We start from the raw sequence: 72,089 nt of genomic DNA on the forward strand, positions 1-72,089 counted from the left end.
TCTAAGGAGAGTTCTCTCATAAAATACTCAGTTCTGATGAATGAGTAAATCAATGAAAAATAGTATGTTCACTTTTTGATCAGCTCTAACACTACTGAGATAGTCTTGAGTGTAATTGTTTCATCTCTTAACTCCAAACTGTTGACAGGTATGTGAGGTGATTAATTTGGTACAAGTGAAAATATAAGCTGTTATACATATTTATAAGATGAATATGGTCAAACTGATCAAGTTTTACTTGAGTATTCACAAATGTGTACTCAGTTGTTAACTTTCATCTTTTTCTCTTCCTATTTTCTTCAGCTAGCACCTTCATTTAAGTTCATRTGCTTACGTACATGCTTCAGTGTATAAGCACATTATAAAAACATCCTTCAGTATCCATCTCAGAAGGGGTCTCATACTGACCCCTCTTGAATGGTGCTTGGGAACAGTGATCCACAGAAATCACTCCTAGTCATTTGTATACTACCTGCCATGACTTCCTAGTACATTTTGTGACCTGTGCACTGTATTATTTTTGGTATGATCTATGGCAAATATAAATGAGAAAAGGCTATACTTTAGCACTTAGAAAACTCAGCTGGGAAGGAAAAATTCCAGGTATTCAGTCCTTTAAATTAAAAGAAACTTGGAAGGAACCCAGAATTTCTCATAGCTGGGCAGATGCCGTGATTATTAGAACTACAGAGCTGTATTTCAGAGAATCACACRACAGTCATGGTTGGAAGGGACCTTTAGCGATCATCTAGTCCAATTCCCTGCTTAAGTAGGGTCACCTAGAAGGTTGCCTAGGACCCTATCTAGATGGTTCTGAATATTTCCAAGGATGGAGGCTCTGTAATCACTCTGGACAACTTGTTCCAGTGCTCAGTCACTCTCACAATGAAAAGGTTCTTCCTCAGATTCAGATGAAATTTCCTGTGTTTCAGTTTGTGCCCATCGCTTCTTATCCTGATACTGGACATCACCAACAGATTCTGGCCCTGTCCTCTTAACACRCTCCTTGTCTTCTCTTCTCCAGGCTAAATAGTCCCAGCTCTTTCAGCCTTTTCTCATACAAAGATGCTTTTGTCCCTCAAGTATCCTCATGGCCCTTTACTGTAYTTGCTTCAGTAGCTCTGTGTCTCACTTATACTGGGGAGCCCCAAACTGGACACACCATTCCAGATGTGRCCTCACCAGGGCTGAGTAGAAAGATCACTTCCCTTGACCTGTTTACAACACTCCACCTAACACAGCCCAAGATACCATTGGCCCTCTTTGCCACAAGGGCACATTGCTGGCTCATGGTCAACTTGCTTTTTACCAGGACTTCTCCTGGGWCCTTCTCTGCAGAGCTGCTTTCCAGCAAATCAGCCCCCAGTCTGTACTGGTGTATGGGGTTATTTCTCTCTGGGTGGAGGACTATGCTCCARGAATAGAGGACACTTCCCATTGCTGAACTTTATGAAGTCCTCTTTGCACTTCCCTCCAGCCTGTCAAGGTCCCTCYGAATGGCAGCACAGCCCTCTAGTTTATCATCCACTCCTAGTTTGGTAACATCAGCAGACTTGCTGAGATTGCATTCTATCCCTTTGTCCARATCGCCGATGAATAAATTGGACAGGATTGACCCCAGAGTACACACAGTTACAGGCTTCCAACTAGGCTTTGTGTCACCTATCACAACTCTGAGCTCTGCCATTCCATTTTCAATGTACCTCATTGCCTGTTCATCTAGCTTACTTCATCAGCTTGCTTATGTTACGGGATTTCCCTTGCTTCAAAAAACCTTACCTTCTTTTCAGCTGTAGTCCAGTTCCTATAGAAAAGGTGAAGGATGCCTTCCTATAGTTTAGTGATCAGTGCACTCTTCCTGGAAGCACTATATRTTTGACCTCTGTCTCAGGAAGAAAGATGAAAATAAACCAATTTTTTTTCACTTTGGGGGTAACTGCTGTAAGAAGTAATCTATTTTGGAAGGCTACAATTATACATAGGCAATGGGCAGCACTGTCATCACCTCCTACTTCTGATTTTTAAAAAGTAAAGTTATGACTGTATTTGACAGAGTTCATTGCTATCYGTACATTAGCCGTATTCAGAACACATCTTGATCAGGTCCCTTGAGATTTAAGAAGTAGAGAAGGAGAGTGTTTTAGAAGACCAACTCCAGCCTAGTCCCCCCAGCTCTTTCTACAATTATGGGGAAGAACCCTCTGGAGTGGTGGCTCCCCAAGAGGGTGATTCAGAGTACCTAGAATTAGATATTTACACTGAATCACTCTCTGCTTAACCTATTGAGGGATCCTGAAGACAACAGATTCCACAGAAAAAGCTTAGCTTCTGTGATTGTTCTCTCTACAGCCCCTCAATTGTCATTACCATTCTCATTATTTTTCCACCCTACCATAGTTAGGTGGGAAATTGCCACTTTGCCTCAAATTCCTGTGAGGCAGAGAGGCACTTCAACACTGTAGTCCAAATACCTGTTTAGTAGTTGCCCAACTCTGGAATTTAGATACTCAAGTCATTAAACAAATAGACTAATTTTTGAAAAGTTATAATCCACCMATAACAAATTGTGATCGATTTCAGTGGAGCTAAGACATAAACCTGTAATTCAAGCTGCTATTCTAGATCTAGTATTTTGACAAATCATGCCACAATTTTCAAAATTTTATTTTATATAAAAGCATAAAGTTGTTTGTTGCTTTTTAAATAGAGAAAACGTGGTAGTCATAATGGAAAAAATATTTATTACTAAATACATTTATATAACAATTTAAAACCATAATTAGGTATGTTCTGAAATTCTTGTAGCATTCTGCATTTCTTTAATCTGCTCAGACTTAACGCTTTTTCCAGGTGAACTTTCGTCTGGCTCCCTCTTGACCAGGCTTTTTTCGTTCCTTCACACGTGGGTCAAGTGTTAGTAGTCCAGCTACAGAACACAGAAAAACTGCATTTATTTATTGTTAGTAGTTTATATTACCTGTATACTACACGTGCATGCCAATAGGGGGATTAAAGATAGCTAGTAATTTTGCATATGAATTACACATCTAGAAGGATAAAGGTTCAGTATAAAACAAGCTAAAAAAATTAATCAGACACTATAACATTTAAACTTTTCTTTAATAACTGAACTTTCCATATTTTACTTTACAAAGCCTAAAAAAAAATCCAGATTATTGCTTTAAATACATTTTACTTAAACCTTCACAGTAGACGTGTTTCAAAAGCATATTTAGCAATGTCCAAAACCTGCTCATAGTTATTATGCTGATCTCATTATATACACTGGGTTCTTTAAGAAGTCCATTTACAGGAGTATTCCTAACAAGGTACACTTGTCAATATTGAAAAACTATATTCAGAGAAACTTGTTGCAAAGACACGGGCATAAAGATAGCATTACTTCTGTGGATGGGAACAGAATGGAAAAGTAACTGTTCTGATAGGAATACATATCGATATCCTCCTTACTAGTGCTAAAAGCATAATTAAAAGCTCATTGTTCATAATTCTCCAGTTGCCACAAGGGTAACCATTGAGAAGTTAACCATTAAATACTGTAGTTACCTAAGTATCCAAGTAGTTGTATACTGTACACCCTAGTTAAATTGTGAACTCTGAATTAGGCAACAGAGGAAAAAAGCTCCTTCATTCTGGCTTGTTTCATGCAATTTGTTTGTGTTCATTACTATCCCCTTCAAAGCTAACTCAAAAGTGTTTGATAATAAAGCTTTTAAAACATGAGCAAGGTGAGGCTGCCCAAGTGAAACAAAATACAGTATATCTAGTTTATTGCTCACAAAATGCCTGGTTCAGATTTATTTGTTAGTGAATATATATTCATGTTTTGGTTTTGATTCTATGTAGACACAATACAAACTAGTTTATGAACCTAGACAAGTCATCCGAAATGTATACAAAGGATGTTAGGAAACAACTGAAAACAATTTACAAATAAATACAGATCCAATTCATATATACATAGAGGATTTCAYTGGGATTATTTACCCGAATTTACAGCATCTGGTCCTTCATCATTATTGTATTAATTCAGTTAATTATAAAATAGAATTTTCTACTTCTACCTTGCCTCATAAATTCCACCTCCTTTTCAGTAACAAAACTCCTCAAGGCTTTTGCAGAGGCTAAACGTATTGCTCCAGCCTGTGAAGATCTTCCTCCACCAGAGACTGTGCAGATCATATCATGTTTTCCAATTCTATCAAGAAACTGGAAAGGGAACAACAACTGTTCTCTTCAAAAAAAAAAAAAAAAAAAAAAAAAAAAAAAAAAAAAAAAAAAAAAAAAAAAAAAAAAAAAAAAAAAAAGTTTATACACTTACATCAATTACATTTTAGGTACATTTCCTATTATAGTATATGTAGAAAACCACAGTTAACTTTCAGAGAGCTCCAAAAAGGCATTTAGATCCCTAACATCTACTGAAAGCAACAAAATTAATCGGAAATTCACCAGCAGGACCATATGCAGAGTGCCAAGGGTAAGTATTTTAAGTTTGGTTTTGCAATTCAGTTTGTCTCACTGATTTATTTACAAATGCCAAAATTTGTCAGCTCTGGATATTAAGGCTGAGCAACCTCTCATCACTCTGTTCTTGAATTTAGTTACCACAATATATAAAAAAAATAAAAATCATGTAAGGCTGATGCAGTAAACTTTTTATGCCTTATGAGAAGTCTTATCTACAAAAGGCTAGCAAACTGCATATCCTTGAAAATCTGAAGCTTTATATGAAGTGTCTCACCTTGTTTGTTTCCACTACGCTACCGCATGACAGTAATCACACATGAGTCTGTAAGTCTCAGGAAACATATTGTAAGAGGTGGGGKTTTTTTGTTTTGTTTTGTTTTTAAGTAAACTGCAAGCCTTTTCTAAGAGGACAAAAAAGTATCCACACAGGYACGTGTGGATATGGGCACATTCTTGATTTTTGCACTACTTCAGAAAGGGAGAGATGAGAAATACTGAGAGCAAGGCTTAGCTATCAGCTCTTACACTACAAAGACCTCGACACTAGGAGGAAAAACAAGGCTAGTTTTCATAAAATAGATACTTACAGGGGGCAGGAGGAGGAGACACATAACATCAACTCCATGGAATATAGCACTAAAATATAACTGTATGGCCTGACTTCTGTTGAAATATTTTCTGTACAGTAATAATGCAGCATTTCATAATGCTCTTACCTGTCCTGCAGCACTGGAAAGTAATGTAAAAAATCCACTCCATTCACTGTAATTTTTCCACTTCCATTGTCATAAACTACTGCAGTAGCTCTTGCAGTTTTTCTTTGACCTTACAGGAAGTAAAACCAATCTGTTATGTGACTCCAATATATTTTGCAGAATTTCAAGTGCTCAAAAAGTTAAGCAAATCTTCCAATTTCATACACTACAAAAGGTTTCTTTTTGAATGCTACAGGAACCAAAAGTGAGGAGAAGGAAGCAAATACAAACAATGAACAACTTTCAATATATTTCAGTTTATATATCATTTGCAGGCTTGTCAATGATCCAAAAGGTTCTTTCCTGTTTTGAAAGCTATGAAAGACTTCATGAATTCAAACTGTTTCTATTAGTGGAAAAAAGGGGAGAAGATAATAGTGTATCTCCATAACTTTGCAGATCAGGAAATTTTCTCGATCTAGTGAGGTCACAGTATAGGAAAAGAAACAGTTTGTTGAACATCCGTGTTTGTCAAAAACACAATTTCTAAGTCAAATATTAAAATACTTTATAAAAATCATCTAGAAGTACAGCAGTTTAAGAATATTCACATGAAAGAAGGTAATACTTTAATTATACTGGTATAAGCAATGCTTAAGCATCATTTAACATAGTTTCCTCAGAAATTATCTGTTATAATTTAGTTCTGTCTGTAAAAGCATTAGCTTCAAGTTAAAGCACAACAAATTCTCTACCCTAAAGCCTAAAGAGTGATCTTCTGTAACACAAAGGAAATAATTATTTTGATAAATGGATTTTGAAACAGATTAGACCATTAGTTTAACTTGGAGGGTGATGGGAGACACAAACAATACTGTTCTTGAAGTTATCTGGCTTTTCTTGAATAACATGGCTTGCACGTTCACCAACTACTATTCTGAAGACACTATTGAAAACCACTCTGGATCAAATCTCAGTTCGGCTTTTTCACRTCTTCGTGACATCATCTTGAAATCAATCCAGCCAGAATAGAGCTCTGTGTTGCCCCTCAAGTTCTCTGCTACCTTTGTTCTTGATTATCATCATCCTCTTCCTACTGCTTAGGAACACATTTCATCTTTGACTCAGAAAAAGTACAGGACAGATATAAAGAGGTGTGTATGTGTGAAAGCACAGMCTTGCAAATGCTCTGTCCAGAAAATCTTCAGCCTTTCCTATCAATTTTGTTGCTACATTAATTTTCCTAGATAGTCACTCAGATTACATCATTCCTTCACTATATGTTCCTCTGCTGAAAATGTAAAATAGTCTGTGTTCACAAAACGCAGACACCTTCATGGCTTCTCTCTAGCATCACCTGTGACTCAATACCAAATGACCCACTCCTGCCTCTAGATTTGCTTCGTCTATTTGTTTGAAAATTTAACAAGTCCTCTTTTGCTTTTTCTTGGCTCTCTGTAAATATGCAACTGCCTTGCTGTTTATTCCTCACATCCTCTTTAAAATCTTCCTTTTTGGGACTGCCTACAAAGGTCATGATAGAGGTTACTCAGTGGTCTAAGTATGCCACTTCCACATTAAGCGATAACATTTTGTTTCATCTATGAAGTTCTCTGTATTTATATGTCTCCCATCCTCCGGTCTTTAAGTCCAAAAGTCAACTTTTGGGGGTAAAGAAAGCTTTCTGCATTGTACAATGCATGACACAATGGGGTCCTCTATATAGTACAAATAAAATTTGTACAGTATACAAATAAAAACTAATAGTTGATAGGATTTGTGTCAGCAAATCCAACTTTGTTACCCAGCCTATCATAATTTAGTATGTTATAACATTATATAATATTTTTATACAACATGGTATATACACTATACACATAAGCATGCAAAAYGAGGAAGTGAGACCATCAGCAGTGTCCTACACTGGTATCATGAGACATCTGAAGAGGAAAAATCATGCGTCATTACCAACGAACTTGAAATTTTTACCTTCACCAGTGCTGAAGGCAACTCCTTGCTCATCATACTTCAAAGGTTCAACAACCACTTTTTGCGATTGTATAGCAATTTCTTTGGAAAACTTTTGCATATACTTCTCCTCAATGTTACCATACGGCAATGTCACCAATTTTTGTAGCAGTTGAATAAATCTTGAATACTGTAGACAATAAGAGTTCATTAAGGGATGCAAGTGTAATTGCATTTGCTAAAACTTTCTATTTTTATATACTTGATCTTTCCTACTTCATTTTTATTGATGATCTCTGACAAGATGACACTTTTGCACCTACATGCTGATTTAAGAACAGCATGCAGATGCATCGTTTTGTGTGACTAAAGATACCTAAATCCTTTCTTCAGGCAACAATGAATCTTTAATTTGAAGTATAACCAACTCCTTTGTAATACAGGGCTTATTATAGTAGAATGAAGATCATCTCACTTTTCAAAAGGRAACATTCAGGTGGTCTTCAATCTTTTATTATTCTTTCATTAAAATGGCAAAAAGAAAAAAATTCACTTCATTTTCAGTAAGACAGCGTATGTTCGCTGACACGGAATTAATTTTATTGCAGTAAACTGAACCTCTTAAATGATTATATTTCATAATATATACAGGAAATACCTATCTATCTATCTTTGGCTGTTCAAGCTGAGTTACTTTAATGTTTATGATTTCCTTTAAAACTGAACAATCAAGCTATTTAAAAATTCAAGAGATACTTGACTTAAAGGGCAACCTCTTGAAATAAATTATCCTTTGCTTCTGTGTGGTTCTCCTTTCTCCCTACATCTCCTCCCAAGTTCTTCAACATATGATTAAAGAGTAAACACCACTGTGTTAACCCATTTGTGCTAAAAGCTGAGACGTCCCGTTATGAAGTGTTACTGGCAGGAGCGCTAGGTAGCTGATCACAGGATGTAAAGGTACGCTAGCATCTAAAATTGATTTTTTTTTTTATCGATATCGTAACTTTTTCTGTACTTATTGTTATTAAAGGSAATTTCAAGAATATTTCCTCATTTCCGGAATGTATTGCATAAAATTAATTCCTTTCTRGTAACAGAGCAATAGCTCTTGTAATCCTGACATCACTCAGAAAGCTACTTCTATCTAATGACCTGATAAAGCTGTGTAGTAAAGCCTGTAAAACTTAAAACTATAAAAATACAAAAATTTAAAAATTATGAAGGCTCTAGATAATGAAAGCCTCCAACAGCTTTTTCTTGCAGAGTATAAGGAAATTCAATAACTTATTTTAATAATGCAAACACCACAGAAGATTTTGTTGCAACGCAAAACAAAAAAGATTGAGCTCAGATGTTTCAAATACATCTGAACCTTAATGTTTATTCCTRTGGGGTGAGGCTTCATGGTTTTGCATGAGAGGTTTTTTTTTCCTTTAGTCTGCTGTTATTTTACAGARCAGTAATGATCAAAAAAAAATCAAGCAGTGAAGAACATTTAGGCTTATGCACAACAATCTGCTCAAGACCTTTTCAAACTTCTTGTAGTCAAGGAAGCCATCATGTACTACCATTCTGGAGGACAAGTGAGTAAAGGGCGTATAGGCTGCTGCCATGCTATTTCCTCAGTAATGCTGTCCACAGGACATAGAAGACCATTGATTCTCCATGAGAAAATACCTGGTATGTTCAAAAAGTGTCATATTCTCTGGTACTATCATATTCAAGCTTARACTTCCAAAACAGAATTAAAGTTAGTCATACAACTGATCTTGCTGTTACTAAAACTAATGCTGTTTAGAGAACTGTAGGAAAAGCTCCGAGTAAGAAAAGTGTAAGAATTATAGTTTAAACTGGAAAGAAACATGTTTGATAGTAACATAACTGTTTTATTCCCAGAGATGCATATAAAGAAGGACTCAAGATCTAGACAGTGATAGAGTTTGCTGAAACTGAAAAAAATTTGCAAAAATCCTCTTTCCTCCTCCTATACTTCATACCAAGAGGACCATATGAAGAGCTGACCTGGATTAGATCATGGAACAATCTATCTCGCTTTTGTATCTTCTTTCTGGTATTTGATTCTGTAGCCAACACTATATCCTTAAGGAAAGGATTTCTTATTTTGGATCATCTTTCTCTAATTTTTCTGTCACTATYACGTCCCTCATAAGATTAAATTACCTCCATGCAGGTTTACCAATATATAAAACCATAATGTTTCTTATCTTGAGTATTTACCCCATCTTTCTAGAACCTGTGTGAGTACAATAAGCAACTAATTTGAATAAATGACCATTTACACTATACTATACATTTACACTATGCCACTCTACTCCATTCCAGACTACATAATTAGTGCCACTACACTCCATTCCAGACTACATAATCAGATGACAAGGAACGAGTTCATTTACTCTAGGCCTTAGTATGTTAAGAACAAAAAGCTAAAATATGTTATTAACAATGTAAAACCCCTAATAGTTCTGTATCGTTCTAGATAAAAGCAAGGGGCAAAGACAATACGAAACCAATCTAACAGTGTTGTGAGCATATATAGACTCATTGAGAAGGAAGAGAAAAWTTCTTTATAAAAGCATCTGCCTCTAAGTAGTACCTCTTCAATATACAAAAATGTATCCACAGTCTGTATTTTTAAGACACAAGCCCCCTTAAGATTAGAAAGATTAATTACTTACATCATGATCTGACAGTTTTTCTAACAACATTTCTTCCAATTCCATCTTAGTCAGCCATCTGCTTCCAGGCAGGTTTCTGTGGTTTCTGTTTAGAATATCACATATATTCTTCCTTTAATTAACTGTGCAATTAGAGTTACATCACAAAGGATTCCACATATGGTCTTAGTTCAGAAATACATTTTCCATTACAAATAAATACAAATTATATTCCTATAGTAAATATGACAATGCCTGTGCTGATTTTAAAATATCTATCTTTTGAAAGGAATGGTAACTTCATCTACTGAATTAACCACCTTAAAACTACGAATTTCATTTATGAGTTATTCATATCATTAAAATCCAAGATTGGTAAGCATGAGTAACCTTCAAACAGTAAGCTAGTTTCCCCACAGCTTAAAATTTAAGTTTTAAAAATCTGCTGGTAGGTATGCAAGTAGTAAAGCACAAAACTGAAGGCAAAACCTATAACAAATCCTAAAACATCAGTATTTTTTGCTATTCGTATTAACTTTTCTGCTCATTCCTGCAACACCGCTAGCAGTAAGTATGGTCAAAGTGCTAATGCAGCAATGACATACTGTCTTTCATCTACTGTATCATCTTGATATATTCTGTGCTAGATACAACAAGCAGAAGTTGGTATCAGCACTCCTATTCTGGATAACAACACAGAAGCTGCACTGATGACAGCAATAGCAGAAATCTGTAAGAAAACAGCCTCATACAGAGATGTCAATACAAAGAAAAATCAATGCCTGAAATAAATCTTTGTGAAATACATGTCATATGACGACTAAACAGAATGTCACCATATACATACCAATATTACCAAGTAAGTTAAAAGCAAAGATGTAACTGTAGTTTCCTAACTACTACTATAAACTTAATGAATATTTTCAGTGGCATTAAGGAAGATCTAATTCAGAAAAACATCCCTACTCAAGGTGATTAAGTAGTACTTCTTAAGTAYATATTTTAATGCTTTTTTGAGGTAGGGTCTGAGAAATGTTTACTTAAAAACAACTCTATTTTTAATGAGAATCAAARAAGGTCATGATCCTGAAAGACTTAAGCTTATAGATTTTCACCTGTGAAAAATATCATTGACTTCACTGGAACTAGCTATATGTAAATGTATGCTTAAGTCTTTCAGTATCAGGTCCAAACCCTATGGTTGACACCTAATGGTGTCCCATCTCCTGTCTTCCTCCCACCCCAATGTCAAAACAACATACTCAATCAGCAAACCTCATCTACACTGGAGGTTAAATTATCCAGGCGCATCCCAGAGGAAATACCACATTCAGTGTGGAAAACAGTCTCATACAATCCTTTGATTTCTTTGAAGTTTTACAAAAGTAAAAAGGGAAAAAGCTTTCAACTCTGACCACCTTTCTGACTATTTTCCACATCAGTAAATCCACTGGCTTAGCTCTGTGAAAAGTCATATCAGATTATTTTTCAGAAAGATATACTAAGAAATTGAATTTATTTGTTCCCTTGTCTGCTCAGAAACTAACATGAATCTATAATAAAACATTCTGTATGTCATATGGACCCTTTTTAAATCATTAAGAAATATGAACTTCTGATACTTAAGAAAAAGAAATTATCCAGCAAATTTATCCTTTCTCTTCCTAACATAAATAAAAAAATGCTGAAATTATGAAATGAAAGGACAAAATGATGTGCAACTGGAATAGTACATAAATCTGGCTAGAAAATACACAGCAAGAATAAATATTAAAAACAACTTCCATATTGAAAAAAGTGGCTATACAAAAAAGCTACTTAGCAAAAAAGCAGTCAGTGCTGAAATCAAAAATTCCCAGCCAAATCCACTGAATCCATTTCTTTTAACTACTTGCTTAATATTCGACCATATTAAGAAAATGTTTCAAAAAAATCTAATTTTATTCTTCTCTTAAAAAAAARRMMAAAAAAAAGCAAATGTAGTTCTTAAAGCATATACTCATTTCAAAGACAATCTTGATTGCATGCATTAGGAAACCACAAATCCAGCAGTTCCCCATAGCTCCTTCCTCTAGCTGACATGCATCTTTTCTGTTCAGGAGCTAACTAGCTGAACAGCTTCTGCTGTGCCTATCACTGAGATTAAGGAGAAAAAAAAGGAAGATAAATTTAAAGAAATTAAATTCAATAATTAGCAAYGGTGATATTTAAACAAATTCAGACAAATAAAATTGTCTGGAATGACTGCAGCTTTGACAATTTAGCTGTTCAAAACTATTAGAGTAAAACAGCTAAACAATGTATTTTGATACTCCAAGTGAAATATTTGCAAATGAAAACATCCAACAACTTTAACTAATAAAAGACAATATCTGAGCTTTACACCTTTCCAGAAGCGAGCAACTTATTTGATGTTTACAAAGGCCTTGTTTCTCACAAAGAACTTACCTCCTTTCAAAAATCTTTAACAAAGAATTAGAAAACTCCATACATAGGCAGAAGGYACTGAATCTTGGGTATTACTTATTTTCAAATCACACTTCAAAATTTTTATATAGAAGATAATAGTTARAGAGCAGAAGGAGAGATTCAAGAGCAAGAGAAATAGTTGTTTTTTCCTATTTATACAGTGAGAACTGAACAGTCTACAAGTATTACAGATACACTTTTCAACATGAAATTAGCTTATAAATACTAGCAAAGGAACAGTGAAAAGTCCAAAAATGTGTTTTTGGAATAAAGGCCRGGTGGGGTGAGGGAAAGACTGCAGAAATATCATTCTCTTGAATTTAGATTCTCTCCAAATTCAACAGGTCAAGAACACTGGAATCTAAGACTATAAGAAATGTCAAAATAACATATTGAAGCATTTTAAGAAAGTTAGTACCAATACTCATTCCAACTGGAAACTTACTTTTTTTCTTTCTCAAGAAAGCCTTGAGCTGTTYTTTGGTCTTGGTACTTCTGAGCATTTAGTAACATTCCATAAGTTTCCTAAAAATATATATGGAAAAAAGTTTAAATGTATTTCTCCATTTAATAGTTATCTTTTTATTTAAGAACACATTTAGTTGTTTTAGCTCTCCAAATATCTAAAATTCAGAACAGGTCAAAACACAGGCAAAACTTCAAGAATCAAAAAAYATATAGTCCATTAAAACTAAACAAACAAGAATTAGTACATTTAATATTTTTATATGCAGCTTATATGTTATTTTTCTTTAACAATCTTTGTTGTCTTCATACATATGCTTGCTTAAAACAAGTACTCAAACATTTACAGAAAAGCAACATTTGTATGATCAATGTACTTCTACAACATATTGTATAGTAGTTTTATCTTGACTTCATCAAAATACTGACAAAGTATAAGAGTGAAAAGAAATAATTTAATTTAATTAAGATTCTTCTACATTTATCTAGACTGTTAGCTGTACAAGTGATGTGCATCAGTTAGAAGTCCCTCTCATCCAGGCATGTCCCAAGGGACAGATTTAAGGTTGTAGAGTTACCATAATCAGAGTTTCTGTTCTTTCAAATGTTACAGATGTATTGACTCTGGATTTCAGTACTAATGCTCTTTCTTTTTTTGGGGGGGGGCATCTAAAGAGTTTTCTTAAGGTCTTAGCTATGTATTTTCAAACGAGGCTAACTGTGACAGTGATTTAAAAGTTTAGAAAAACGGAAATATTTTAAGAGAGGTACTGAAAATATTACAGGAGAGACATTCTTTTAATAAAATATTTTCCCTTTTTCTTCATCTCAATAATTTTCAGACATTATTTTGTTCTAAAACACAAAGTCAAATACTCTTAATTATGACAGTAATTTAAATTAGAAGTTAAATAAGAGCATTTGGAAAAATAATTATAAATAATAATGAAAAAACAGAATTGTGGTACTTAAGTAAAGTACTTATATTCCAAAGAATTTTCTTCTGTTAACAAGTAAAAATAGAAAGCTTATAATCACTGTCAATTATTTTATWAATATAAAAAGCTACAATAAAAGCTTCTAAACCTAGTGAGAAACTCGAGTTACAGAATTAGTGGGGACAAGGAAGGATTCATTTTTTCCTTTGTACTACTTAAAAACAGTAAACAGACCATCAGCTAAAAGAAATGTAAGACAGTAGCTTATTGTCAAAAATTAATGACTGAACATAAGTAATACTGTGATTTGCAGTAAGATAYAATGAAGATGCTCCAATTCAGCATTTGTCCAAAAAAACCCACAACCTTTCCCACAGTTATAAGCAACTACTGTTCAAACTGATTTATCTATTAATATAAAAACAAACCCACACATATACTAGAAGTATTTCTACTTAAAGTGTATGAACTAAGAGCAGATTTTTATCTGAGCTACACTCAAAAGCAGTTAAATAGATAAGACAATTCACTAAAAAAGTCTTTCATGCAGGTCAGTAGTGACACTTTTAACTGCAAAGTGAACAAAAGTATTTATGGAATAATTCCAYTGTATAAGACCTGAAAGTATAAAACTGTTCACCTTCCCTTGAGACAGTGCAGAAACTCATGCATTACAATAGTATGCCTTCCAGAGATCCTTTATTTTTTGATAGAAATAACTGCATCAGGTAGSAAGTAAGAACCTGTAAGAGTTCACATTTGTTTTACAGTCTACTTATCTTAAGAAAGAGAAAACAACATATAAAAGAGCACAACAAATGATAAATTTCAAATATTCCCAAACCTCACAAATTTATCAGCAGATCTCTTACTTTGTAATCTCAGAATATATGGTAGTATTACTTTGGGCAAGATGCACGTCACATCGCAAATAATCCTAACAGCTCATGTCAGACCAGTATGTTAGGCTGCAAAACTTACTTTCTATATATAATACCCACCTCGCTAACATGGTTTGGGTCAGAGGACAGGCTTAACGTGCCTGTCATTAAGCCAATTTATGCACTTCCAATTAGATGCAAGAAAGAATCAGTATGGAAGGTTCTACTGTGGATTATAGTGGGGAGGGAAGAGAAGGAGAAAGAAGGTTTGGGCTGTAGGTCATCTATCTGGAGAGATCTCAACTGGAAGACTTGTCAAATTCCTGTGAGCTCTGCATGTTTCTGGAACTGGATGAAGTCAAATCAGGCATGAGGAAGAGACTGTGGACACTGAGAAGGCTTGCTAGGTAATCAGGAGGGTACTAGGTTAATAGGTCTTAGAAATGTGTATAAAGGGTTTACTCTTTGCTTCTAGCCTTGCAGCTCACCCTCTGGTCTCCATAAGGCATATGGTGCCACCTTCCTACCTGGCAAGAGAAGTCCAATCTGCCTCCTCAGAAACACTCATCATCTTCACTACACTCTGGTGTACATATTTATTCATTAGAGTGGTCAGCAAAGAATATATAAAACAGGAGGCTAACAAAAATACAACTACATCAGTCTTATCAACAAAGAAAAATAAAAGGTAGGAGTCACAGTCGCTAACTTAGCACAAACCGACTGTAGGTGAGTTACTTCTAAACAACAACTGAAAWACCTTTAGGTAACATGAAGCAAGTTCAAGGGAGACTTCAGGATTCAGTTACCATGTTCAGGAACTACTGATACAGAGAGGTATCTGAAATGAAGCATGAGTTGCCACCTGCCAGTTTTTAGACTTAGAAATTCATCATCACAGCTACAAAGAAAGGTTTAAAACAGCTAGAACAGTAAGATTTTCCTTAAGATATTCCTTAGGTATTCCTATGGAATACCAAAACTCCACAGTATGTGTAAGTTCTAATAATGTGAACTTCTTGGAATTAAGATGATCTCTTAAATTATTCTAGTTGAATTACTATAGCAATATCCGTTCATACAAAATCAAAAAAAAAAAAAACAAAAAAAACAACACTTTAGACTGGAGATGAAGTCAAGCAACATTAAGAAGTACTGTTTTAAAGTACTTCTAAGTGTATGAGAAATGCTCTTGCTAAATATTCCTGGCAGTAAAAGTGGACTTGCATCTCTCTTACGAGACAAAAGCTTGGTCCTAAGTATTAAAAAAAAATAATGTATGTATTTAATTTTTTTGTATAGAGATGAAGTTGTCAGACTAATGGAACCAATCACATGTGTGAAGTACGTGGATGAGTCTTTGCAAAATCAGGAATCATATGCAATGCCCAGTAATTTATCTGACAAATCTTCACTCCCCAAAGACTAAAGAAAGCTTCTGAAGAAGCCTGCTTTTTCAAAGCTGGCAGGTGAAGATTTTACTAATCACTTAGAGATTCAATAGTCAAACTCATGAATGTACACATCTGTGTGTCTTGTAAACTCAGCTATTATACAATCAAAATAGCTGATTTCACAAGATTGGCTATGTACTGAAATGCTTTCATTTCTAATAGAGGGATCAAATCTCAGATTTGTACAAGGATGCACCCTTTTAAAAATGAAAAATAATATTCTTTTTTCCCTCTGTATACAAAAAGGGAAAGAAATTAGCAAGTGGAACTCTAGCAGAACAGATTTTTATGRAAAAAGCCTTGTGTGGTACGTAATTTAATATGATGGTTAAAAAAATGCTGCAAAGCCCATGCAATTTTATATCTTATTTTGCCTTTTTGCCTCTTATGTGTTTTTGACTTAAGCATATCTTTTTTTGTTGTTTTTATTTTTCTAAGAGTTAAAATGTTCTGTTACTTACATTATCTACAACCTCTAGTATTTCTAAAAAGGTATAAGTAAAACAATATAAAGTTTCATGTGCTACACAGAATCATTTGGAGACTACTTTGTCTTGTTCTGCATCGTACAAAAATATGACTTCATTTCTCTTTGAAAAAACTCTAAAGTTAGACGATGATCAAATCTACCATCAGTAAACATTTTACAATTTTTTTTTGTGCAACTCTTGTGTATCAGGAGAGAAATAATTTGTCCTTTTCCCTACAATTAATCTTTATTCAATAGGCAGAGCAAAGACAAAATTGGTAGTATAAAAAGAAACTATCTTTTATAAAAATTAAGTTGATATTCAAGCCAGATATTAACATGTGCATTAGTTGTTATAATATATATGGAAAATATATGCAGTCATTATTTAAATAAATAGTTAATACTATTTATTAGCATTAACTAATGATACTGCGACCAGTTATCTCCCTTGCAATTAATAAAAATCAAGTTCCACATGATTCTATGTAATAATTAATGACATACAAGTTTAAGCTAAATCATGTTTATCCTATTTATTATACTTAATGTAACAATTTAAAGAATATCCTCAAATGGGACTGATTACTTACTGTATTAACACAAAACCTTTCTTTTTTCTTAGCCAAATGAATTAGCTCTGAGACTTCAAAATATATTTTCTTCAGTATACATTAGCCTTTCCTAATAAGAGGTTAAAGTAACACRGTTAATTTTATACAAATTTCATCTTTCCTTTAGTTGACTAACTAAAATATTGTTAAATGCCACTGAACGGATTCAGGTTTATATAATTCTATTTAATGAAGATATTTAGAAACACTCTAAGAACACTCAAGAACTTAAATATCTTATACTAATGAAATTTGTATTTGTCAAACTGCTTTTGTTGAAAGGTGGTTTCTCACAGTGTGGAAACAAGATGCAAACTACTCTTTTAAATTTCCAATGCAATCTTGCATACTCTTTCTAAAGGCTAGGAAGAGCTAAAAATAAACTTATGCTCCTTGTAAAATTTGTAATTTCTTCATTATGATGGAATGCAACAAAACATCTTGCCCTTGGGTTGCTCTGTTTCAGCCAAAACAAATGCAAATGGCTTGTCAGATGACAGCTGTTTGATAAGACTCCTCTACAAGACCTGCATGCTTTACTTTTTTCCGTGAAACTTGGGATGAAAGGCAGAAGGCAGGAAGAGAATTAATGTAGCATACAGTCTAAAGGCAATGCTACAACCGTGATTAAGTAGAAAAGTTAAAAGGCACAGATTTTCCACAGCCTCGCTGCGTGCAACCCATCCGTGTAACAAGTTGACAGGCCTAGCGCATCAGCTCCATCATCCTCTCCGACAGCTAAAACGCAGCATTGCATCCCTTTTCAGAGAAAATTTGCGTCTGCACCATGAAGCGTTGTACATTATTTCTTAGCACTGCAGGGGGCTCAAGTCCATATGGAACCTTCACAAATATTACCACAGATCAAACCAGCGGCGTTTCGAGGCAGATTTGACATACCTATTTAAATGAACAGCAGGAGTCCTCAGGCTGCCTCAGGCTGTGCAGGAGAAAACCTCTGTGGAAAGCCTATGCTGCAGCTCCATTACTCAGCAAAGACACACTCTACATTTATCATTCATTTCATTTCTGCCAGGGCAAGAAGCTCATTTGCCCAAGGTCAACAACAAAAAAAGAAGGGAAGTGGGGAGTGGAAGGGTGTGTTTTTATTCTCCAAAAGAAATAAATGCATCTGACAAGCGGGAATTTTATCCTTTGGGTACACAGGACACAAATAAATATCAAATAATTCTAGTAAGAAAAACTACACACAGTAAAACTGTGCAGAGAATTTGGTAACACAAAATTTGTTTTTGGAGAACAGACTAATCACAGAACCAACTTTTCAAGACTATCTAATGAGGAAACAAAATCTGACAGGACTGTCCAATTAAAAATTTCTGCATTCAAAATTAATGCTTTTGTCTTCTGTAAGTATACACAAAAAAATCTGTGTATCTCTCTACAAACTCTTCTAAAGAGGCAGATAATGATTGTGCTGTTGATGGTCAGAGATATGAAATGTCTGTTCATAATTCACATCAAGAATCTGGATCTAGTGATGTTCTGTTAGATAACAGTTTTTGTCATAAAGGTAAACAGATACAGATCCTTTACTCCTGGAACAATTCTGATCATAATAAGCTTTAAGTTTGCATGAACAAAAGTCTCAAGGAAAAAAAATCAATTAAGCAGTTTAAATGCTTATTTTCTTCACCCTAAATGTGAGCACAAATAACAATTCCCATAGTTTTGCTCTTTTTAAGAGCAAAAATATTTGCTATTTAACAATGAATTTTCCTAGAACTAGACATTTTTGTTTTATGTGCATTCTCCAGTACTAACCTATGCTACTGACCCAGATGTAGCATATAAGGAAGTGTTCAGACTACGCAAACCCAGTCCCTAGTCTGAACTATAAAATAACCCCAAAATTAAAGCAGGAGCTATAATGTACTTTGTCCTCTTAAATTTGATATAAAAATACCTCTAACAATGGATACTGTGTCATAATGAAAATCTATTACATCTAACTTTGGGTGATGATATTATGCCCTACTGCAAAAATGCTGAGTAAATTCAGGAGCTCCTGAAACACATCTCTAGAATAACACGTGCTTGACTGAGAGCTAGTATTATTTATTACAGACATACTTACATGCATTAATGAATAATATGACTGCTTGCCAGTATAGAAGAGAAAGTGAAACGGTCGGCCATCTTCTCCCCACTGGATTTCTAATGAGAAGTAAGAATAGAAAAGAAAGCAATATATATTCACTAAAAAAAAATCTTGTATTTAATTGCAGTTATAAACTTCTTTTACAACACTGATTACTTTTTTAAAAATCAGAGAACAAAGACTTTTCTTGGGTATTCAAACTGTCTGGAAATCTAATAATTTAGACTACCTTGTTAAAAAACAATCTTGCTCTGCAACTATAATTATTTAATATAGTATTTCTAAATATCTTGTAATATGAGGGAATCCCTTAGGTAAATCTTAAACTTTCAAAGACTGTATTGTTGGTACTATAGATACAGGTATCAGTTTAGAGTAGAAAAAAGTACAAATTAAGAGACATTTGAAATCTGCACGACGACTATGAAAGATGAAAGATTAACAGTTCTATAAAACAAAGTATTCTAAACCCAGAACAAGTTCCATATTAATATAACATGTCTAAACTAAACTAAGTATTAGTACAATTGTGTTTTGGAGATATAACAATGGTATTCAGAACTTTGGAGATTTTTGGGACATGTTAATGTCTTTGGGATGTTAAAATTTGGAGACCCATGCTGTATTTTAAATAATGAGTTCATTATTAAAACAAACAAACAAACAAACAAAACCCACCAACAACAATTTCAGGCAATTCAGCATATCCGATCTATTTTTTTCATTAAAACACAGCTTGAGAAGACACCAAAATTCCAATTTAAGAAAAAAAAATGACATTGTAAATAAAAATGTCTTATAAAATGACAAGGTCTTTTCCAAAAAAAAAGAAAAGAGGAGGAGGAAGTTGACAAAATATAAAATTGAAGGCTTTTTTTTTTAACCTAATTGAATTGAAAACAAAATCCCAACCAATTTACAGATTGAAGTTCAAATGAAGCAATCTATATACAGTATAGACAAAGACCAGGCTCCAAGAACCTGTCTGATAACCACAAAATGTATTGCATTGGAAAGTTAAAGACAGAATATGGCAGAAACTGTATGGAAAGATGTAAAATTGGCTAAAATAAAAGGAACACTTGGCTTTTAACCACACATCTTACTGACAAAATGTGGATTTCCACCTATGTGGCTGTGAAATTGTATTCAGCTGAAATTACTGTTCAAGGGACTTTTTGAAGTATAAATTTAAGTTTTTGTACTGTATAAGTTCTTAGAGATGTACTGCATAGACAGTTGGACAAAGCTTCCTTAAAAAAAATGGATGATTTACTGAAAGTGTTGTTTTCAGATATAAATACAACAATAAACTTTTATACCAATCAGCTCTTACACTTCTCATGATAGAGCTAGCATCTGAAAGGATTCTTTGGTGCTGAAAGCCTGTGCAGTAGTAGCTTAGATCTGCCATAAATCAGCTCTTTTATTCTAAAATTGCATAATTATGATTAACTATCTGTTTCCCTTTTGCCTTCTACTTTCTATTTCACAGTACTGTGAAGTTAGAAATTAATGCATCATATCATCTGAAAGCTGACATCCTAAAATTAAATATAGGTAGCTGACATTCTAAAAATTAGATATAGATAGCTTTCCAAAAGACACACACAGCCCAAAAAACATAAAGCATCAAGTAATTCCCAGGGGGGGAAAAAAATAAAGGAGTAGGAGGAAAAAAAAAAGATTTTGCCAATAATCATGTGTCCATCTAGGACTTGACAGCTCAGAAAACACAGAACTTTCATCTGTATGTTACTAGTTCATACAAATTTCAATCAAAAAAGAACAACAGGTTTTGACCTATATTTTTAATATTCTACATAAAATGAATTGATGATTTTAGTCAAGTTCTCTCCGAGCAACTGTCCAATGTATTGGCATAGCACCACTACAACTGGGACTCCACAGAGTATCACAGAAGCAACACTAAAGACTGCATGATCATAAGAACTGCAGAGTTGGGACTTTCAGGTCACATCTGAGACGTGATGGGGAGATATTGGGGTGAGTTCCCACTCACATTACCCATATTCTCTCAACAGGAATTTCAAAGCTGCAAGTCTGCTGAGCAATGAAGTTTCAAGGGATTTTTTTGGTTAAAAATATTAACAAATACTTTTTGAATATAATAGTCAGCTCTGATGAGAAGCTACAGAATTCAAAAAAAGGTGTCCCAGTGATTTCAACGGATACTGCATGTTATCCTACCCACTGTATTTATTTTTAAACAATCAAAAATATTTATCTACAGTCAGTTCCCAAGACGACTAAAAAGACCACTGGCATTTCACAATCCAGTAGTATTTTTTATCCAAAGACCTAGAGTATCAATATCAGGGGCTGTACTGCTCACTTCTACATACATGAAACTGCTATTATAAACTTAGAAATAGAAATCAATAAACACTTACTCCTCTTCTCTGGAAAAATGTCAGTGGGATGCTGTAAATAAACAAACATACATACATCAGCAAAATAAAAACATGGCTTAAAATACTGTGCTAAAGTACCCAGAAATGCAAAAACTCCTACCTTCATCATGGGCCTGGCTCGTTTGTCAAATAAGCCAGAAGGAAAGAGATAGGCAATAGCTTTCTGAAAACAAACACAGACATTAAAAACGTACTTTTTCCTGCAAAATAAGCAGCAAAACATACCTTAGACACTTTTCCTACATAAGCAGCACAACTCATAGACAAACAAATCAATAAGAAAAAACTGCTAGGATCTGCTGTGATAAAAACAAAGCAATTACTTTTCTTAGTAATTTTACATGAAAAATAAAAAGACTTCATTCTGAAGTCTGTGATCTAGTGCACCAAAATAAGTTAACTTTTTTCTTCAAAGTTTAATTTTTACAGTACATATTTATTGCAACTTACCAGAACTGCTCAACTGTAAGTCCCAGCATTCTACAGAATGATTTTCCCTTAAAATTTTAAATGCTGTGACTTCTAAAGAATTCAGATCATTCATCTTTCTGAAAAAATCAGTGGTTGTTAATAATGCCTACTGATAGATTCTGAGAGCGCAAATTTTATTTATTCCTAAGTAAAACAACTAGACACAGTATTTGCACATTTGGTACTCAGTTTCCATAGACTTTGTTTCTTCAAGTCTATTAAAAGCAATGCTTGTTGTGGCAGTAGAAGRTATTTCATACAGTCTCCATAAGAATTTCATTAACCATTCCATTTGGAAACAACTGTGAAAAACTGAATGTGAATTAATAATAGTTGAGAGAAGAAAGAATCTTAACAGCTCTTTTCCTTTTTTAAAAACATCAATTCTCTCCCTTTGGATAACTAACAGTTTGGCAAAACACAACTTAGAAAAATGTATGATACTTTTCACTGGGGTTTACCATTATTTTTACAAAATAAAACACAAGGTGTAATGTTTTTACTCAACTAACATCTACTGCTATTCATATGTGAGGTTTAAAGTCAGTATTATTTGCCTTCAGCAAATAAGATAGATATATGAATATTCTAACGCACCCTGGCAAAATGTAAGGCAAAACAGCTTACAAGGTTCTCATAGGTTTTCTACGAGATGTATTTCTCTTCAACATCCTTTTACTTTCCCTTTTCAAAGAAAGTAAAATATAACTTAATAAAGAAAAAAAACATGTATGAGAACTGTTTCTGCTGGTTTTAAAAGCAGAACAGAAAGAACCATCCAGCAGAAGTCCACAGATACAAGGATCTGGTAAACGCAGCCTACTTTGGGGAATGGATACTAGAATTAGAGATAGAAATCTTTAGATTGTACAGTTACATGGACTACCTGAGTAAAACTCACTCTAGTGGTCTTGACTGTATATCCACTAAATAGTAAAAAAAAAAAAAAAAAAAAAAAAAAAGGGAAATTACAATAATATCAGAGTTAAAAATCTTAAGAGTAAGGCCTATTTATTGATTGGGTTACCTTAGGGCTATTACTGGCTGATATTTTTTTCCACGGACATGGATTGGTTTGTCAGTGCTTCAACTCATTTAATATGCATGCAGTGTAAAAAGATTTAACCTATTACTTTCATTAATCCCCTACTGGCATTCTGGACAGAAATTCTGAGAATTCAGAAGCAAACAAAAGGCTTAACTTGATTTTATGAAATGGTAATTTTGTTTCTCTTAGTGACTGCTATATTCCCATTTGTTAGTCAATGGGCATTTTATGCATATACACAGTAGGTGAACACCTATTTACGAACAAATGGGGATTAATTATGATGACAATAGAGAAATCTGCTGTGAGCTAAATGATGCTAAACAAACACCTTATATAATAATATATTAAAAGAATTTATTATAAGATGCTGAGATTGACTGTGTGTTTACTTAAGAGGTAGTCTTTATACAAGCATTTCCAGAATCTCAAAACAGTCACTCTATGACACTGAAATCTTAATAAATATCAAATATAATGCTTTATCATTCATAACAAAGAAAATGTCATTTGAGAAGTATTAAGTCTATAAGGTTTATTTTAGACAGCTTGAGTGCATACTCATGCCTCTCATGCTGAAGCATATATAAACCTTACATTAAGCAAGCTTAAAACTGGTTTCAGCTCTCTGCACAACTAGCAAAAGAAAAATAATTCCATGTCATGGGTTTGCAATCTTTTTTGTTCATAAATGGAACAAGACCCTTCCTGCCTTCTCCCTATTTATAAAGCTGTAATCAAGAAGAGGTATTTTTCTTTACAGTCTGCTAGGAACTATCCTGGGATCCCAAAAAACTTGTATTTTATTATTTCGTTATTTTATTTTATTAGACATCCCTACTAAGTTAGTCTGTCCCTCTGAAAACTTTTTAATGGATGCTGACTTTGTCTATGTAAATGTTTTGGCTCTGTAGGAAAGGAGTATTTTAACAAAACTGGAATTCGCAATGTTTGTATTTACTAGCAATAAAATAAGATGGTGGATCAACATCAGGAATGACATAGCAGTTAGTTCTGCTGAACTGCAGCTGGAAGGTGTAAGTACTAGGGAAACTTTTTCCTGAAATCGTTTAACAATACAAATCTTCAGATTTGAAACACAAGTTTCCTTTCAAGAATCTTCATCAATTAAATCAAAATTCAGTAGAGTGTTAACTGCACACTCTGTATTTTTCTGAACATACAAAAAGCAGATGAAAGTTACTTTATAATTTTATAATCAAGGTTAAATATGAATAGTAAAGTTCCCTGGAAACTTTTGAGGTCTGCAGTTCTGCATTCCAGGAATGCAGAATATAGCCTATATCCTTCTTCTACTCCTTAATTTGAACTGAACCCTGGATGAGAAAGGAAATGTTTTGACAAGTATGACCAAGAATTGCTTTCTTGAGGCCATCATTGGAAATATGCAAGATTCATTCATCTCATTCTAACTTCCACAGATTCTGGATTCTGATTGCTATTTCACAATTCCATTTTCTAAATCACGCTGCTGTCCTTGCCTTTGGGCATCAAATACAACATCTTTCTAAGAAAGAAATATTCATAATTATTTTCAGCATAAATAAACTTAAAAATCCTGGTACTTTATTACACTCTAGTATTTCCACAAATTATGTGAACTATTGGGGAAAAATTGAATAGGCTCAGCCTTCTTCTGCAAACAATTTTAGTAACTTTCTACAAGGATTTAAGGGTGTTTATTTTAAATGTTGCTGTTGATCCATGCAGAAGAAAAATATTCTGTGATTATATTTTTTAAAAATGGCAGATTATAAAGTATACAAGCTAGAATTAACATGATATTTACACCAGACATTTCTTAAATTGAGTTGGTAAACTTAACATTCCTGCAACATAAACTAAAATGAATCTTGCCATATTATCACTTGCTGAGGGATTAGATGATTCAATGCATTGCTACAGGACCACAGTGCCTTTTACTCGCAGTTCTAAGTTTGAAAAACGAGAATAAGTTTCTGCCCCACCAAAAAACTGTATCTGGTGGTCCTTCAAACAAATTAAAAGCAAAATAACTCATTAAATAATCTGTCTGGAACTAACGTGGCATGCTGTGCAAATTTGGTATACCTGCCACATTCTCTTTTTCTTCCTTGTATATGTTGTATACTCTGACTTCCAATCCCTTCTGATTCTTGCTCCCTTCCTCCCTACAAAGCAAAGAATCACAGAATTACTTTCTTAAAAGTCAGAGAATCTAGTTCCAAATGAAACACATACAGCTGGGCCAGGCTGTTATGTGTGTTTTCTATTTTTTGTTTGTTTGTGAGAAATTTAAAATTCAGTGCTTTAATTCAAACAGAGTTGACTCTGTGAGTCATACTGGGATAGGGGAGGGAGACTGTGAGCCAGTTCAGTCCTTAAATTATTCTCCATGGGTAGGAGAGTGGTTTGGCAAGGGAAAAATCCACCTTGCCTAAGTGTCTTCATGTACTTCTCTTAAATCCACAGCTCAAACACAAACACCTCACTCTAAATTCCGTTGCTTAATTTATGTGTAAAGATAGTGCTGAGCTATCTAAGGAAAACCCAGTGAAGAAAGGTACTTTGCAGAAAATAAAGAGGAAAAAAAAAAAACACCCTGAAACCCTCCACCCTGAGATTCCTTTTCAGCAGCACCTTCTTTGCCATAGGGGTCTAAGTATCAAGCTCATTCCTTTTTAAATATACACAAAACCTCAGTCATCAAAAGACACTAAGCTATGAAGTTACTTTATGCTGTAACATGTTACTTTATGCTGTAACATTTTAAGAGAATTTCTGAAGCTGCTTCAGCTTCTTCTGTTCCTCAGTTTGATCAAACTAGACTCACTTCCCTTCTTACACCTTGCTTCTCTAGGAAATCTCCAGTTCTTGAATTGGATTGCTTAGCCACTGCAGTTTAGTATTTCTCGGTCTGAGCTGTTTCACAGAAGACCTGTTTATACTCCATAAACCATAGTAGCAATAGTATTCAGATTTCATCATCTAAAACTGAGAATATTTGAGGTAAATTAGAGAATGAATACTAAACAAAAACATATGTGAAATGGTAACTTGGAAACAGCGTTTTATTTAATAAGACAGAAAAGATAAACAAAAAAGGGACATACCTAAGTTTACTCTATCATAAAACAAAATCCTCCTCTAACGACTATCTACTAGAATTTATTGAAACCATCCCATTCTTTGTCATCCATTATCTGAAGCTAAAGTACAATCTGGACAGAAATAAATTTCCATTTTACAGTGAGACACCATTTTAACTCCAATCACTAAAAAAAAAAAAAAAAAAAAAAAAAAAAAAAAAAAAAAAAAAAAAAAAAAAAAAAAAAAAAAAAAAAAAAGCTATTATAAGCAAAAAGCTCCCTTAACATTGCTAATTACAATATATTAATAAATTAATCATTTTTTAAAAAAAATCAGCACCTTGTACAGGGCTTTCAGATAAAAAATATCTCTACTGAGAGAAACAGTCATTATTTCTATTTTCATAGTAACTTTTTAAAACACTGAACAATATTAGTAAGAAAAGGAACTACATACAACAACTGTCAGTTCAAATTAACTTTGATATGGAAGTACGAAAAAATACAGAATGACGTAGAATTTAGCTCAATTTGAAAAAAAAAAAAGTTGAAAAAAGTGTTCCGGCTTCTATCTACTAGTTAAAAAACACTATAAAGATCCAATGATTTATTTTAAGGACAGTGCAGTACATCATACTCTTCTTACAGACAACAGAAATGTATTTTGTTTTGAGTAATGTTTCTGGCATTTCACATAGGTTAACATTCACTTCTAACAGTTTCTGTAGGTAAAATTTGAACTTTGTTTAAAAATCAGATGTACTCATTCAGCCATTTTTCAAAGCAAGACAGTGCCACATGTTTTCAATACAGAAGTCTTAATTCATTGGAAGAACCTGCAAAGAATAAAGCTTTTACCATGTTTATAACACATTTTCATAGTGAACAGTCATATTGGTCCTTTTGAAACAAAACATACACAAGTGAAGATATTTTGAAATATTTTGTATTTTGTATTAAAATTATTCAGCTGCATGACAACAATCTATTAGGTCATACAGCAGGTAACAAAAGAAAATGAACATAAAAGTTATTCCAGCTTTTGAATTTTACTGACTCTTTTGGGGAAGAGTACTGCTTTATGATGTGCTCAGATATCTGGAAGAGCATTTAGTGATTGCATAAAAATGAATAATAAAAATACTGACATATAAATAGGTCATGGAGATTAAGATGCTTTTCTTGTATTAATCTTACTTAAGATTTCTGGGCCTTAAAGTAGAGTATCACTGAACTGACAGTGGAAAATGAAAGTAGGCTGTTTACTACAACCATAAGTTAAAGTTAAATCACAAAATAAAAGGATTACAGAATCAACCAGGGAAATGCACTGGGTCAGGACTGCAATCTCTATTAATTAGGTATCCCAGCTGGGCAGTGGGTATGCAGCTGTTAACTTGATCAATGACTTACCTAAATGTCAACTCTACTGATTCGCTTATAAATTACCAGCAAGTGAGACTAATGTACAGGTGCTAATTTATTTAAACTGTTCTCTGCAGTTCTACATAGCTTTATAAACTGCATCTGGCACCTAATGTTAGCTGTCAGTTGTACTTAGACATGCCTGTCCTAACGACTCTGTTCATTAGAAATGAGCACAAATTATGAAATATTGTGAAAAATGATACATCAAATGGAATGGGCAAAGCAAATCAATTAGAGAAACTTCATACCACATATTCACACATAGGAGAATAAAACATCCCAGCTTCAGAGCAAGGTCTATAATACCAATTAAAAAGCAATTGGTAGACTTCTGCAGAGTTATACATCAATTTGCTGGATTTTTTTTTCCCCAGAAATATAGTTGTAATACACAGCTTAACTTTTCATTCCTAAATAAAAGCATCAGTAAGAGGCAATTCTGCTTCCACAACATCCAGAACAAGGATTAACAAGTAAGTCAACTTATTTTCCTCTTTAAAACTTCACAAGGTTTAGCTTTTATTAAACTACACCTAAAACTCTAGTGACGGATAGAATCCTGATGTCTACTTTTGAAATACACTGCACAGACTGATTAACAGTGGAAGACATGGAAGTATATAAGCAGTCATCAGAAAGAATTATTACTGTTCAAAATGTAAAGCTTGATAATTCTCCTGCCAGTGCTTAAGCAGCTTTTATATTTTTATAACAGAAATTTAATTATGCATAGCAGACACTATTATGCACTGTAAGTATTTTCAAAACCTGATGGAACATGAACAAATTAAACGTGTACCATCGATACTTGGTATCACTAAATAAAACACTATTCTTTTGGCTCCATTTCTCCATCTTTTCAGAAATAAAATTTGCAAAGAGATTCCAAAGATGTCATCTGCAYTGCATTTGTAAAAGCTAATTTTCAGAACGAATTTACTTTTACTAACAATGGAGCTCAGTTATTCTGTGAAAATTACCATAGCAATGTGGGATCATAAAGGAGAAACCCCTTCCCACATATGGTCATTTTCTACTTTTCGAGATCTTACTGTCTGTAGGCCTTCCCACTGGACTCAATCGAGGGAATGAAGTCAGAATGCAGGTGGATGCACTCTGTTATTGTTTAAACTTTTGAGAAAATTAACCTATTAGCCTAAATATTAAAATTAACCTAAATATTATACTGCAAGAATTGTACTAACATGGGAGTTTTTTGATGACTGGTCCATGCACGAACACTTTACAAGAAAGTGACCAAATAAGTTAAGCTTCATTAATGGAAAGAAAAGAAAAACTATCTGAAAATCACAGAGAAATAAAATTTTATAGCCTCTAAAGAGAGAAGAAAGATAACAAACAGACTGCTCTTACTGCTGTCACACATGCCCCAATGTGCACTTTTGACAAGACCTTATCCAGTCTCTGAAACTAAAAGGGGCTTCAGTGGCACTTGTCTGCAGAAGACAAGAGCAAAATCCTATCTACCTACAACTCTGAATGAAAGCAATCATAGTATCAGTGCAAAGCTCTGTATGCATAAAGCTTGATTTTCTATGGATTTGAGACTTGAAGTCAAGCTTCCATTATGGACTTCCTRGTATCTGATAAGACTCACGATTCATTTCAGTGTTTTTCTCAGCAGGTCATTATAGTGTCTCTCTTCTCTACTTTACCGTCCATTTTCAGAGAAGTTTAAGAACCTAGGTTTAAAGCCTCTGTCAAACAACGGTTGAAATGGCCTGCATCACCACCCACAGATGTAGGTATCTTTCTCTGCTTAAGTATGTTGTCAAGATCTCTTACGTGGACACAGCTATGCTATAAAATTCTGCCACACAGAGGTGACAAAACTATGCTAGCAAAACAATGCCCTCCCTCTGGGCAAACTAAACTATGCACTTTTCTCTTTTGGCACATACTACGTTACTACCCTAAGGGCCTTGCTGATATACTGAGCTGCCATGGATAGAGTAATAGTGTTTCTGCAAAACAGAAAAAGCTTCAGGCATGAAACTGCACACAACTTCAAAAGTTACCAAACGTCATTTCTCCCTCCTATCTCTGATGTATGACAAAATAAGATAAAAATGACAGAAATGAAGACATGGTGGGACATTAAAAGAATCTAAGGGAGAAAAAAAAAAACATTTTTTCATGTGAGACACTGCCTATCTATACATAAGCTTAGATGATACAGAGAAAGAGGAGGGAACCCATCTGTCAGTTGTCAGAGGAAATGGCAATAAAATAGTATGTTTGAAGCTACTGGTACAAACTTAAATTCAGTTCTATATTTGAATCTCTAAGCTAAGCTAGTGTGTTGTTTGTAAAACATTAATAAAATTTAATTTATCTTACCAGCAACCATGGTATCATAAAAGAAAACCTCACCTAAACATACACAGCAGGTCAACCTGTGGGTAAACGTTTCCAAGTGCTATATAAACCTTTACAGTGCCTCTTATAACCTCAGATCAAGGGGATTATCCATCAGTACTTTTAAAACGACCTGCTGTGCTTTAGCAAGATATGGTATACAGTTCTATACTGTGATGCCTGACCTCACATGGTAGCAGGGGTAGAATCTCTATTCACAATGTTTGCAACACATACTAGTATTCTTTCCTATTCTGACAGTTTGATTAAAATTCACGGAGAGCTGAGGGGCTCATGCTGAAGTAAAGTGCTTTCAATATCTGAAACTCTACAGTAAATTACTTTTCCAACAGAGCAACTGTACTTACATCAATATCCTCTTGGGTAAAAGTTTCTGGATCTTCTCCCATCATGTTGGCTAAATGTCTCTTTCCTAAGTTGAACTCTTCAATCTGTTTTTTAATAAATGCTTCTGTGTACTTTTCAGGTCCTGAGGCTGCTACATTTTTCCTCTGCACTACTGTAGTGGTATAGATCAGCCTTAATGTCTAACAAAAAAAAATAAAAAGAGGACAAGATTTATTTTATATTTTTGGCACAGTGAGCTCTAAATAAAATGCACAGTGTAACAAGCCTTGCATACCTATAATGAGATGCAATGTATTATTTTAATAAGTTAAAAAAGTTAGTCATACTCATGAAACCACTTTTTTCCAGTTGCATAACACCCATGAACTGAGAGACAAATTCTAAAAGTTGAACACTTTTGCACATTAAAACTGATTCTGAGCAATTGATTTTCTTCTTATTGAAAATATTTGTATTTTTGCACAGAGATTTTAAGCTGCTGTGTTTTTTCTTTTTAAAGCAAGATATAGCTGACAGAGAATAACACAGTGTTATACACTAGAATATCCAGCAAAAGCAAAACACGACACTGATCAACAGATGCACAATCTTAATAAACAAATAAGAGATCTATCAGCACCTAAGCAGTTTTTATATTTACAAAAACAGAATCTTATAATGAAATATGAAAAGAATCTGTGGGGTAGCTGTTTAATGGCTTACAGAATCACATGGGTGCCCTGTGTTTGCAKCAACACTGCTAAAGGCTCTGCTCCTTCCTTGTCTGCAGTGCCAGAATGGTTCTTAAGCTATTTAACTATTTCAAGTAAAACTATTAGAAAACTAAGGCAATTCTTATCAACAAATATGTCTAAACATTGTTCCAGTTCAGAACTCATAACATAGGAGATGCTTATCTTTTGTGATACAGATTTGTCATTCTTTTATCAAGATTATCAGCAGTTAAGATAACTAATTTCAATCAAGCTCTTTGCAAGGGAAACCAGAGACAGAACTGACAGAGCTATAATGCCTCAGTTCTGGCCTAGTACTATTTTTAATGCACTTTTTTTTCTCTCCAATTTCTCTCCAATGTTAGCATTAACAAAGTCCTCTGTAACTTAATTATTCCATGAACTGACTGGAGAGCTGACTATTTGGTCTTCTTGGGGTGGGAGCAATATATATTTGTGTGTGGGCATGTGTATGCATATATAGATAGATAKATGCACATACATATTACATACATACACATATATATAAAACAACCAAAAAAGTATGGGGGATAGAAAAAAACACAGAAAGAGAACAACTTCTGGAAAAAAAAACAAAAACAAAAAAAGCCAAGTTTTGGTCTCCAGATAATACTCAATCAAGTAAAATATTTCTCTCCAACCTCTTCAATGTGATATAGTTTGAGTTTATGATCAGACAGTGCAGTTACACAGGCAGAGGATATCTCACAGCTCACCACTGCCAGCAGAGCAGAGGGCCAGCTTCCCCTATTCTTTCTCCTACCCCTTTCACTAACCTTTTGTCAGCTTTGGCACTCAGACACTTCTTCAGGCCACCTCAGCTGCCTAAATTTGGCAGAACACTAACTTCTGCTTTCTCCCAAAGAGCAGGTAGTTCTCCACTGAGCTAGCAAGTTAAGGCAATTCAGAAAAGGCTCTGACAAGGGCCAGGGCTGCCATGAGAAGGCAGCAGAACCAAACAATCAGAAGCAAGAAGAAAAAAAAAAGGAAAAAAGGAAAAAAAAAAGAGAAAAAAAAAAAAGAGAGAGAAAAAAAAAAAGAGGAGTTCCCTCTCTATTTCTTTTGGAAAATTATTAAATTGCCCCATCTGCTCCTGGAGCTGCAATCTACCACTGCCTGAACATCTGAAGTCCAAACACACACAGAGGAAAGTGGACTAGTTAGCAGTCTTATCAAGAGGGACAGAACAAAGCCAGCATCCGAAATAATTAAAAGCCATGTGAGTCGCAGGAACAGCCTCTCTAGACCACAATTTAAACATGCTAACTATTTTGAAGAACGTCACCATTCTGAGTTAAAATAGTAAGAATAGCTCAAAATGCTAACTTTCTGTAACTAACAGAAGTACAGCTCTAGTATTCAAAGTTGATTATAAACATGACGACATGAACACACACAGATGCTGTCTCATCAAAATAAGATTATATGCACATTTGTAAAATAGGAACAAAAGAAAGTAGATTCAGCTTACACCTTCTGTTAATAACATGGTGAAACCACAGATAATCATTGAATTGTCCTGATACACATCTTCTCCATTGCACACTGCTTTGCAGTGCAGACTTACAAAAACGCATTTTTARAGATACAATAATCATCACTGGATTATGCTTTAATGACAAGATGGTACAAAACGGTCACACTAAATGGAAAAGAAAAGTCTAACCACTTCCATATTTATCCTCCATGACTGGAATAAATTAGCAAAATTCTCATGAGTTAACTTGCACAAATTTCTCCTGTGATTAGAAGCTTTGGGTGTTCTGCATTATTACACAGTCAAATCCTATACGAATAGGAAATGAAACACAGTCACAGCTTTTCTTGTATTTTCACAGAATACTGTTGGTTTTCTGGACATCTGGCAGCTAAGACTAGACTGGCCCAACCCATCCAATTTACTACACATATGTAAAACTATTCATGAGCAATTTATCTGTCTATGACTGTCTCAGGCTTCAACATACAAAAATCTAACAACTCTACTTAAAATTTCAATTTGGAATAAAGACTACCTAACCCTTTCTTAAACCTATGTACAGCATTTGCTTGTGCTGCAGAATAGGTCCTCTAAATTCAATCAGGCTTGATGTAGAAAGTAAAATAATATAAATAAGGCTGCACAAGTTGAAAAGAACTAAAAACCCCTCTACATTTTTATAACCTGACATAGATGAAACCATGATTCCCTCCCACTAAGGCAGAAAATTAATCAATACATCAGAAATTTAAGCAATACCTCTGCCAAAAAAGGTTTAAAGACAGCTCTGGAATTTGGTGCTTAAGATGCTGGTGTTGCTTGGTTTTCTCCATAGCTTGTACGTATCATATGGAATACTAACCCTGGTTTGCCTGGTTTGCTCCTTTTCTTAAATTTATGTTTTCTGTGAGCTTATATTTACATAAAATGAATTTTAAAATATAATAAAATCTTAAAACTGCAGTTTTCACCAGCAAATCTCTGGTGATTTCCTTAGAGTAAGGAATGTAGACTTATCTCTACATATTCCCTGTTCTTCTCTCCTAGATRCTCTCCGGGAAAGAATTCTGTCTTCCTTGTTTTAATAGTAACTAATTATTTGTAATTCTTCTTAATGAACATATGATTCCTTATTACTGGGCCCAAAATTGCTTTCTCTCCACTATGCTTTAGACAGGATACTTTAAGAAGATTGCTTTCATCTTATTCCTGTCAATTTCCATTGTAATTTTCTCATTTTTGTCCTCCTTCCTTCAAGCTATTCATATTCTTCCCTAGTTTCAATTCGTCACTAATCAAAAGTCCCTGGACACCTAAACTGTTCATAATTAGAAAACAGCCTCTTATGCAAATTAATATCTATTGTATTGGGTACCTCTTCTGGGATTTCACGGGTACTATTTCATGGGTGGTGTAGGCAAGAGCTGCAAAGCAGAGCCAAATGCTTCTGGCATTTCAGTTGAACAAGAAAGCACACTCTGCTTTCCAGAGGAAACCACAGAGGTTTTGCATTCACCTATTACACATTTCATGAAGCAATATTACAGACAGCAGCGTCTCCATATTTTAAACAATAATGGAGACTAACAGTACTCCTGAAATAATATTGTTCCACAAGCATGGGGGAGAAGGGAACAGCTTACTTCTGGATAAAACTGCCAAGAATTATCACCCCTCCCCCCCAGCAATAACATAGCATTAAAAATATTTGGCAAACCCTGACTTTCCAGTGAGATAAAAACTTTACAGAAAATCAGCTAATGTAAAAAAATGCCTCAAAAAGACTAGGTGCTTTCAGACAATTTCAAGTTTTCTGGACTATTTTCTCCCCAAGAAGAGAAAACACTTAGGACCTGTTTGCTTACTCATGTCTCAACAATTTTACTTTACTGGTGTGAAACTGGTGTAAAAGCAATGCATATAATTAATAACAAAGTATCAAGTTTCTTGTACTTTTGGAATGGGGAGAAAAGGGATGCACAGACAGGGAAGACTTGAATTCAAGAGATACAGCTATCAAGAGAGGCTGGAGGAGGCACCAACTTATGCAATGTGCATACAGCTGTAGATATTTTCATGTTTCTTCTTTGCTCTAAGCTTGGCAGGCTTCAACCACCTCCTTTTCCAAAACCATGCAGCGCACTACTAGGTGTGTGCTAGGACGTTATCTTTGCAATAGAACTTAATCAGAAGATGCAGAGCTGTATAACCACACCAACATGCAGGACTGGAGATGCCTTGCGTCCATCAGCTTATATTATGGATATAGCTAGTGCTGCAGAACCAAGCAGACAAATAACAGTCTTTTTGTTATTTTAATGTACAAGAAAAACCATACATTATGTAAATATCATACAAAATGTAAATGCTCAAAACAATTTTGAGTTTCGAAAAAGGCTGTTCAACATCTAAGCTTTTGTCTTTCTAGTGCAAAATTTTTTAATGTGTTTTAACTGATTTATTTAAATACAATATTTACATGATCTCAGTTTTCAGCTGGCCTATGAATTAATTATGTGGATCAGTATCAGGTTAATGTTTTAATAAGTATTTTGTAAAACACAACAGAAAGCATCACAAGGTGTGATCAGCAAAAAAAGTGTGATTTTCTATTACTTTTCATATCAGATATGCCAAAGTACTTCATTAGAAGAAACTTTTACTCAAGCTGAATTATTTCCTGAGAAGTAATTGCAAAACTAGTATTTTCCCACACAGAAAGTCTACTTTCTGTGTTTATTCAACCAAATCTACATACATTAGATTTTAGATTTCTACGCTATAAAAATATGAGACAGCTCCAAACATATAGATATACTGCAAGTGTCAGACTTGCATAATGGGTAACAGGATTTAGATCTGGTTGTTTCAAGGCACAAGTTATCAAATACTAACAGGCTCTTCAACTCTACCTTAGTTACGAACTGCAAAAAAAGCCACTTCCTTCCACACATGTAGGTCTGGAAGGCTGTCAGGAGTGAAAAGTGGTATCACTCTCTGATGCCAGCACATACACCATCCACAGCGATTTAGATAAGGCAATAGACCTAGCTAAATGCAATAGCTCATATGGTACTCTTCTGTTGAGAAGAATGCTATGCAACCACCACAAAAATGATAGACAGTAACTGAGTTAGAGCATACATTTTCTTTATAAATTGGGCTAAATGTCTAATTGTGTTTTGCTTATTAGAAGGACATAAAAAAGACTTATTGATCAGTCAAAGCTCAGAGAACTGGAATTACAGAGTTTTTCTTCCATCTCCTCTCTCAACACAAGAAATTTTCAAATATAGGAAAAGTCAACAAGAAATTAAACTATTTTCCATACTAAGATGGATGAGAAACAATGATGTAAATTCCAGCTAGGAATATTTAGAATATGCATCACAAAGAAGTTCTCTAACAGTAAGGACAGGTAGACCACTTAACATAAGAAATCATTATAGCAGGCCAGAAAGGGCTATCAGCTTAGTATCTTGTCCTTCAGCTAAGCAACAAAGACAGGACAAACAAGTAGTAATATTTATCCAGGACACTTCCCCAGTCTCCAACAACCTGCAGTTCAAAGACATCTTGATATCTTGTATTTAGCCATCCTCAGCGGAATTTTCTTAAGTTTGATTTTCTTTGTACGCACATAAATGATTAGTATCCACAATATTCTCACAACAGTTCCGCAGATTAACTACATTTCATGTGAAAAAAATCTCTCTTAGTTTCCTGTGCCCTGCCTCCCATTAGTTCCTTTCATATCCCTTAGTTCACAGACAGTTAGAAATATGAAGGTTCATATATAGCTACAGGCTTAAGTATATATCCTGCCTTTTGGGGATAAAAGGGGCAGATGAATGATCTCTCTTCCAGCCCTGTTTTGATACTATTTCCCCAATTATGATAGAAAAAGATTTCAGGTCAAATTCAAGCAGGTGTCTGACCAGAAAAATTAAGTTACTGTCATAACTGAATCTTTGATATAGGATAATTAAAGCCAAACAAGATGCTTAAATTGAGGACTACATCACGCATTACATTTTCAACCTTACTCTCTTTTTCATTCCTTGCACAACTTAAGCTTGTGAATTTCTGACTGCTTCATAAAAACTACCCACACGGACACAAGGTCTTTATCCTGAATGAGTAAATCTAACATTGGAAAGAAAAAAAAATAAACAGTTCAATTTGCTCCTTCCAGTATTACCTTTTGTTTACCTCATGCATTTATCTTCTGCTACCCCATAGTCAGGCACTGAAAAGTTCTTCAGCCCCTACTATCCTAAATTAACTTGTAACTTCAAAATATTGACAGCTTGCCTTTATATACATTTGTTGATCACAGATTAATATATAGGTACACCAAAGAGCCCAGACACAGTGGTTGTCACTTCAACACTGACAGAAGTTAAGCTATTTAATGAACYGGTACTCTGTTGATGACTAGTGTCTCTCAAAATAAGCAGGTAATTCTGTTCAATCAGAAATTGTTGCGCTTGTGGAGAACATTTCTCTCTCCGTTGCAGAAATCAAGAGATTTCATTATCTACCAAACACAATTCAAGACAATCAACCTTAAAAATTACTGTTTATTCAGGAACCTCCAAGTACTGTACACATTTGGGGCCTTGCTCTGTACGTTAGCTCTCCTAATTCTAATAATATATACAAAACTAGGCCTTAACTACATAGAAACATTAAGAAAGAATAACTAGGTTAACTGTAGGCCTGACTTTAAAGTGGCTGGCTTAAAGCTGTGCTAAGCACACATGGGTTTACGCTGGGTCTGTTCTTCCCAGTAAATGCATCTCGGGAGTTACTGAGAGGCAAAAGCATGCAAGTCCCGCAATGCCACAGCTGAACCAGGCCATGCAGAGCCAGCGAGCAGCACAACACCTTGGCACAGCTGCGGGCCTGCAGCAGCCCGCTGGCAGGAGGCTTCTCCGACATAAGAGCAGCGTCACCTCACGTTCCCCCCTCCTGCCCGCACCCGCCCAGCCGCGCCTCCACAGGCCGCTCCGGCCCGGCCCGAGCCGGGCCCTCGGGAGCCAGTCGCTCGGCGCGGCAGGGAAGGGCCCGGCCCGGCCCGGCCCGGCTCTCACCTGCGCGCGCGGACCGGCTGCCCCGGCACCGCTCGTGTCGGTGCGGGAGGGCGCGGCGCGGCGCAGCGCCGGGCCCGGGCGCCGCCGATTGGCGGGTGGGGCCGGGAGGGGCGGGGCCTGCCCCGCGCCTGCGCGTTGTCCCGCTGCGCGGCGTCGCTCGCGTTGCCGTGAGGCGGAAGGGTCGTTAGTGGCGGGAGCCTGTCGCGGCCCTCCTCAACGCTGCCCCCGAGCACGGCCCGGCCCCGGGTGGCGGGAGGGCGGAGGGGCGCGCTGCGGCCGGCCCGGCGCTCTCTGCCGACGGCCATTTTCTCTCCGTTGGTCACGGCAGAGCGCGCTCGCTGTTGTTACCTGCGTGTAGGTGTTTAAGGTGAAAACCAGGTGTCTGCGGGTGCTGCCCTCAGTTTACTGGCATTTCAGCCATGGGAGGCTGGGTTTACTGTCAGTTCTGGCAAAGGGGTGATAGGTGCGGTTTTGCTTAAAAAAAAAAAAAGTGCTGAAGGTGATACACAGCATAATTATGAAAGGCATTTGCACAGCAGGTACCGTAGTTAGCATTTTTCTTTGGAAAATGGAAGTTAAATTACATTTTTGAGGGTTAGGTTTAGCTCAGCTGTTTAGAGCATGGTGCTAATAATACCGAGGTTGTGGGTTTGATCCCTGTGCCGGCCACTCGTTTGAGGGTTGGACTAAATCTCCAGAGGTCCCTTCCAACCTCTGATACTTTTTCTAGTTTAAAGGCCTCAGAACCTTTTACCTAGATTGTTGTTTTTGTTGAGAATTTAGCTTGTGCATATCTGTGTATTGGAGTTTGAAATGTATTTGAAAAGTAAAGCACGTTACCATTATTAGAACTGCCTGATCTTAGAAATGATGGTTTATTATTTGTATTATGGTAGCATGGGGGAACCACTCAACAGCAAGCATCAGGCATACTTCTTGCATAAAGTTGACTCTGCTCCAGTGAACTTCCAGTCTAAAGAATAAGGCTAAAATAAAAGCATCTTTTTAAAGTAGGTAGTGGTGTCAGTTGTGGCATACTTGGTGAAAACCCACTACTATTGAGAGATGAAGCACAGAGCATATTTCAGCCTAGCTTTGTTCTGTTTTTTCATATAAAAATATTCTGTTTAGATGTAATCATGGTTGTCTCTTGCTGAGTTGGGTTTTGGGATCAATACTGGCACCTCCCAAGGTGATACTAATGTACATCCTGAACCTTGAGGGTTTGAGGGGGCTTATTATTTCACAGAGTAATGTAGTATATACCCTTACAGGTGATTAGTTTTTGGCAGTAATATTTTGTACCACAAAAAAAGTGTCTGGAAATGAACTAAAACTTTAATTTAAAAAATGTTCTTTAGGCTTACCAGAGTCTTATCTTTAGGACCACTTGTTATTTGAGAGGAAATTCTGCAGATGAATCTCTTGCTTTTCCAGCTTTCTTTTTCACCTGTTCACTGGTGGCTCTTGCCTCCTTCCGTTCAGCTGTGAATATGATTTCCTTTCTGGGATAAAAAAGGTATAAGAAAAACAGAAATGGACAAGGCAAATCACCCATGCAGAGAGGTCAAGGAAAAGCTGTCTGGAAAGCCGTATTTATTCTTATGGTCACCAACTGTGAAAATGAAACCGTATTTTTATTGACACAGATACAAATAAGCGAGTGCTATGAATTCTGCACAGAGGGAAAGAGGCAAAATAGCTCTGTTATGTACACCTGACCAAGGACTGGAAATTGTTGCTGTGCTTACATTAACACAATGTGTAGGGATTGCGTTTGGTTAGCAGCTGTTCCTTCCAAGAGGAGGAAAAAGGGATTAGGTTAGGGTTCACAGTCCCATTGACCCCCCCCCCCCCGCAGCAGCCAGCAGATCTAAAGAGGTATGGAAAGCTGTGGATAGCACAGCCTCTTCAAGGCCTGTGGTGATTTGCATCTACCATTTGGTGCCTTGTTGCTTGGCTTTGTTCAGTGGCTGAGGAGTTCCTCAGTCTTCACTATGCTAAGCAATTGTTACCTTTCACTACTAGCAGCAATATAGAAACAATGTGCCATGGGAGTGAACTGTTTTCTTTCTCCAGATGTGATAAGCTGCTAATTAAATTTGAGTAGCAGGGCAACCTTACGCACGCATTGGCCACGGGTGTTTTGAAACCAGTTCATGTAAGTCCAACTCCCTGTACTCCCTAAGGCTCCATGTACTCCAGTGCCTGCTGTGAAATAAAACTAAATGTTACTGCARTCTAGACCATATTTTCAATTACATTTGAGTCTGAATATAGCCAATGGTTTCAGTATGAAGTTATAAAGTTATTCTTGCAAATAGCTGAAAGAAGGGAGACCTCAGAATATCTGGAGTTGAGTATTCAATGACAAGGAACATTTTGTGTCTCTTTTGGATCTTTAGAGAGATCAGTTCTTATAAATTAATAGCTACTCATTCAAGCTGAAAGATTTTGGCAGAGGTTTCTTACAAATCCTTGGATTCAGGTACATTTCTCAACAATCTTGCTGCTGCCAAGAAGTTTACCTGGGTRATACTTGTCCCTGGAAGATTTTTTCTACAGCTATGCCTTGGTTACCAGTTTCTACATCAGTCATGCAGCTAAATACATGTGCATGTAGTTATTCTTTGGGATACTTTGGGGAAAATGTACTGTAATAGTAGGCACTGCTAGTATCTTCCRAAGGATTCTTTCCAGTGGAAGAATTGCCACTTCTGCAGGAATGAGTCCATGTTTGCCAATTAGAAGTTGCTTTTTAGCACCAGCTAAAGATAAAAATGAACAGAAGTTAYTTACATGCTCAACTCCCTGTTTCCCCAGTCCTCTCTCAGAAGTTTATTAAGACRGAGTTGGAGAGAAGGTGCAGGAAAACCATGTTTAATCTACTTATCCCAAGATTAATTCCRAAGGCTTCTCTTTCCATCTCTGTATTTAGTTGACAGCGTGTAGATGCTTACCTAATCCATGCAAACTATCCTGAGCTTGGCTAAGCCTTCTGCAGATCTCTTGTGTGGCAGGAATATCCTTTTGAACCTGACTGGGCAATGTTCAACTTCTGGGAACTCACTCATATTGTGAACCTTATTACCCATACACTCATGTAACTTGCTAATTGTACTCTAMACAGTCATGTAACTGGGAGCTGCTGTGTGCAGCATAGTACTGGCTTTTGTTTTTAGACTAGTTAATAAGCGTATCATTTGGGGTGATAAGAGCTTTGGAGTGTGGTCTTTCAGGGACAGCCTGACGCTAAGAAAACTGTAGGGCCCGAGATWTTTGAAATGAAAAATCGGTGAGTACAAATAAGGAAACACGGATGAGCCTAGCATATATGTCACAGGACAGCCTGAGGAGGGCATCTGTAGTATGTGCTGAGTACAAACTTAGGGCTGTGCTTCAGTTCAAATTTACTGACTGCTCACATTGCCAGCCTAAATTTAGGTGATCTTGGAGTGAGCTTTTTGGGATCCTTCTGTAATTGGAGGTAGTGTTTGTAGATAGCCTGAGTTCTGGTTACTGATCTAGCTAGTGTGAATACCACTTACTTGAGGAACAGGTATCACTGTGGCAGTGACAGAGATGTGTGGAACAGMGTCAAAAAGCATACTGAGTTTCAGCTCATTGCAGCATAAATACARTAATGAGATTGCAAGAATGGCAGTACTGGGTCAGACCAAAGCACTATTGAGCCTGTTGGCTTGAGGGTAACAGTGGGCAATAATAGATGCTTATGGAAGAGCAGAAAGACAGAATGAAAATATGGAGATACTTCCCTGATGCAGTCTCCTGACCTGCAGTGACCTGAAGGTGGGGAGAAAAGGGCAGGCTTTCATAGTGGATTCAATGGAATAAACTAACTAGCAGAGAGAATGGGACTCCAGAAGACAAATCAGAAAGTTGTAGGAGAATTAAGACTTCCTAAGATAACATAATCTAAATCAATYTAGGAAGAAATGTCTATTTTTTAGGATTTTTCCTTCAAGAGTTGACTTGGTTKTGAATTCAGGACTAAAGTTGTTAAAAGCCGTTTTGTCTTTCTTCTTTMRTCTGTGARTGTTTTGACTGGAGTTCTGCAACATGTGTATGCTGGAATGGACACCCGTTGCTAGTGCTTTTCCAGGGACTGAACAGTTGAACTGCAGGTACAGAAGGGCTAGGCAGAACATCTACATTCTGAAGGTATTCCTCAGATCCCAACCAGGACCAGTGTCTGGATTCTCTTTAGACCCTAGGAAGTTTAGGAGCACCCAAGTTCTGGAGTGGGGTGGCTTTGAGACAAATCTTTTCTGTTTCAGAAGCTGATTTTTAAAWAATGCAGAGAATTCAGCAGTACTTAAACTTTATTCCAGTTAAGTAATTTCTAGATATTTTAAGGCATGTGTGCATTTTTTGACATAGGAATTGTTTCGCAATGATCTTTTTCATCACTGTTGAAAGGTTTGAGGCTACTGTACCAAGAAGTTAAGCAAAYTTCTATGCAAAGTTATGTTCTTAAATGCAAACACATTAATTTTATTTAAAAAAGAAGCTAATAATAAGAGCTACTGTCTTAATGTACCTTGCTTTCTTCAGATGTGGATTGAGTGCATTCCATTTTGTAGACTGCATATACTATATTATGTTATGCTATAAAAGACACAGCACTTAGGGGGCTGTCAATCAAGTCTGTTGTGAGAGAGATTTCAAGACTCATTATTCCAACAGTATTTATCAAATATAAAAATAAAACAAATTTACATGAAAACACCAAGTGCAGATGGATCGTATTTCACTTTATAGTCAAGGTGGTTTGGAGGGAGCACTGAAACAGTAAAGGTGAGTGAAACATAGCCAGAGATCTTTGCTTGTAAAGCAGTGGCCTCTTTTCTGTTCCTTCATACAGCTTTCCTTGAAGGAAGATGTTACCCAAATCACACTTACCTCACTTGTGCTTTGGATCATAGCCCCGCATCTGTTCATCTTCTCTTCAGTCTGAGTGTTGGAGGATTTTTTTTCACGGCTTATGTACCTCTTGAGCACTACAAAGCATTTTGGGGCACATTTTTTTTCTGCAATGTTATGCTCTAGCTTTGCCAAAATTTGCATGCTTGAGTAGCCCCCTTTGAATTTATAAACAATTCTCTAAAAGAAGGACAACTTGTATGGATGTAATTTGGAGGCATCTGAAGATTTATTCCACATAAATGCCAGTCAGCCCAAAGATAGCCAAACACAGTGTGTAGGCCTATATTTAGTTGACAAGTACTTTTAGGCTTTGTAATACGTCTTTGTCATTTGTCTACCGTATGCTTTGCTGCCATATGTTTATTACTGCTGCTGTCGCTGATTCAGTATGGCAGTAGTAGACTCATTTGGAGCTGTAGAGTTTGTATTAGATTTTTTGTATGATTATAATTAGACTGATGTCTTTACTGATYGTAGAAGTAACTTTGTGTCCAAGTAGACATTGTTAATAGGCTGTGTCTGTACTGCAGAGTAAGAGAGCCTAAGGACTGGCCTGATGACTGGGTGACCCTGACTGAGCCGCATCAAGACTGATTAGTACTCCCTTCCGTATACAGCAGAGCTTGCTGGAATAGCCCAAAATAGAACCAGCAATACACATAATATCCCCTGTCTGTACACAGAGCAGTAGTAGTTTTATCTCTTCATCACAAGAAGGAAGATTCTATGATTCTAAGTTTATTGCTGTTCCCTTTAATGAACCTGTTCAAATTTATAAACTTTTCATTATTGATTTTTCAAAGTACTGGAGACATGCATATATTCAGAATAAATGGAAGAAACCAGTAGTTTTTTAAATGGAGTATTGTTCCCAAGATTCATTTATAGATAGAGGGTGGATGCTGTAAGTCCTGTCTAGCTCACCAGATAACCAGAAAACACATCTTGAAGCATGCCCTTCTGTGACAATGTGGGGAATTTGTCTATGTACAGTTTATGGATGCTATTTGAGGTTATGTTCTGCATATATATCTTTGTCAGAATGCAACCTCCGTTTTGGTTTTAAGGCTAAGCTTTGCCTTCCTATAGTCTCACATCTTTCCCACTGGATTAAAATTCATGCAGGGGTGCAGGCACAGGGCAGCAGTGACTAAGTGCTGTCCCATAGACTGCAGTAGTTTTAGACACTAAGTTACTCCGGCCAAGGAGGTCAGGTTATTAAGGATGTCRTCACCTTGGCCACAAACTAATCTGGCAGGAGACTGCTATCACCTACTGAAATCTAAACAGGAACTGCAAAGTTATAAAATGACCTAAATGGAGGCAGTTCTTCAGGTCACTTTCAGCAGCTCAAGGTCAGGGGGAAGAAACTGGTGACTGCACCTGCTGAGGCAAGGAAAATCTGCCTTCTGGGTATGTTCATATGCCCTGCCAGGAGCTTCCTGGGAAAAGAAAGGTTAGAATGAGGGGGCATTCAGGCTTGCAAACTCTTGTTCTTATTTTTTACATAAGTAAAAGGTGTCACCTGAAACTGTGTAAAGGCTGAGTATGGTATTGGCCTTCCCCCATGTGCCATCAGAAAAAGAAAATGTAAGCCTTGCCTTATCACGGGGATTTTTAGAAAAGTTGTWTTTGTATTGTGTTAGGAGCAGAGACTAGTGCATCTTCCTCAAAGCTGCTGCAAATGTTCAGTCCAGAGGAGCTGAGGAAGGATGAGCCCACAGACTCTGATTTGAAGGTGATTCTTGTGTTACGTAGACTTAAGAAACCAAACAGTCCAGGATAGGAGGAATTAATGTCTAGAAAAATCCAGAACAAACATCTTGAAATCAGTTGCTGTATATCATGCTCATGATATATCTATGTGGGCTGGAAAAAAATGAATGGCGAGGAAGGAAAGAGTGCTGTGTATAGAAAAATGGTGCTTCTCTGAGTATCTTTAGAGCTCAATAACTGGCAGATCTAGCACCTAACATTTTCACTACTGTTTTTTTGTAGATGCTCCCAAGATCAAAGTGATTATTCAGAGACGGTTAGATTTCTCTTCACCCCAAAATGAATATGACGACCAATTCATTGCTGRCCAATGAATGTGACTAGCCAATTCAGACCAGAAAAGGAAGCTTTTGAATTTATTATAACAAGCTTCGGACCAGTCTCTGAAGTAATGAAGCACAAGAACATATGACTTGAAGATTTCAAGTTTTAAAATAGCAGTAGCAGCAAAAACTTCTGAGTCATCAGGATTTCCACAAAAAGTTGAAAGGAATATATACAGTATTATCTTACAGAGAGGTAACAAGAAAAGAGAATGACAATCAGATCTAGATTAAGAAAAAAATAGCATCACGTGCTGTCGTTATTTTTTGACCATTGTAAATATGAAAATAGTTTGGCTACTTTTCTGCTGAAGAACTATTTGTAAAGCAATTCATGTTCCCGCATTTAATCTATTTAAAATACTTCTCGAACCATTTGCTTTTCTTTCTGTTACCCYGGCGAAATAAGATAAAAAATAATATTTTGTACTTGCTATAATGTTTTAGGTACTTTTTGTTAGAACGTGAAGGCTATAAAGTGTCCATCAAAAACTAGTATCTAACATAAGTAAGGTGTCTTCCCAATATGTTCTGATAAAAGAACTGATGGTTCTTTTTTATTTCAGCAACAAAGCACTACCTACAGTTCTGCCTTGTGGATACTAGTACATGAAGAACCAGTCAGCATGACACTTGGAAATATGATCCCTTCCTGTAGTTCTGCTACACCAGAAGAAGAGCTAAGTTCACACTAATCCTGTGCAGGTATGTTTGGAGAGGGAGATGAGCACAGGAAACTTCTTTAGTGTTAACACACATGCAAGAGGTAAGCTGAATGCAGAAGCAGTACTCTGCTTTCTGTGGGTTCCATGGTCCCCATAGACAAGGGGCTGGATAATAAGTTTGCCTCCAGAAATTTATTACTAATCTTGAGGAATAGTCAGCCACTGACCGCTTTAGGCTGGGTTCCAACTGCAGAAAACAGTCCTGAGGAGCAAGGTAGGAAGTGCTATTGCATAAACCATCTGGCAGGCAGGTAGAAAGGCATCATCCATTTTAATAACTTTTGTTTTGCTGTCCTCAGTCATCAAAGAAAGCATTTAAGGGGGCAGATGATGTAGTCTGGAGCTAACTCATGAAGTAGCATGCATAATTATTGTAAGTATCAATAGAAACTGCCTGAATCATCACCTCCTTACATATAAGAATCTCATATGCATGTCAGCCTAAATCTGAACATCTGCAGAGCAAGCAACTGTGCTTCCCAGTATTATGGAAGCTCTTTTTCAATTTAGGAGGCAGGAAAGGGGGGAGAAAGTCGAAGGGATTTGGGGGAAAAGAAAGAAGGATTCTCCRACATGTGAGCAGGGTCACAAACTGAATGACTGACACAAGCCAAGTGTCATTTATAATGTGCTGTCACAGTCGAGCTGAACAGCTGATATCCTGAGCCTTGCAGAGGTAAGTAGGCTCCAGCTTTTCTAAAGGATGCCAGACATTTTGTCTCTTTGGGCAAGCCTTCCCAGTCATTTATAAACTTACATGGAAAGGTCAAACTATACTTAGATATAAAATACGATTACAATAAATCACATTAAACCATTTCAGTTTACTTAAATAAAAGCAAACTAAAATGAAAAAGCTTGTTAAATATCTCTTGGGAAACCGCTTCAGTGTGCCCCAGTAAGTGGGATGTGATTGCTGGTATTCTAGTCTTCTGGATACCTTTAAAATAACAAAATCTAAGAGGATTTTTGTTAATATTTTCTGTTGGAGTCTAGAGCAAATACAGAAAGAAGTACACATTTTTTTTGTGCAAGAAATCTTCAATAAAAAACAGAGTGAATTGTCAGAGAAAATATTCTGTTCAAAACATAAAATAACAATTTTAATTGCTAAAAATAAAAGGGAAGGCAAGCAGGTAACTCATGGAATCAGATGTATTTTATCCTTGCCTATTTTCTATATTGTTTACTCTTTCATGCACTTCAAAAACAACTCTATGCCTTGCTGATCCTGCCTGCAGATAGACTTGATCTAACTGATCTGTTTTGCTTGAGGAAGATGTGACACTGATCTTACGGCTTTTGGATCATTCCTATTTGAATACCTTTCCATATGTTCAGTTTTCTTAGATTTTTGTTATGCTAAAATAGGAGAACAGAAGATAACTAGTGCTCACGGAGCACTTAGCAGTTCTTGGGCCAGTTGCCGTAAGAGCTGAACTTCAGCCTGACTACAGGAAAATGTCATTGCATGTAGGAGCACTGAGTAGTAGAATGATTAAGACAGCCTTTTTTGTTGTTTTTAAAAGTGCTTTCCTGAAAAACTGCATCTGGTGTCTATTTTCAGAGGAAAAGTATTTTCAATTTTAATGCCTACTGTAGAAAATATTTAAATTGAAAAGGGTTAATTTGAGGAAGGGCACCTGAAAGACTTTCTATCCTAGCTGTTTCCTGGAATCATTGCACTAACAGACCTCAGGCAGTTATATGACTATGGGCAGATGTCACTTAGARCAGGCCCAAGGAGAAAAATAAGTTTGAAGTAGGGTTTATGTTTTATCTTCTGTAGTTTTGTTAATTAAATGCAACATCTGACTGTTTTTCAAAATGCAAAAAAATGCTTTTCTCCACGTCACTCAAACATAACATATAACCTTATTTATGTACTCTGTGCCATGATACTGATTTGCAGTGGAGAGTGGTATTGCTTTTTGATGCATATATCATACAAGGTCTGATTCTGAAAAAGCTCAAACAAATGAATAACTTTGTTTCTSTGAATAATATTTAACCATTTCTTTCAGGGCTAGGCTCTTGGTCATTTCTGCTATATTAGAAGTACTTTTTCTTGACGTCTGAGTAAGTGGAGGATTGAGAGATGTAGCTGGCAAAGATATTACTTACACGTCTGTATATATTCTCTTCTCACCASTTTTCTTGATAGGGCTATTACTCTTGTCTTGATGTGGACATTTTCCATCCTATCTTGTCAAGGCTGTTCTTTCATCTTTACCTGATAATGATATCTCTTACTCAAGGTGATAGTGTTTTAAGAAATCCATATATGTACTATAGTTATAAATAAGAACTTCTCTGGTGAGATGCTTTGTCGCAGTGCCATTTCATCCAGCGAACAATACTCTAGAGACCATGAAACTGAACAGGAATTTATTTGGTAAAATATTTGTACATTCAGAATTGTGCTCTAGTCACTTTTTAAATACCTTTTTGGAGTCTGTGAAACGGTTGGCCTTGCAATGCAGACCAAGCTTAGGGAAAGAAAATTTCTGTTTGAAATTTTCTGTAAATAATGTGTAGTTTAATTTTTACTTTAAATTATCTTTTAGTCTATGCAAACAGTTTTTTACACTCTGCCATGATATGATAGTTAAGCACTTTTAAAATATTTTCAGAATGTTTGCAAATGTACATTGATCTTCAGATTTATTCTGAGATTATTGCAAGTATTTGCTGTAGAAAATTGGTATTGTTTGAAGTTTAAGGAGAAAACAAACCTTAATTTTATGATCCCACTGGAAATCAGATGCTAAATATTTTGCTCCTCCACTCCAGGAGCAGAAGCAAATCTGACAAAATGCATCAACATAACTGAGAGAGTCTGTTTTCAAATTTTAGAGGACTGTCACTCATTTCAAACCTTCTTTGCAATATTCAGTAAATCCATCAGTTAAAGTATTAGTTTTAGGTGATGGTAATGTATGTATTTTAGCTGTTAGCCTGTGTAGAACAGCTTGCCACTGTCATTGAGTAATTGCATTGCAGTTATTGGTAGTGAATATGATGTTTAGAAAAAYATAAAATTTAGAAGTTAAACTCAAGACCAATGAAGCAAAATAATGTAAATGTACAGTGTAAGATTATAGCAAAATTGAACATAATCAGCAGTGCATTTTTAAACTTGAATTTGAATTGTGAACAGAAACTGAAGTACAGTTATCTCCTTTGGGAGAAGCAGATGCTGTCAATGAAGGCAGAGATTAATTGACTGAATAAATTTGCAAAACATAGGGATTCTATTCTCTTGAATTTTCTTTTAGAGCTGAACCAGGACCAAGATTCTGCTACTATATTCGTTTAAAGAATATCTTACCTGGTAGACAAAGCTTTTACCATTAATGGCACTATTAAATGCCATCGGTCACCGCAAGAAGCAATTTCAAAACCTGATCATAAGCATATCCAGGACCAATTCTTGGAAATTTTTTCAGGCCAGRGGTCTTCAGCTTGTGGTTTGCAGACCCCAAAGGGTCTATCAGTGACTCTTAGGGGTCTGTAAAAGGTGACTGGAGCAACCCAGTAAGCATCTATATTTTTTCAACTCCACATCAACGTTCCTTCCTCCCTTATACAAACTTTCCAGTGCTGAGAAATGTTTGCCTGGACTGGCTGGAGCACTCTGAAGAGGCCTCTGCTTCTAAGATGTGCTGTGATGTGGTACAGCCTATAAGCGTGGATAWGACTATTTTGATTTCTGAGAGAAGCTCTCTTACTCCAGGTTTATCTGCCTGTGTACCGAGGATCCAAAATCCATCTCTGGGTTATTATGCACAGCTGCATAATATTGACCCAGAATGCTGAGAAAGAGCTGTAATGAAGTCTAGGGAGATAAGAAAGACAAAACGATAGGCAGAGCCAGGGTTATTGAGACAGGATTGTTAGTAGCAGAAGGACTCAGGAGGGGAAACACCAGCACAGAAGATATAAGATCCTAAATAGAAAAAAGCAGGAGTGATAATCAGTCTGATTAGGAACTAGTTGGAGATCATCCAGTTGACCTGTTAGTGCCAATAGCGCTGATGGAGTTGACAAAAGATGGGTTAAGCAATGCTGAGCCGTAAAGCTTCACCCCTCCTGAGTGATGTCTGCCTGGCAAGCAGAGAGTCTTCAGATGCCTTGCAGGGGTGATGAGTGCACTAATATTTAAATATTAAATCCTACCAACCTTTTGTGAGTTAGCCAGTAATTAATTACTTTATACTTTTAAGTTGTGTATATCCTACTTGCAGTCTCTTTGAACCCTATTAAAGATGTCCAGACAAGCTGACCTAAAAGAGGAGGAGCCAAGACACTATATAGGTATCCACAGCAATACTGGGAAAAAAAGTTAAGAAAACTCCAAATCAAAAAGTCAAAAAAAATGTGTTAAACACTTGAGCTTGTAAAGATGAAATGTTTAATTAATTTCAGTATCTCCTTGAAGAAGAATTATTMATTTATCTGATATCAGAAACTCTTATGTCAAAACTGTATTAAGTGCATTTCTTAATGCTCTCTCCATGCTACTCAGAGCTGTAGCTATACCTTTAATGATGACATTATTATCACTCTAGCAGACTGCTACCAGGGAAGAGCTTTCATAGAATCATAGAATCGGTAAGGTTGGAAAGGACCTCTGGAGATCATCTAGTTCAACCTCCCCACTCTGCAGGGTCACCTAGAGCATGTTAGACAGGTTTCCTTACAGTCCATTAGATTATTTGTTGTCATTCATTTCTTCTTTATCTTTTTGTAATGTTTCTAGACTGCATATGCCACAAGATGAGACAGCACTAACAGTACAGAGTGTTTAAGAATAAACAACTATAATTTTAATTATAATTTTGAATATTTTCAAAATCTAAAGCATTATTTAAGGGAACAAAATATATTCCACATATCATTGCAGTATGTGGCATTGTTCATGTCATAGTGAATGGAGATTTTATTGATGGGTTCAGCAGAAGAGCTTATACTAGTGTATACGTGTATTTGGAGAACACTATTGCATTTTTCAGGGTATATTATGCATTCATTRCACATACCCATATGGTCAGACCTTTTGTGCCCCTTGGCAAGAGATCAAAAAAGTTCAGATTTCATATTCAATATACTTAGTCTCTCTTGTACTCAGCTTATGGTTTTAAATCAGTAGTGCTTGCATCRTATGATAAAAGTGAGTCAAAATGTAATGCAGTTGACATTTGAATGTGATCTATTTAATTTTTTTTCAGAGCATTTACTATTTGTCTTTCCATTGGTCATACAAAATGTTTTAAAATAAAAGGAAGTACTTCTTTAAAATAAGAKGAAGTACTTCATTAAAATAGCGCAGCAATGATCTCAGAGCTGCACTTAGGAAAAAAGTCTGAAACCAGGCACACAGGCTGAGGATGGTAATYTCAAATGCATAATGAGGAGTTCATTACTCGAGGTCTTATAAGAAATACTGTTTTCTATAATTTTCTAGAAAAGTTTGTCCACTAGCTTATAATTTCCTACTTGTAAATATGATGTTTATACCAACACATATAGTGATAGTTTATGCTAATTTTTTATGTCAGTTATGATTCCCAAAGATCATATCCATAAATCAAAAATACAGTAAAAACAGAGTAATTAATATTCTCTCTTGTATGTATTCTGTGCTCCTTTTGTAATTTGTAGCAGATGGAAGCTGAATGTTTTCAGACTCAAAACCAGTTTCTTAACAAGGTTCATCTACTCTAAATAACTTCTCCTTAGATTGCCAGTTATAATTATACTTATGATTTTAATCTATAAAAACATGAATATTAGAATATTATTTTGTATAGCTCCAAATAAATCTGCATTCTTTGAATCTTCCTCCATATAATGACATATAAGGTACATTATGAGCAAGTCTAACAAAAACAAAGATATCTGTCATTTTTTCTTAGTTAAGATTTAAGGAATTTCTAAGTTAATACTTAGAGAGATGAAGATAAAGATATATAAATAAAAGAAACATCTGAATGAAGTAGAACAGAGGAGAGGGTTGATGAAATAGACATTTTCTTAAGTATATATTCTTTTAGAAGGAGTAAAAATAAGCAGGTTATGGTGGAACTGAAGCCTATAGCAGAATGGAAAGTATAAAGGAATATAGAATATAGGTAAAAGAGGGGAAAAAATGAGTATAGATCTAGGGTATGTCCACAATATCTAAATAAACAAGACAGAGAGGGAAAAGATGTTCATAACTGCACAGTTTCTTAAACGCATCTTTAGGTTGGTTAACCAGAACTTCAAAGCATCTAGTGTAAAAAGAACCAAATAGAGCTGAATATATTTAGTTCAAAGCAAAAATGAAATTCAGAGTTTCAGGTAGCCAGATCTTCTCAAAATTTACAACAGTGATCTATTCTTATCTCTGATTTTTCTTCAAGTAACCATCTAGAAAAACTGAAGAAATCCCAGAAGAATAAGTATATTCAGAAAGTGAATTTGTTGAATAACTTATTTGCCAACTAGGATATAATGTAGAAGCTGCAGAGAAACCATTCCTTCTTGGAAAGCATCTAATACCTTTTTCTTGTTGGGAACAGTCCTGGTATGTCAAAGTGTCATTGTAACAGAGAGCAATCCTGCCACCTGACAGGAAGAAAATCAGCCAAGCTGAATGAATGTGTCTATAGATAGAAGACGACTTCTTTTTGAAAAGTTTGTATACATGTCAGCCTTTCAAGAAGAATTCTCAATCCGTTGTGATGGTTATAGGAATTTCACTGGGAATTTTCTTTAAAATTGAGAATACAGTTTTTGAATGGTCACTACAGAGGAGGAGGTGGTATGTAGCAAGTGTTTTTGAATAACATAAGCAAACAAAGGTTTTCTCTTACATTGGTACCAGAGGAAAGTGGCTAGTGTTTGTGTAATTCCATATCTCAAATACAAAAAATGTTAACACTTCACTAAAGTTGCAAAGTTAAGAGGTCAGATAACGCCAACATTAAGTTGTTCAGAAAGGCACTTCATGTACACTTTGTGCTTCACGTTTTAGGATGCCAAAAGTTAAATGGATAATGTAAAATTTGCAGAAGCTGAACTATATGATAATTAGGATAATCAGGGATATTTCTCTCCAGGGAGCAAGCTCTAGCAGTTGAGAGGTAACTTGATGTTAAAATAAAAATTTTCTTATTCATTGATTAATTAAATATAAGGAATCAGAGAGGTTTATTGCACAGTGGTAAGGCACATAATTTGTACTTTTTCATAGGCCCCAATATATATTTATTAGGAAACATATCTATTCTTATTGGAAGTTAAGACTGCAACAAGACATACCCTCTTATCTGAGATGTTACAACTATGGTAATGAATAGCTAGGCAGGAAGATGTATAATCTTTTTCACATTGCCTAGAACAAGCATCAGTCTTGTGCTCCATGGTGCTTTTACCTCCATTTCTGGTTGCTCCCAAAGGCATTATGTATCTCTTCTATCAACAAATGTAATTCTGGATAACACCAACAGAAACAGATTATATTTTGTTCTCCAGGGGCTTGCCAAAGAGTGCCCTGCAGTGCTTAGGATAGGTGAAATGATGTGTCTCATATCCATCCTCTCGATGTGTCCTGACCTTTGCAGGGGAACATCTCACATTTGTACTGCCCATACCAGAGCACTCCACTCTTAATCTTTTGGACTTTATCAAGGTCCTGAATTTCTGCAGGACAGAGACAGAAAGTGTCTTCAGTCAGCAGGCCCTTAGGCTACCTTATAGCAGTAAATTAAGCATTCTGGGACCATTTTCTGGCACTGAGGCTGTCACAGAGCGGCTTGCAACTATATTAATTTACCTTTAGCAAAGGGCAGCTGCATCCAAACCACCTACTGGGAATGGTGCCAGAGCTGTACTACTTCTTGAACCATGCTTGGCAAAGTCCTAGTTGATGCAGAACAAAACTGCCAGGAACTGTTCTAACAGTATAATTTGACGGCGTAGCTGTTGGAGTTCCCCTGCCCAGGAACTTCAAATAGTGATACTGTTTAATTTATTTGTATATAGCCCTAGAGACTGGCTCAGTAACAGTGTCCTGAGAATCATTTGTGTTGTCAAAGTCTGTAGCAGCTTCCAGAAATGGGTAGCAGGTCTTAGGTGAACATTTCTACCAGGACTGCATGCAGCGTTACAAGCCATTTAGGTGCATCATGGCATAACTTGACACTGCTGCAGCCCCCTAAATGGAAAAGTTTAAAAATTCAGCTGCTCAGCTAGGGGATGAAGAATGGCAAAATCAAACCCACTGGTCCCGTGGTCTACAAGGCAAAGAGTGCTGCTTTCTTCTCCAGTTCTCTCAGGTGCTTTTGTTTCCTTCCCCCTCCATCCTGATCTAGACCTTTCTTGCCTTCTGCCTGCTTCTCCATTGGCCTCTGTTGAAGCAGACCCAGGCCAAAGAGTGCGATCTTCTAAGTCCTGACTTTAGGCATATTTAGGAGAAAATCTCTTCTAATTGTAAGATAGTTGACGACGCTGCCTGGTGGCTGCAATCCCTTTCCACAGGTATTGCCTCTGCTTGGAGATGTTCTCATGTGATGTCTGCAGGCTGGGCAGCTCAGMCCCCTTTCTCGGCAGGGGATGACCATGCCCCCTGTGATGCTGAGAGTTGACATGAGGTGAGCTGACACTTACCCTAAAGGACTGGAGAGCTAGTGGCAGTACTGGCGTTCAGAACTCATCCTGGTCAGGCGAATTCTGATTTATTTATTTAGAATACAGCTACTAGAGACTTTGACTCTTGGACTGGAACAATCCTTTCATCAGTACACTTAAATAGAATACTATAGATTTAGAATAGGTGAATTAAGCTGTTTCTCATCTGGAAGTGGTGGGTTTTTGATTAATGCTGAGCCAGTTTAGGTAGCAGATTGGCCTTTATGATCTTTGGATTGAGGACATTTCACTCTTCAGCTAGAGTTTTTAGATCCTGCTGTATTAGGAGTTTAAAGGGACTTTTTCAGAGTACTCTTGTCAGGCCAGGGGAAGCAACTAACTTCTAAAATCTGTGATAACTAACTTAGTCAAAAAAAAAAAAAAATGGATGAACAAATCAGTACAGGGAGAATATTCCAAATTTAGGGAAACTCCTCTGAAATTCATCCATGACCAGACTCCTCCTTTTTAAAGAAGAGGCTTATAGTTCGGATCCCTCTGCTCGTTTCAGTTGATGCAGTATGACATGAGGCAAGCAGTTTAAAGGCTTGATCCAATGTTCATAGACTGACATTGGAAAAGAAGACTGAAGTGTTTTTATTCTCAGATCATGTTCTTAATCAGATTTATTTTTGTTATATTAGGTCAGAGGAATATGATATTGGCGTAGTGATAAAGCTTCTTTCTCYTAGGAGTCTACCTGTAATATTTGTTTGTTGTCTTTGTAAATGCATTCTATTAATGGCATATATTTTTGTTATGTAGATGATGCAATGTTAGAAACCACTTTCCACACAGTTTATTCTGAGATTGTATGCCATAACATTGCTTATACTGATATTATACTGATATACTGAATATTACTTGAGCTTACAGTGGCAGAGAAATAGCTATCTCAATGGGATAGTAAAACAGCTGATTACTTCCTGAAGCACCTCTTTAAATCAGGAATCCTCCCAATAAAGTGCCTTTTAAAAATCCTTTTAATATTAGAGCATACAACAGTTAATCACCTTCAAAAACTGCAGCTACAATGGTAAAGGAGAAAAATGTTCTTTTCACTGATGTATTATTCTTGTTTGTGTTTAAAGGGCACTGTTGGTTTAGTATTTTAATATATTACTTTAATACATTAATTTAGTAATGAATTCAAAGAGATTTTCTTGCAAACTTGAAAATAAAGCAAGATGGTAAAAGTCTTCTCTCAGTCTGCCCTGTGATTTTTGGAGTATGGAGGGACAACATTTGATTTCATTGCTGAATGATGTTGGACAATATTTTATCTATCCAAATTATCCAAATGCAAGCAAAGGGCAACTTCATGTTTCAGTGACATGCCTGTTCCTTTTGTTGGATGGCCAGGTGCACTCAGCTGCAGATGGTCATGTGATATAAAAGTATCATCACAAAAAAAGGTGGGGCAAGTCTAGGATCTTGTTTTTGCAGTCAGTGCTTATCTTTGCTTCTGTGCTTAATCTTGTCTGCACTTAAAAAAAAGAGCAGTCTGCATGAATTAATTTTATCTGATCTATGTAAACTACAAAAAATCTCTGAGGTTGACGCTTTTAATCTGGTTCCTTTTTTAGAATAACTTTTCCTAATTAGTAACCGAAGTGAAAACAAARCAAGGGTGAAATCACTTGCTGTGCACCACTGATGGATGTGTCTTTACTGCAGAGTTAACATGAATTACCTGTGCTTGAATTGCTCTGCTTGTGTTAGCTCTAAGTGAAAGCAGCTACACTGCAAAATAATACCTGTGTTTGTTCTGTCCACACTGCATTACTTTTACAAGTTTGTAATGCTAAGGGCATTTAAGGGGTTTCTTTAGTGGAGAAAACTACAAAAAAAATACCACAATTAATTGTTTTTAAAAAAGATTGACCTCTTTAGATGAGCAGAAGGCATTGAAGGACTATATATCCTTGAAGTTTTCCCATTGAGCAAACATATGTCCATATAACAGGGAGATCAATCGTTACACTACAGCCACTAGTGGGCTGGCCAACTAGTGCTAAAAGCTTCACCCCACCCAGCTTAGGATGCTGTGTATGACTTAGACCTGGGCACGATTTAGGTTAAAGTTAGCTTTGCAGGGAAGCTCCTACATTTGGGATTTGCYGTCCTGCATGCTGTTATCTTAATAAGATGCAAATCTTCTAGTATAGCAAGGCTCCTCATATTGCTCAGATCTGCTTAGTGACAACAATATGTTAGATTCAGGATGAGCTCTGTGGGTTGCACAATATCTGCATGTGCTTTTGGGGTCAGATACCTGCTCAGAGTGACAGTCTATGTATTGCTCTGTGAGCCTTGTTCTAGCATAGACCTCATCCTCTGATGTATGTATAAAACTTAATAATTGTATTAAACACACCTTTCATCCAGAGAAAAAAAAGCAAAGAAGGTAACAGTTTTCAGGACAATTGTCATTACTGAAGGAAATGAAAAGCACCACTCACCTTTTTTAAAAGCAGAAGATGTGTTCGGGAATCAAAATGTAAACTTAAAGGAATGACCTGAGTTTTGGAGGTGCTGAGTTGGTGCAAACTCTGAATGCTTTTCATCTGCAAAAATGAGGCTAATTGCTTTGATGACTTCATGTGGAATGTAGTCACCCAAGTTTGACAGTTTTGGCTCTAAGGTTTAGCTTGACTGAAAACAAACCGTCTTTGAAACTGTAGGGSAGGTTAGCAGCAGCTGCTCAAACCTATGTATCCAAGAAAGGAAATTTTAAATTGCCCAGATGGATTTCTTCTCTTGAACTCAATCAGCAATAAGCAGGTRCAGTGGTGTACCTGGGAAAGCAAAACCAGACTTCAGCAGTCTTTTACTTCTTGCTCAGATGATGTTTCAGAGCAACCTGGGTCAGGGGCCCGGTGGGCTGATGTACAGGAAACTGAGTCTTAACAATGTCTAACAACATCTATGRCTTAAATGTTGTCCTCTTCAATTCTCAGTGGAGGAGCTGTGAGYTGGTCCAATGATAACCACTATATCACCCCTTTTCAAAATAGATGAATAATCCTACAGGAAACAAGAGCTGCCCAGGCTATGGCAGACTGGCAGAGAACTGCTGTAAGAAATCTGCAATGCCTTGTGCATCTACAGGTAAAGTAAAGCTCAAGATAAAACAATAAAGATAGTTAGCAAGCTTTCCAGTTCAGTTTTGTACTACTGAAAGTCAAAAGCTGAGAGCAGAATTAGTGAACATTTTGGATAAAAGTATTTGAAATTCTAGCATAAAATTATCTTTCAGTAATGGAAAAATAGAAATTAATATTGGAATGATTCTGYATTCAAGGAGTGCAAATCTGTCTTCAAGTTCATTTAGCAAAGTGACATTTAAATTACTATGAAGAATAGCATGTGCTATATGTTATTTGTAATTTCATAATATATTGGGATGAGATTGTCCTGGGATCAGCATGTGATTAAACTGATTATATACCTTATATATACATGATATGTTTCTCATTCAATCACATTCAAAATACAATTTACTTTTATTAGTCTAATAATTTAGATGTCATAAATGAAATCTCAGTTAAATGTTTTTTAATTTCTATTCGCAGCCTTTTATTCTCAGTGATATCAACAAACTCATTCTTCTCACCTAAAAAAGATTCTACATTTCTCATCACYGCTATGGCTGACATCTGCTAAGATGACCCTTTACCCCTCACAGCAAAGCACAGCTATATAAAAGTGGATGACAGACAGATGCTCTTCTATGATTCTAAAGAATTCTAAAAATATGGATGGGTGCAGAAGAGGGCACCAAATACTAACCATCAAAGCAGATGCAGTTTTTCTCTCCTTAATGCCAGTGCTAGGTATATTTCTTTTTCTCACTCTCAACCCCTGTTTATGTGTATATGTCTTAATACCCCCAAATGATTATCATTATTTTAGTCTGAGTCCAGGAACACTTAAAATCCACATTCCTTCAGGCCTGTTGATGTTCCTTTTCTGCTATGAAAGTAAGGATGTGAGTAGTTACAGCGGACAATGAAACAGTATGTTAATGCAACCCACGCTGGCACAGAGTGTCTCTCTCTTTTCTGCTTGTGAATGGATCACAGTGGTTGCAGCTTTTGAGATAGCTGACTGGCATCTTTAGTGTCAGGCTGCAGAGGTTCAAGTTACTAAAACCAGAAGTCCATGTTTCAGTTCCTGCTACTCTAGGTGACCGCACCCTGGGTACTATACAAAGAAGTCTTTTAACATAATGTTAAGACTATAGAGTTAAAATTACCTCAGGAAATTCCAAAGTAAAGATTTTGGGGTGATATGCTAATAGGACTGTGTTGCAGAACTAGTACCTTTTGTGATTTTTTTTTTTTTTTTGCTTTTATATAGTATTTTATCTGTCATATGTACAGATGTGCTTTATGACCCAGTCAAAGCTTCAAAGTTAGAATTGAATATATAGGTAAGGTTTCATCACAGCAGTTCAGGGACTGTTTAGGAATTTTACACCAAGGATGAAGAGCAAGGATAGGGCAGAGAACAGGAACCATGACTGTTTTACCAGTTCATGGGATTCCTCTTGTCACTGGCTTGCAGAATCAGAATCTTCTGTGAATATTCTCTTTCTGGCCCTGTATTACTGCATTTTTTTCTACACTTTGGCTGAATTTGTATAGTCTGATTAATAGAAAACTCCCATGGTCGGGGGRAAAAAAAGTAGTCACAGTTTAGAATCCTCTTGGACTTGCATAAGTGTAGTTTTCTTCTAGAATAGTAGAGCACTGAAATATGAGGGAACGAACTCCCTAGCTTATGATATATGAAAACTCGTGACCATGTGCAGAACAATCTGTTTCAGTATCTAGGAAACTTCATGGCTGAAAGCAAAGGCAATAGTAGATGTTGGACATAGGAAAGGTAGTTGTRCTGTGCTTGTTCAGAGACTCATTAAATAGACAAAAAAATGTTGACGTGAAAAAAAAAATGAAAAAGTTGTGAATCACCAAATAAAAAAATAATTTTAGTATGGAAAAACAGATAACTTTAACTACAGACACTGATATGTCCTGGACATATGATGTGTGTAGTAATTGTTTTTATCTATTTGTTTGTCATTCTATCTGTCTAACAACATATGTGCCCAAAGAGACATGAAAAAATGTGTTTACACCTTCCTATATGTGGGATACAAATTTTTACAATACTGATCTGCATGTTGTTATGWCTATGCACACTCAAAACTCAGATTCTTAGACTGGGAAAATTTGGGAGACATCATAGTSTCTGGTAATTCAAAGTCAGGGTCTGTAAAAATCTAGAAAAGGAAAAAAAAACAAAAAAGGTAGAATCCATTCAATACGTGGGGTAGCTKGCACTGTCAGGTACCTCAGGTACCGTCTAACAGTGATGCTCTGAGAACATTGATTCTAGAAACTTCAATAAAAGATGACTATCTGTAAGGTTTTAATTCCCTGGACTCTTCCATCAAGTCACTGAGGGGTTTCTTTGGGTCTGTRCAAGATTTGAGAAGGAAAAGGAGGCCTGAATAATGATTGTGCGAGCACTACAGTCAAAGTATTGAAAGTTGAGTGCCAATCAAATCTCTTTTGATTGTTACTGAAAAAAAAATCTTTTAGACTGCAGCTTGACTATATGTTTTTGCTTTTCTCTRCTGGTTCCTCTTTTGTTAAACTATTTGTTTCCATTTTCCTAAGACTTCACTGTGTCTTCCTTCTTGATCCATCAGCACTACTGCAGTTGTGACTCTTGCCTCTAATTGCCCCATGAAACCCATTTTTACTGCCTGCTTATCACATTTCCAAATAATAACTTTCATCTTTTTCCTCAAGCTTCCCCTAGGAAAGAGCTCCCAGTAGATGTCTGCAAACTTGCCTCATTCCTTTCCTTCAAAGCTGTGGTGCTTGTAAAACACATGACAACAGTTCAGGTGAATCAGGCAGTTGATTCACCAAAGCTCCTGACTGTGATCCTAAACAATGCCATCTCAGTGATTCTTTTTTTTTCTTTTCTTGCCAATGCTTATGTTTCCACTGATGTCTCTAGTGTCGTGCTTAGACTGTCACCCCTTCTGTGGTTTGTTGGGGCAGCACCTCATATAGAAAAGTCTTGCAGTAAAATGTGGGCTCCAGGCTAGTCTATGAGACAACTGGATCCTGAGGCAATTGGATGCAGGAAGACTCTCCACCGAATTCGGTACTGAATATCAAGCCTGCTGGCACAGGAGGCAAGAACCAGTTCAGGTGGCCCTGCTGACACAAACTGTTGTACAAAGAATTCCTGGGAGCAGATGGAAGTGAAGGCTGAGTAGGATCAGGTCCCACTTTCTCACTATTATAACAGCCCTTCYGTTTATGAGAAAAGTTAAAGCTGCCCTATACAGCTTTTACTTGGAATCAGTTGCCTGGCYGTCTGCCCCACCTGCTTCATCCAAGCAGTGAATCAAGCCAGTTGTACTTAAACCGTTGACCCCTACTCTCAGAAATACCAGAGAATAATAGACTTTAACTGAATCTTTCAGCACTACCCTCTCTCCTTGTTCCCCTCTCTCCCACTATTTTGAAGCCAAGTCACTSTTCGTTTGCTGGAGGAAGATTAAAAAACCCACCAACAACATTTGGGGTTTTTTTGACACGTGTTTATTGCATCACTCAGGCAGTGTTCCAGCAGGTATACCCATACAGCTGCAGAGTCACTCAGCACCTACCAGCAAAACTGCTGACAGGTTTCACCATCTGTGAGGAATACTGTACAAGAGCTTTCCTGCTTACTGGATGGCTTTCAAGACAAATGTCACTGTTGACCTCATTAAGATACCCAACACTCAAGAAACGTCATAGATCATTGGAAGGCTTTTCTGTTTTCCATCCCACCTGTGAGTCACACATGTTATAAACATACCTGCATCAAAAATACTTAAATACTTGTGGCATTTTAACATTACAAAACACTGACTAATTCTTAACTGTGTAATTGCAAGATTTTTCCCATAGAGTGTTTGTGACAAAAGTTAGAGGGGAAATTGTGGAATTTTTAAGTTAAAGTGCTGCCATTACAGGAAGGAAAATGGGAAGGGGGAAAAAAAAGCAAAACCAACCCTAAAGCTAACATTCAAAATATTTAGTAGCCTAGCACACTTTGTAGAGAGAAATAGCAATGTACCCTGTAAGTCTATACCTAGTCCATTACCCACAGATCTTGTTTGTGATGTTGACAAAATCAAAATGGTGACTTCCTCAAAGCCCTTGCCAAGGAACAGTGTCTGTAGATAAGCCCAGGCCCTCCCTGCAAATTGTTGTTTCAGGGGTCTCATATAGAATGAAAATATATTTTCTTCTCTGTTTGTTCTGTATTCAAGTTATATAGCTAGCCAAACCATTGTTACCAAAACATGTTTGCTTTCATTGGAGAAAGTACAGCTAAGTAGGAAAAGTACAAATTTTGCCCAAAGAAATTGTCTTGTCTGTCCTTTTCTACAACAAGCATGAGTTTTGTCTCACACCATAATAGATGTGTTCAAGGGGAAATAACCACTAGACTCCTGGTCCACTCTGGTGGACAAAGGCCACAGAAATTAGTGAGTCATCTTCCGTTGTCTTCAGTGGATCTTGGATCATGTCCCCAAAGCTGACCTCTGACCCAACATAGGTAGTTACTGATCTTTTGTTCAGTTTAATGGTGCTTAATGAACATGTGTAAGGCACGTCTGAGCAGTGCTGGAATGGCTGGAGTAGGAAATATATTGAGCAGTAACATGATTTAAAGAGATAAAAGATTTCTGGCATTTTTTAAAGATTAGCTCACATCATCCAAACCTTTTAATCCAGATGCAGCTAGCTGTTACGGTTGCGTTAGCCATCTGGTACTGTAGTCTTTGGCTGAAAATAGAAGCAATATGTATCACCACTGGTTTGTGTTTCCAGGAAAAAGAATGCTGTTTTTATGATCATCCATTCATTTGGTATCAAGCACATTTCACACATGAGTTAACTAGAGACCTGCAGTTGATATATTCTGCCATAAGAAGAAGGGCTTTGTATGGCTAATGTTAGAAGCAGAGTTCTAGAGAGAAAGATTTCAGTTTTAGTATAAYTGAGTATAATATCATTGGCTTTTTAGCTTTCCTTTCACAAAAGATTCTTTATTGAGTGGCACATTGACTCATATAACAACAGGTTTTATAGTACTTTCTGGTTTTGCAGTTCAAAACAGATAATATCCCCAGCCATACTGTTTGCTAAGCATAAAAACTTGTATTTATTTCCCACTAACCTGCCTAACAAACTACCATAAATTTATTTTTGTGTATTTACAACACTTGGAAGTAACATTTTATTTTGCTCGAGTAGCAGATGCATGTGAAAAAAATTACCAGTAATAGAGAGCAGAAAGGCAACCATGAAGTCAAAGAATGCAGTGGCTGCTTAGAGTTGTTGTTCGTGGTACAAGGCAGCACCAAATGACATTGCTCGGAAGAAGTTCCTGGCTCTTCTCCAAGGAGATACACTGCTTTTTAGAGACGAAAAGGAGTGCTGCTGCCATACAATACAGTGAGGAACCCTAAGGTGTACTGTACAGCTCTGCTAGTGGCAGGAGCAGAGTTGGAACAGGTTTTGTAGCCTCAGGTTTCTCTATTTCTCCTGGAAAAAGCTAGCACCCAAAATGAAAGAAGAATAGAACAAATTCTGGGCTCATGGTTTGTGCCTTTGCTTGACTGGTGCACAAAGTTAGAAAGTGTTACAGCCCAAAGAGCGTGCTCATCTTTTACCTGCATGGCAGCACTTGCATCAGATTTCTCAAGGATAGGGTCCAGCTCCTTCACTTTTTGCTTCAGCCAAACAAACCTGTATTTCCAGGAGGCTTGTGTCAGAGGCCATTCTATACCTCTAGTCAGGTCCAAGCTGATTTGCTTTGCTCTCTCCTGAGAAGGTCACTCCCACAGCCTAGGCCCCAGAAAACTGACCTGCCTGGAGACGTTTCTTATGCCATGTATTAGCATAAGAAATTTCATACCTTCATGGCCCCTATCAGCCCTTACTGCCTCACAATTTCACTCCAAGGCTGTTGGTGGCCAGAAGATGCCTAGGAGAGGCACGTGGTCTATTCCTGAGCTGTCACTCAGCTCAGGATGATTCTCTGTCCCACACTGTTCAAACAGCTCCCTTTAGCTTATGCCTATCATCTAGCTGTTGTGTGCCTTAGGTAGCTGTCATCTCAGTATTTAAATGCCAAAGGAACAACATAACAACTGGAGGGAAACTGTGGATAGACTCCAGAGAAATTCACCAGTCTAACCTGCTGAGGTCTCTTAAAYACTTCCACTAAGGTGTAAGTACTTGAATAGCTTAAAGGATCTGGCTTTTAAGTTCTGATGTGACTGCTGAAAATGTCTTCTACATCACTTATGCTTTATTGAAAAAAAAATTAAGTGTTAAATACAGAAAAGCTTCAGTCAGATATTCTGCAAATATATATATATATATATATATATATCTGCACAAGCGTCTCTGGAGCTGTTGCAAGTTATACCACATGTATACATGCTCCGATGTCTGCAAGAGCGAATAGATCAAGAGGCCTAATAATCCAGATTCCTAAGACCTCACTGGAAAAATATTCTAAGCATTAGGAGCTAAGATTATGACAATGTGAATTTTCTTTTAGGATTAGGAATYTGCCACATTGCAGGTAGCTTAACAGGCAGCTGAATTCACCCTGTCCATTAAGATCTAATATGACATTTTGTTTCTTAATGGGTCAAATTTTATAAATTGTGTCTTCAAAATGGTCTTGCAAAGGGTCCAGCATGGCCAAGTTTTGCTGCAATTGAAATACAGAGCTGTGCCTATGCCTCTTGGAAGAGGATCTGCAGCACTGAGATGRGTAAGTTCTGCTTTTTACCATTTGTCTGCTGCTTGCTCTTGGTCCAGCTGACTGCCACCCAGACAGGCTCTCCAGGCATGCTGTGCTAACTTTCTGGGCATCCTCGGGAATAGGGATTTCCTTATGATCTAAAGAAAGAGCCACACTCCAGCCATGCCTGCAAGCCTGCAATTGGCACAGCGGGTAAGACTGATCCTGAGGACAGACTTTGGCAGGCAGGAGAGACATACCCTAGAGGAAAACTCCATGTGTTTCATTGAGAACAGAGCTGGCAAACACGTATTTTACAGAATCCTACTCTTTCCATTTATGGTTTGTGAGTACTGAGGGTCAGACTGTCTGTCTGTGGTATATCTGAAATTGTAAAACATCAGATTTCCTTTGTTATTTTTCTGTCTGTGTCTATATTTGTGCTGTATGAATTCACTGTTCACATCCAAAAAAGAACTCATGCTAACAGTATCAGGATTAAAAGGATTCCCCAGTCTGTCCTTTGGCTGACTGAGCTGGAAATCTCCACACACAACTGCCTGTGTTTTGAAATCAAGTGAAGCAGCAGTTAAACTGTGTGCCTAGTCCTTGAAGTGACTGACAGTTTTGCTAGCACTGGAAACAGCATCACTGATAATTAAAAAAGAAAGAAAAGAGAGGGAAAAAGGAATGAGCGAATGAGATGAGCAATGTCCAAGGCAAATAAAGAAAGTGATGGAATGACAGGAGGCAGTAGACGAGTTCCCCTACAATGCTCTGCTCAGTGCCCCAGCCCTCCTCCCATTAGTGTGGATTGACATGGCTACCTGATGGGGATATGGCCACCTTTTGGGGCTGATACACMTCCTCCCTCCTCCCCATCACAGCTGCGTCTGGCCCTGCGGTGGGTTATCCTATCTCTCCAAATGTTCAAGTCATTATCRGTTTGACAAATCCAATATATATAGGAAGATCTCCAGGCAAAATCTGTATTTCCAGAAAACGAGATTCCTATACCATCTGCAGCTAATTGTTTCATACCATATTCATCTCAGTCCTGCTGAGCCCACTCTAGGCCTGCTGAGCCCATCACTTATGCTGGTTTTACACTGGAGTAGTTCCTCTGTCTTCAATAGRTTAACACGATTAACACTTTTATATGCGAGAGCAGGCCCCAGGAATGAAGAAGCATCCACCACTGCCTCAGATCAGCCTTGTAATCACCTTATCGCCAAGAGGGCTGGGCTTTGATTGCAAGCCATGAATCTGAGGGGAGAGAGAGGGGGGCAGCCAGTCATAACTCAGGTTGTAATGAGGAGGGGAAAGAGGCGCTCGCTGCCTCTGAGATCAGACCCAAAACACAGAGCAGGGAGATGCCCATTGCAAAGGGCTACCAGAATGACCCTGCGCTCCTCTCTCACTTAAGGTGATTGGCAGCATTTCTCCTCATTCAAAATTAGAGAAAACAACAGAGCTCAGCAGTAATCTCAATTCTAGAGCCTTGTTGAAACTCTAGACACRCATTTCTGACAGATACAACAGAGATTAATGAGCCATGACCAGAAGTTTGATTTTTCTGTCAAGTGCTCCCATCCGTTTTTAATAAACAGAGGAACAACATAAACTCCAGTGCCTGCTCTSTATTGTTTAAACTGGGCAGGTTGCTTTTGGTACCATGTGTGTCTGAGCTGAGTTATGACTCTAAACCACTGACAAACGCTAGTCTTTTTTTTCCCTCCATTGGCTCTTTTGTGGATACTCTTGTGATTAGCTTTGCTCCTTGCATATTGTTTCTTTTCTCCTCAGCATGGACTGTCTGATGTTTTACCACTGGAAACTGTCAAGTGTAATATCATGTTTACAACTAAATGAGTTCAATTTAGTGTCATTGGTGTATTATCTGGACCACATAAGTGCCTAAAAAGCCCACTGCYTTGTTTTAAACAGCACTCCACTTTAATTTTTATGGAGTTTTGGARCACGGATTCCTCATCCTTTCCAAGTACTATAGGCTGAGCCAGATAAGCAGAGCCCAAAGAATGGATTGTATTCTTTTCATGCTTCTGGTTACTTACATTACAACCAAGCATTACTCTCATAACATAAAATCAGTACATAGACATCAGAAATTTTCAGAAATTCTCAGTGAAGCAGTCCCTAAGGATTTTTTGCCAAATAAATGTGTTTGAGAACTTCTCTATTTTCATTTCTCACAAAACATGGTAGAAGCCACAAAGAAAACAAACGATTATCAAAGGATGTTTTATACCCTGAGGTATTTATGGAAGGGAAAAAAAAGAGAGAGAGAGAGAGAGAGAGAGAGCTGCCATAAATCTAACTGGCCACAGAATGTCACTCTTGCTCCATGCAAATAAAACTTAAAGGAAATTTACCTGGTAATATAAAACCTGAGTCTTAAGGAAGTAAGTTTGGGGAAGCTCTTTACTGTAGAGAAATTAAGTACAGGTATGTAGGTGTGCACATACACTCTCACGCAGAACTGAATGGTATGCCTGAATGTAAGATCTTTGCAAGCTGGGRAAGCTCTGAACCAGCTCTGAATCCAAAATTGAATCTTGTCACTGACTCTTCTCTTGAAGGGACTCCTTCAACCAGAGGTTGTGGGTTCRGGGGCTTGAAGGGAGAAAAAAGCTGGATTCTAATAACCTTCCCCACATTGATACTGACACGCAAAGAAAGTCCCAGTCTTGCACTTAGGGCTCGCCAGCCCCTARGTCGGATTCTGTCTGCGAGTGAAGTCCATTCTGCACAGATGAGACTGCRGGATCAGAGCCATGGAGAAGCAGGCTATATTATTTCAAACAAAAGCTGGTCTTGGATAGAAAGCACTTGCAGTTTCAAAACATGAAATAAAAGCTGCCCTGAAATTGAAATTGTCCTTGACTTGATGCCGCCTACAACTGAAAACGCCACTAAATTTAACAGACCGATGCTTAGCATTTAATTGCCCCTGAAAAGAAGTCACCGTCAGGAAGGAACAGTATCAAAAACAAATCTTCTGGCTTTTATTCAGAGCTTCTTTTCCAGTACGAAGAGGCATGTAGCAGGTACCTGCTTCTCCAAGCTGTGACCTTGGCCTAGCTAAAACACAGGGGTCACCTCTGGGCAAGGGAGGCACTCCAGCACATTGTGCCCCTTTCTTTAGAGAGGGCAGTCACCAACCCCAGGGAATCCTCCTCATTTCTCCTTCAAGAAGAAGCTTTCCCTAGGGCCCAAAAATAGATTGGGAAAGCAGGGTAGAGATRATCTAGCTGACGAAGCGGTAGAGAGGTCTTGAGGCTGAGCTAAAAGACTGACATCCCCTCCTTCTGGCTTGATGAAGCTCCTCTGGAGAAGACATTGGAGCATGTAATATCTTTCTATAGCCAGCTGAAAATGATTTTTATAACTTATTGAGCAGAGGTGAAAGGAAATTATTTTCTGAGTTTGTAGAATTTTGCATGATTGCAAGAATTTTTCGTATCTGAGATTGGCTCCAAAAGTGAAAATCTTGAAAAAAAAATTTCAGGGGAAGAATAAAATAAAGAGATTTAGATTAATTCAAAAAAAATAATTTTGAAAAGTTAGTCTTTGGTAAGCTTTGAAATGCTGTTCCTTAAAGATTTTTATTTTCGACTGTTTTACTGTAAATCTACTCGGATTTCAAAATCTTACTTTTGGCCTAAAAATTACATCGTTTCTTTTGAAAGTATCAGAATATTCTGATCATTTTTAAAACATTTTGCAACTATATTTTGAATATGGCGTATTCATTAAAAAATCTCCCTCTCCTCCCTAAGGCTTTGATTTTAACAAATCCACATTTTTCAGAGAAAAACATTTCCCAGAACACTTCCCAGTTTTCTCTAATATTTACATCTGTTTTTCTCTGAGAACATGTCACAGCTGTAGATCAACAGGAACCACACAGAGCACAGTTGATTTATGGTCAAAGTAATATTTCTAAATCAACTTACATTTAAGAGTAGTGAATAGTACATATCCATATATCATCAATGTATCATAAAGATTTTGTAATGCTTTTATATTTATTACATTTCTTTTGCATAATTATACATGATTCATGTATAATTGTGATTTTTATAATTATTTTACACAATTATGTGTAATTAAGCTGAAATTCGGGCAGAGTGAAAGACTGCAAGCCAGATCCTCAGTGTTTCAGGCACCCACCCTGATGGCATCGTCTTTCTCCGAAGCTGGGCAAATTAGATCAAAAGGGACAACTGTCCTCCAAATTAGGACAATCACATAGTGATATATAGCTGCTAAACGGCAGGGAAGAGGAAAACTGTTTGTCTCTGCCACTTTTATCCTTAGCTGCAGCTTTAGCCTTTTATCACTATTCCACCTTGATCCAAAGTGACAAGTCATGGAGCTTCCAAGGAGTGGAAAGAAAATTCGCAGAAAATTCTGCATCTGTCTCCTACATCTGTCCTGGCTTTGCTTTCCTGTCCAGCCCCCAAACCACAGACACTCAAACGCAAGGCAAATGTACCGAGGGGCTTCCGTTTAATCAGAGAACATTGAATCCTCCGGCAAAAATTTGCAATTTTCCATGCACTTTGGTAAATAACAAGAGGAATGGTCCAACACACAGCAACGATATTATATTTTCTCCAACTTTAATCTTTATCAGGCGGTTCAGGCATTTGCTTCGTAAGAGCCGTTCCTCAGTGGGACACTCTGCCTTCTGTCACAGTGAATATTAATAACAACTTCAGTTCCCCAGCTTCGCCAGTGCCCGCTTTTGAGTCGTTTTCTACTCCTCAGAAGCCGTGAAGGCTGCTTTCAGCTAAGGTGCGTAGGGTGGATGTATGCGTTACTTCTCTAGCTAGATTATCCCTCATCCCTTGCGCATTTTAAGAGATTTGGTGGGCCCATTAGCAGTTTCTACCTGTTTTAAGACTTGCAACAGGAGGTTGAATGGCTTACTTTATGCAGCTCCATCCGCCTGCCGTTCCTGCTCGCGGTGTTGACATGATTTATGTAAATCATAAAATGTAGCGCAGTGACCTCACGAGTGTCCAGCTCTCCTCACGCACGTCTCTGGGCAGAAGGGCTAGTATTTATAAACAGTGGTATATTCATGTCTCAGTAACCTGCTTTATTTACACTGTTAGTGCAGGACTGCTACCGCACAAATGAAATATTATTCTCTGCCATGTGCGTTTCGTTTTTCTTTCAGTTGTGTGTTTTCTTTCATGCTCTGCTCTCACTGTCAGTGAATTTGTCAGCAGCTTTCCCCAGTAAGGGGGTAGGGGGCGAGGAGGGAAGACGGGAAGAAGGAGAGTTACGTTTGCTGCCATTTCCAGGGCAGTGCTGTGACAAACGAGCACAGCATCCTACTGGGGAGAGCAGCTAGCCCTCTTGCGGAAACAGTATCTTATTCAGCAAGTTGCGTGCTGGTTTCCACAAGCTGAAAGGGAGCAAGCGAATCCCCCAAATTAATGGCCGCTGGCAACCGGTAGAGTTACCGCCACAAAGCCATTTGTCACAGCTGAGCCTCTTGTCCTCCGATTGTCCCAAAGCCTGCGTTTTCCATTTGCTGTGTTATCGCTATTAAAAAGTTAACCTCCTGGAAGTGTTTTCGCTCCGACAGCCCTCGACATGACCAGTGCCGAGCCCGGAGCGTCAGAGCTTCAGACCTCAGCTAAGAATTAAACAGGAAAGGGACTCTCTTTTCAGCAGGTGCCAAGTTTGACAGGCCCGAGTGTGAAGTTCTGACTCAGGGACGTATCCTGCATCTCCCGCTTGTGCCAGCGTTTCCTCGGCCTCAATGGGAGTATTTGTTCTCGGCAGGCACTTTGTCCGTACTCTGGCGACCCTCCAGCTCCATTCAGCAGGCTTAGGAGCGAGTATGAATTTCTGGAGTGGGTCTTAAATTTAGGGCCTGACATTATACCCTCCATTCACAAATGTAAATCTGATGTATCTCCAACTGGAATTGCTTTGTGTTTATACCGAAGGGAGAGCGCAGTTGGGCCGTCGCTATGAGCTGGCACGACTTTTTCTCGATCCTTGCTGTGTTTTCCTAAGGGTAACTGAAATTTAGCTGACTGAACTGAAGCTTTTTGAGCATCTGGATTTGGCTGAATTTTCTTGCAAAGTCATCTTCTCACAGTCATTTTAAGGAGATGTCTTACATCTCCTTACAGCCTCAAAAGAGCTCGTTCCTGTGTCATGAATTAAGAGAAAAATGTCTTCTTTCCCAAAATAATCACAGTAATGAACTCGACAATAAAAAGCAGCTTATCATCCTTCTGTTTTTTTCATATTTTCTTTTTGCCACTAATTAAAAAAAAAGGAAGGAAGGTTTAATGCTTTTTAAAATATCTTGTTTAAAGTTGTGTCTGGTTCATTATCTCCTCAGCTTCTGCTATTTTGAGAAAGTCATTTTTGTATTTTCTCATCAAGATGTTTATGGTAAATATTAACTTATGAACAAGTCAAAAAAATCAATAGCTGGAACTCCGTCAATCTCAAAAGACTGCATGCATTTCAAAATGAACTCCACGGCCTGAAGCTCCAGAGGAGAAAGAGCTCTCTATTGCCTTTACTAATGGAAAGGGAAAAGTATCTCATAAAAAGCTCTGTTTCTGTAAACTGCATACACGTAATTCCTCTAATGGCACTTGCACTACATCTAAATTATGGGGCCCCAGATTGCTTACCGGCTTCTGGATTTGGATGCATGTCCTGGCCACATCCTGACTGTGTGCAAGGATGAGACCTGTGTGTAAACCTCCCTCTGCTTCTCCTGTCCCATATCCTGGTTTCCTTTGGAAGAAACGCGCTGGGGGGGGGGGGGGGACAATGGTGCAATGAAACGTGACGTCTGCTAGAAGCCAGAACAGGGACAGAATTAAGGGAGAATTAGGATTTGGGTGAGCCTTATTTACTCAGTACCTCAGTAAAGTTTAGCTGCTAACCTGTGATTGCTGACTGTGGGACAGGGAAGCAGCTCTGTGAGGGCTAAGGGGCACATCCAGAAGCAGATATTTGGCTTGCTGCTGCTTGCTACGGCAACCTATGAGTCTGGCTTGCTGTGTGTCTGGAAAAGCGTGCTGTGAGGACCATCACCCTGGGACTGATGTAGGGAGAGTGGGAAGAGACAGGTCGCTGAAAAACTTGCCGAGGGAAACTCTTTTTCTCTCTTCATGCTTACATATCCTCTTACCTGGCTTTCCAGGTTCACAGCTGCATTTGCTTTCCCCTTGTAAAGATTTCTGTTCTTGTTGTTATTTCCAGAATGTGATGGAGGAATTTCTGTTTGTTAAAAGCATTCAGAAAGGTTATGGTCAGCCTCCCTAGTGCTCTGGCTGGAATCAGAAGGCTGCTTACTTATTTGTTAAAATGTACTTCTTGAACTTGGGCCCTTTTGCTTTTCCCTGGCTTTTAGGAAGAAATTGATTCTGCCCACCCTTCCTCACTGTGACTAGAGGACTTGTCCTCTAGCATCAGTGGGACTGCCTATGCACAGTCCACCTAAATAGGAGTAGCAGAATCTGGCTTCAGCAAACTTTCAATATTCTGAAATATCTAACAAATTATTTCAGAAATCAAAACAACAATGAAAAGAAAAATTGCTCCTCTGAACCGAAGGGAGATTTGGCTGGGAAACTCTCGCATTCTATGTTTGATATTTTGCAAATAATCAATTTTTTTTCAATTTGTAGTTGAGGAACTGAGACCACATTGTAATTCCTATAGAATGGATTTCCTGCTCTCACTCAAGGTTTCCCCATAAAGTTTGGTAGGAAGTGCGTTGAGCCTCATTAACTCTCATCATGTTGCTGAAAGAGTGCTGGAAACTGTTGGAGCTCTGTATTAGGCAAAGAAAGCTATCTTGGCTACATGGACGGTAGTGAGGAATTCCTGCAAGGCGAGGTGAACGAAGGTATGGTTCAAAGCAAAAGCAACCAAATATAATTACAGAAGAAGCTGTGTCCAGCAACTCAGGCTATATTCCATCGCTTTTATGTGTCAGTACGTAGTCAGATTT

At 37.0% G+C, this 72,089-nt stretch overlaps 1 protein-coding gene across 1 annotated transcript; it reads right to left on the bottom strand.

Annotated features, from left to right (window-relative positions):
- Positions 1 to 2,718: 2,718 nt before the first annotated feature.
- On the bottom strand, positions 2,719 to 30,600 carry MRPS9 (mitochondrial ribosomal protein S9). The gene is made up of 10 exons (XM_085320803.1): positions 30,463 to 30,600; positions 21,780 to 21,842; positions 21,659 to 21,689; positions 19,221 to 19,300; positions 12,747 to 12,826; positions 9,854 to 9,938; positions 7,176 to 7,344; positions 5,208 to 5,316; positions 4,086 to 4,255; positions 2,719 to 2,926 (listed from the first exon to the last, which is right to left on the bottom strand). The coding sequence occupies exons 1-10, from the start codon at positions 30,505 to 30,507 to the stop codon at positions 2,835 to 2,837; spliced, it is 924 nt and encodes a 307-aa protein (XP_085176929.1). The 5' UTR covers positions 30,508 to 30,600; the 3' UTR covers positions 2,719 to 2,834.
- Between the last annotated feature and the right edge of the window lie 41,489 nt (positions 30,601 to 72,089).

Source organism: Rhea americana, unplaced genomic scaffold (genome assembly GCF_003343005.1).
Source record: "Rhea americana isolate MKP2758 unplaced genomic scaffold, rheAme1 scaffold_66, whole genome shotgun sequence".
Classification (NCBI taxonomy): domain Eukaryota; kingdom Metazoa; phylum Chordata; class Aves; order Rheiformes; family Rheidae; genus Rhea; species Rhea americana.